Source organism: Euphorbia lathyris, chromosome 5, assembly GCF_963576675.1.
Source record: "Euphorbia lathyris chromosome 5, ddEupLath1.1, whole genome shotgun sequence".
NCBI classification, from domain to species: domain Eukaryota; kingdom Viridiplantae; phylum Streptophyta; class Magnoliopsida; order Malpighiales; family Euphorbiaceae; genus Euphorbia; species Euphorbia lathyris.
The window spans coordinates 29,122,049-29,189,641 of record NC_088914.1 but is presented as its reverse complement, the minus strand read 5'-3'; the positions used below and the strand labels follow the sequence as shown (position 1 = coordinate 29,189,641).

Here is a 67,593-nt window from a genome sequence, read left to right as displayed (position 1 = left end):
TATTTACTCAGCATATAAATTGCCTAAGCTGACCCTGAGTAAATAAGTGGTGCTGAGTTAGAAGCTGACCTCCAAGAGTGTCAATTCCTAACTTACAAGAAAACAACCTTAGTCAACATCTGACTAAAGCTGTCTTGAAACATATCTCACCAAGCTGACCAGAAGCTGAGTTCACCAACTCATAAAAAATTTATAAGTCAGCTTATCAAATTAAACACAGAAAAAGTTATATTAGTTCCTAACCCCTCCCCCTTGGAACTAATCACATGGGACCAACAGTGTGTACATGCACATTCCTGTCCTGATTGATGTTCTGCTCCCCTTGAAGAGGAAGATGAAGATTGGTCGAAGTGAAGGTGACTACTCCTAGGTCTAGTTTAGGTATGAACGCCTCCCGACGTTTTATTTTTTCTGTTGATTGATTGGTCACGCAGATAAGTATTGTTTGAGTTTACTAGATCATCCTGAACCTGCACAAGATGTCCGTCCTTATAACACACTACTCCGGGCTTTGCCACGACGTCTGATAGCTTTGCCACCGTCCAAGTGGTTGCTTGTAGCACCTTCGATCCTTTCTTTATAGCAGTCTGTAGTACCCACAACGACCACTATTCAGACGGAGCAACTACCAGGCTCAGACACAGTTGTTACTGATGGTACACAGCATCGGAGTTCCTCCCGATCGGTCTGCAGCTCTTAGTTTCTGCCAAGGTTTCCGCTTTAGAGTCGGGATCCAATGGTGTTGAATTGATTATAAATGATGTGAAGCGACAACGACATAATCAGGGGATTGATGGTAAGATGGACTGTGAGAATGACAGATTTTCTACTGGATCTTCGGTTGCTGAAGACAAAATAAATGTGGGGTCGCGTTAATAAGTGTCCTTAGTTGGAACTGTCAAGCAATAGGTCTCGTACGGTTCTTATGTTTACGGACCTTGTGTCCAAGTTTTGCCCCGATATTATTTTCTTAATGGAAGTTATGAGCGGTCGTGGAACCCGATTACCCTACTTCAAGGAGAGATCGTTTCGGCAAATAGGATTCCGCTTTTACATGATATCGTCACTTACGTTTTTAAGGACGATGCTTAGTGTGTCCTTTCAAGTGTATACATTCTTTATATTTACTAACCTATGTATCATGTTTTTGGATTAGCTTAATTATTTCAGAGTTGCCACTCGAGTTTTAATGTTTGGGAATATATCAAATATTAGATGGCACATGGGCTCACAACATTGCATCTCTTTAGAGTTAGGTTTGTGACTTTAACTTTTAAAGGGTTTGATTAATGAACGCGTAGACTTGTTTTTTTTTATTAAAATACCATTTATATTCTAATCAAATTCCATTTAAATATCAGTTTACGTTCGATTCTGGCTTGTATGATCCACGTGGCGTATTTGGATTCATCAGGCGTATGCCATATCTTCGAATCAGTGGTTTTTGCTACGCGGCTATGCTTTGTGCAAAAATAGATCATTTTATTTGTGGATTTTTACTATTTTGTCCGGGGATAATATTCAGATGTTATCAGATAAGTTTGGGATAAATGGGATTCCTAAGCCTCTTTTGAAGGTGATTTCGCTCTACTCGCATCCCCCTCCACAATCCTAAATTAAAGTCAATACTGACAGGGTAACCTCTAGTGCTTGTTTATCTGCTGGAGTGGGGGGCATGTTTCACAATTGTCGTGGCTTCCCAAAAGCTTGTTTCTCCTTCCTTATTGGTCATCGTGAAGCTTATTTCACTGAGCTTAAGGCTGTTAGTCTTGCCATAAAATTTGCTATGGAGAGAGTGGTTCACATTATGGGTGGATTGTCATTCCAGCTACGTGGTGTCCTTGCTCTCTTTCCGTTCTAGACACGTGCACTGGAGCTGCAATTAGATTGAATTTATTGTTTATCAATTTATATTCACATCAAAATCGGGTAACTCACACATTTACGAAAGGTAACTCAATGGTCAGTGGTGGTCGTCTTTCCCCTTCTTCTGCGCTTCACACGTCTACAACGACGCTACGGGAACTGAATATTTTCGAATCACTTAATTTTGTTTCTTTTTCTCAATGATTGGCTCTATTTCTGTTTTTTTTTGTTGCTTATTGTTGTATGAAACTTTTTGATCCCGTGCGTGTCTGTTGTCTTCTCTGGTTGATCCCAACTTGGTTGGATTTAACTCGGGTTACATTGGCTCGGTTACCAGCTTTCCATTAAAAGAAAAATTAATCAATTAATTAATTGGTTATTCCCTTTTAAATAATCTAAAACGAGGGTCGCAGGTGCAATGATTTTGATAAAATTGAAGTAGGTCAAACTGAAATACTAAAAATAAATCCCACATGGCTATGCTTCCTTATAATTGTCAAAAAAATTACAGTTGTCAAGACTAAAGTCTCTAAAGGTTTGTCTGCCAAGTGCCAATTTTAATTAACCATATTTGGATTTTTCGTATATTTCACATTTTAACTAATTTTACTATATTGTTTCAAAAAAAAAAAAAAAACTAATTTTACTATATCTTTTCAACCAATTAAACACCAGATGGAAGGTTCTATTTTTAACGTTGATATGGAGTCTTCTACTTTACCTGAAACGGTGAAATTTGACACTTAGATTAGCTGGAAATGGTCCTGGGTTGGACAAAGGTTAAATGTTTGAGCACATCAAAATTGATGCTTATGTATATTGTAAATGAGACATGCTCTTCTTTCAAAAGGATATGATATAACATGTAACACATAATTTCATACGATGTGTACTTAGCGATCATGAGATGGAAAATGGACGATTCAAAATCTTATGGAGCTTGTTAAATTTGAAACTCTCTGTGATAAAATGCTCCATAAAAAATCATCTTAATGGTTGTTTTGCAGTTGGTAATAGAGGTCACAATGGTGGATTGACAAATATTATCATGGTTTTTAAAATCCGACTGGACTAGCCGGTTGAATTGAGAACCGATCAGGGTTCCGATTCAGTTGTAGTATTTTGGGGTCACTACTAATCACTCCATGCAAACCAGATGAAACCGACGAACCAAGATCATTGCGGTGAACTAGTCACATCTGAGTTCAATATTGTACTTTAACCCATATTTATCAAATATTTAATAAAAAAGAGTAAAAAAAAATCCCAAAAGAAACTACAAAGAAGCCCAATTTGAGACTCATTGGTGGTTCCTCCATCTACTTATCTATTTATAAGTCCATTTTGTGCTTCATTTTCTTCGATTTTCCAATGTGAGATTGATTCTTTCTTATTCTTTCTTATTCTTCCATTTTCCATTTTGTGCTTCCTTATTCCATAAACATTCCAAATGGAAAAGTTAGAAGTAAATAAAATGAAAGTGATTATAAATAAAGAAGACTATTATTGTTAATTGCTTGATTGATTTATTTATTATTTTTCTTATTTCTTTTAATATTATAGTTTAATTATTTTTATAAACTAGGCTTCTTCTCCTATTGAGTTTACTAATGGCATAATTACTAGTATAAATATAATAAAATATTAAAGAGATTATTTTATTTTATCATAATGTTTTGATTAAGTATATTTATTAATATATATATATATATATATATATTATTTATGATATTATCCGGTTCAACTAATCTAAGTTAACCGGTTCCAGTTCATGATCCCTTTATCAATCTGGTTCAATGTCCAATCCGATTTTTAAAACATTAGATATTATTATTGAATAGATAAATAAAATCATCTAATCTTATTTTTTCTTATATATGAAATATTTCAATTATTATTTTTCATGTGGCAGGAAAACATCATGAAATTTAAAGAATTAAAGTTTGTACGGCTATTAGAAAAAAATGATGATAGAACCATTTAAAAGTGTGTGTATATATAGATAAAGGTAGATGATTTTCATGGGCATGCCATTCCTTTAAATTATTTATTGTTTAGGGCAGATATGGCTTTCCAGTTTGGTCCACTTAATAATTTATATAGTATAAACCAAAGTTGCCGACAATTAATTTAATTATGCACAACTGTATGTATCATTATTTGTATTTTTTTTTTTTTTTTTTGATGCATCATTATTTGTATTTTAGTGGTTAGAATTGATTTAATTGTATTTGTACTATACATTAGTTTCAAAATCAATACTCGATCACACCCTTCGTTTCGCTTTTAACTTAACATTTTAGAAAATATAGAATCTTCTTTTACTATTATATCGATACAAGATTAAGAAATAACAAAAAATATGGTAACCATTCTGATTGTAAGTTGGAGATTTGAGCAAATATTAAAAAATATAGACGAAAAACCACAAAATATCATTAAATAGGACAATAGTGTCAAAAATAGGTTAGGTTAAATTGGAATAATGTGATCTAACAAAAAAAAAAAAAAAATTGTTATCAATTATGTAAGCGGATCAATATTGATCCACACCACATAGAAGAATAAAAAAACAAACCCATTTAATTTTTTTTTTTTATAGGACAAACCCATTTAAATTAATGACTAAAGCATTTATGGGATGGAAGCATCCTAAAAAAATGTTGTAGTGTAAAAGTCACGAAAAACAATACAGTTTTTGACTTTTACATTTAATTTAATTATTGTCACATTCATATCTAAAATTTCTAGCCTTCCTGTTATATTTTAATATTAGATTAGTTATATTTTTAGATGGACGAATAATTGATTGAATAATATGGATATAAATTATGGACCAATTTTATATTGTATGTGAGAAATTAAAATTTTAAAATAGGTCTCATCGTGACAGGAGGCTTAATCAGAAATAGTACATGCGAATGGATTTGCAGATTCATACATAACATTGGTGCATGGAGTTCATTTGAGGCAGAGTTATGGGGAATTATCTTTGGTCTGCGTGTTGCCCTTGAAGAAGGTGCTCAGCGGCTTGAAGTTGAGTTAGACTGTGCTGAAGTTGTCGTCTCTATAAACAACCCATGCCTTCCCCATCACCCTGCCCGTGCTTTTATTCGACAGGTTCAGCTACTCTTGGAGAAGTTTGTAGTGGTGAAGATTTCGCACGTTTTCCGCGAGATGAACAGGTGTGCCGACTTTCTAGCGACCAAGGTTGCCAATTGTGTGACTGGGGTTACAAAGCTTCTCTACCCTCCGCCGGACATGGCTTAGCTACGTAGTGTAGTCTTTCTGCTATCTGTTTTGTTTTCTGTTCTTTCTGTTTCTTTTCCTTTCCTCCCTAACAAAAAAAAAATATAAATTAAAAAGATTTTAACTGGTATTTTTTCAATTATTAATATATATTTGTTAAATTTAGGTAAAAAAATATTTTTGTTAAAAGTTTCATTAGGAGAATAAAATATTCTAAAGAAAAGTCATATATTTATATAATGTTATATATATATATATATATATATATATATATATATTCATGGTAGACCAAGTGTTATTTTTTAAAAATATAATTACATATTGTTCATGTGCGTATTTAATTGACTAATTTTCACAGAAAAGTAAGAAAAATGTAAATATAACATAAATATTGTTATAACATGCAATCCAACCCAATACATCTACAAATTTGATATCTAAATCTTAATCAGCTAATGTAATGACATAACAAGAAAATAAAATAATAACCCATTATTTCAAAAAAATAAATTAATAATATGTGCTAACAGTTGCTCTTTATATACACATGTATGGACAGTTAGAAATAACAGACTATACATAGAAAATTGTAACTAACTATAACAAGTGGATGAAACTGTTTAATGAGCTGTAATCTTCAGTGGCTGATTCATTGTAGTAAAAATAAATTCTGTTTTCTCAACATTCCCCTCTCAAACTGGTATGTGATCAACAATACCAAGTTTGGACATGAAACTTGATAATTATATGCCTGTCATGACTTTAGTAAAAAAGTCAGCTAACTGTTCTATAGTTGAAATATGAGGTGTAATAAAAAAAATCCTTGCTCCACATACTCCATTATGAAATGAATATCAATATCAAAATGCTTAGTTTTGTCATGATCAATAGGATTAGCAGATATTGCTATGGCTGAAGTATTATCGCAATATACCGAAATAGGAAGCTCAACTAGAAATTTGAATTCCTTCAACAAAAATGTTATCCACTTAATTTCACAAGCAGTTGTAGGAAGACTCATGTATTTTGCTTCAGCTGATGACTTGCTGATAGTGGATTGCCTTTTGCTCTTCCAAGAAATCATTGAATTTCCAAACAAAAAAAGCAATAACATGTGATAGATCGTTTGTTTATTTTACAGACTTCCCAATCTGCATCACAGTATGCCTAACCTTGAAAATGGTTTGTGTTGGATAAAAAATGCCTCGTCTAGGACTCCCTTTGAGGTATCCGAGTATGTGCAATGCTGCATCCATGTGGTGAGTGCAAGGTTCTGACATGAACTGGCTGAGTTATTGTGTAGCAAAACAAATGTCAGGCGTAGTAAAGCCTATATAAAGTAATCTCCTTATCAATCTTTTATATCTGTTAGGATTCTGTAACTTTGTTGAGATTGTTTTTCCTTGAAAGCCCGAAGGAAGTGGAGAAGCAGCATCTGAAGTTGACTCTAAATGTGCATATGCAATCAAGTCTTTCATGTATTTAACTTGTGAAATCATCATTCCTGAAACAGATCGAGCCACTTCAATACCAAGAAAGTACTTTACATAACCAATATCCTTTATGGTGAATTCAACATATAAAAATTGCTTTAGTTTAATGATTTCTTCCTCTGATGTTCCTATTATTAGAACATCATCTATATACAGAATCAAAACTAAAAAACAATTTTGTGTGGATCTGGTGTAAAGACAATGATCATGCTTGGGCTTTAGAAAACCATACTTCAATAATTTGCTCGCTATCTCCTTATTCCATTGCTGTCCTGTCTACTTGAGTCCATATAAGGACTTGAAAAGTTTACAAACTTATTGGTATCCTGCTTTTGTATACCCTTCAGGAACTATCATGTATAGATCTTCATTGATAAAACCATGCAAGTAAGAATTATTAATGTCAATTTGATGTACTAGCCAAGCATTTGCTGTTGCTATTGCTAAAAATAACCTCATTGTAACTACCTTTGCAACAGGTGAATAAAAGTTAGTGTAATCAATGCCATACACTTGATTGTAGCCCTTTACAGATATCTTGGCTTTAAATTTGTCAATTATGCTATCTGGTTTTCTTTTAATGCGAAAAACCCATCTGGAAGTTATAGCGTTCTTTCCTTGTGGTAGTATAGTCAAAATTCAGGTTTTGTTTTCTTCTAGAGCTTATAACTCTTGTTGCATGCTCTAAGCCATATGTCATCTTTGATAGCCTCTGCATATGACTTAGGCTCTTTATCTTTTGTCAAATTTGCTAGGAATGTTGTGTGAGAGACCGAAAAGGATGATGGTAATGTGTATGTGCCATCAGTTTTAACTTGAACCATAGAAACGAAGTCCTTTAGCCAATTTGGTTTAGTCAATGTCATGTGCGGTCTCTAAGGTGTAGTTGGGACTACAGGAAGATCAACAGAGATATGTCTATTTATTTAAGAGACTTGAGAGTTTGCAAAATCATTGGCTGGATTATCAAGTTGAACATCATTATCTGGTTGTGACATTGCATCAGCATCATTAGTTGGCATATTTACATCTGGATGTAATGGCATTTCATTATCTCTAAAAACTTGATCATGAATTAGAAATAAATCTGTAGCAATATTTTCTTATGTAATGACATGAGAGAGAATATGATTTGGTGAAAAATGTGGGATTGCATATGTTTTGTTCCTTTTACAAGGAAAAATACTTTCATGAAAAGTAGCATCCTTTATTACTTGTTTTGTGTCAGTTGCACAATTATAGACAACAAATCTTTTTTTACCTCCCTTATATCCCAGAAAAACTGCTTATTGAGCTCTAGGATCAAATTTATCTTTGTAAGGCTTGATATTAGTGACATAGCATAAGCACCAATACCTTTAAATTATCATACTTGGGTTTTCTTTTGTATAATCTCTCAAACAGTGTTTCCTAATTCAGACTTTCAACTGGTAACAAGTTGATTATGTGTGTTGCTGTCATAATAGCCTCACCCCAAAATCTATTTGAAACCCCGGATTGAAATAATAAAACCCTTGCCACTTCTAATAAATGCCCATGTTTCCTCTCTATAACCCCATTTTGTTGAGATGTATAGGGACAACTCTTTTGGTGCATAATACCAAGATCTTTAAACACCTTTTGACACTTTGAACTGATGAATTCTGTGCCATTGTCACTCCTAATGACTTTGACTATAACTGTGAATTGATTCTGAACTAGAAGAAGAAACTGTTGTCATGCTTCACTCACTTGCAAAAGAATAGTCCATAACAATTTTGAGTAATCATCCACATTTGTCAAGATAAATCTAGCACCAGTAGTAGAAGTTTTGTTATATGGACCCCATATATCAACATGTAACAGATCAAACACTTTATTAGAAACTGAAGTACTCATTGGAAATACAGTTCTGTGGTTGTTTTGCTAAAGGGAAAATTTCACAATGTTTGTTACATTCTTTATAATCCAAATCACTAATATGCTTCAATTTCTTCCAAGAGAATGACCTAGTCTATAGTGCCATATTAGGTCAATATCTATATCAATACAACTAACTGCAGTAGCTACATGGTTTTTATTCAGAAACTACTGCATTATTTCTGGCTGGAATGATTTCTTTGTAAGCAAATACAACCCATTCTCTAGGAAACCAATAGTCAATACATCCTTAGTCTTTGATAACTTGTGGAAAAATCCTTGATCGGAGCAATTCCCTGTGAGGCGCCATTGGGATCGGCCGGGGACACTCTGATGCCAAAGTCAGTAATATTTCTGAGAATAAACTGTAAGCACAAAAGTAGAGAATCAGTAAGTGTACCTTTGATCATAGGAAGCTGGGGTATTTATATAGGTTTTTGTAACCTTCAGCATTAATGGGGAAGCAGGTGAAGAGTCGTGTCATTACTCGTCTTTAATTACTATCAATTCTCCATTAATCCCAGTATTTAGCATTGAAACCCTTAGAGTTGAGGTATTCGAACAGTCAAGTCTTTATTCCCCTTTAATGGCTATTAATTGCCATTTAATTGTATTTATTCCCATTCATGGATGGTAATAAAGGCGCCTTTTCGTATTCTTTGATCCGTCAAGGCGTATGTACGTTCTCCTTGAGAGCTGTGGCGGGTCTCCACTACTCGCTCTCATCGGGCGTATCTCGTTATGGCGTATCTCGCCATGGTCCACGTGGCGTGGCATAATGCTAGAGACTCCTTCCTTTTCCTCATTATTTGCATATTCGCCCCTGCATTAATTATCATTAATTCCATATTAATCATGCATAAATATCTCTTTTAGAAGGAATAATGGTTTGCCATTATTTCTATTTATTTTCCCTTATTCCTTATTCAAGAATAATTTGGGTTGTTATCAGTCTTCTGGTCCTGCAATATGTAGTGTCCAGGTTGAAAATTCATAATAACATTTGTTTCCTTTAACAATTGTCCCATTGAAAGTAAATTGAACTTGAAAGAAGGGGCATGCAACACATTCTTTATTTGTAATTTATCAGAAAAATTCCTGAATGTCTAATTCTCTTGCTACTTCCATCAGGTATTGTGGCCATTCTAGCAACTGATAATTTTGTGCATTTCTTAAATGATTCATCACTAATGCACATGTGACATGTAGCCCCTGAATCTATGATCCATGTATCATTATTTAGTGAATGCATTGAGTAAGTAAGTGAGCATACATTACCCGCAAATCCAGAAAAACAAGCAGCACCAGCCATGTCATTTGTAGGTTTGTTATTCATCATAAACTTCTTGAATTCTCTCTACATCATTTGAGAGAACATTGCTGAGAATGGAATTTCTTTCCCCCTCCCTTTTTCTTTCCAGTCTTGAACCATTATGGGTAACCTTTCAATTTGAAACAATTATCTTTAAAGTGTCATGCCTTTTTGCAGTGTGAACAAACCATATCCTCTTTTGTTTTCCCTTCTTCTATGTTATGTTTTGATGTTGAAGCAAGATTAGCAACTTCAAACTTTTCTCCGCAAGTTTCGACATTCTACTTTTGCCTTTCCATTTTCTAGATCATGGCATAAGCTTTGTTGACAGAAGGCAAGGGATCCATCATCAGGATCTGATCTCGAGTAGAGTCATATACATCATTTAATCCCATTAGAAATTGCATCAAATGTTGTGCTTCCACCATTGCTAACGTTTGCTTTACAACTGCAATGTTACCACCAGCACAAACTGAAATTTGATTCAATTATGCCAAGTCTTCCCAAAGTTTCTTCATATGTGTATAATAGATACAAACAGATGAATTTTCTTGAGCAAGATCACTCAAATTCTTCTGGATTTGATAGATCAACGAGCCATTAGATTCGCCAACTCTCTGCTCCAATTCAAGCCACAATTCCTGAGTTATTTTACAATAAAGGAAAAAACCCACAAGATCCTTTAATATAACACCAAAAATCTAGGATAGAACCATATTATCTGTTTTATTCCATTTCTTGTATACATCGGAACCAATTAGTGGTTGAATATTATATTCCATTACAAATTCCAACTTATCCTTTGCGATCAAACCTATTTTAATCGCGCGAATCTAAGATGAGTAATTATTGGAGTTTAGAGGAGCACTAACCAGTGATAATCCAGGATTATCTGAATTTTGCAAATCTATAAAGGAAAATTGTTGATTTCCAGAACCATGAATGTTACCATTCCTTTCTCCAGAATTCTTTGTAGTTGCCATTGCTGTAGGATCTGCTTCGAATTATGCTTCAAGATTTGCTTCGATTTCTTCTTCGTTGAACAGACCAACAAATGAATTTTGAATGCGTTTCTAAGCCTTGTTTTGCTTCCTTACCATTTATCCTTTCAGAATGGAAATGCAGAAAAATCTCATGAATTATGCGTTTTTTAGCTCTGATACCATCTTACGAATGTAAAATCATAAAGAAGAGAAAGAAGGAAATGAAAATATTATTGAAATCAAGAAGCTTGAAGTTTTACAAAAAATGGATTACAACGTAAATTAGCCTAGTGGTTGAGAGCTTACCTATGACTAGGGAGGTCATGGGTTCGAATCACATCCGGGTCTGGTGGGGATTTTTCTTTCTTCTTTAATGTAAGCGCATTGTGCGCAATTTTTTAGAAAAAAAAAAAATATGCTAATAGTTGCTCTTTATATACACCTGTATGGATAGTTAGAAATAACAGAATGTAAACAGAAAATTGTAACTAACTGTAACAAGTGGATGGAACTGTTTGATAAGCTGTAATCTTCTGTGACTGATTCATTATAGTAAAATAAATCATATTTTATTAATAGTGTCGTTTTATGATTGGTCAAAAAATGAAAAGGCAACATGCAGTACAAATATTCCCAGATAAATTTAGTATTCTATCGATAGAGGGTACACCATATGTAAGAATTCATATAAGTGAAGTGGAGTGAAGTGCATGCTAATTAATTGCATAAGTCAAACTTGACCTTCCACATGGTATTTCACACATTTATTTGTTTATAGATTGCACAACTAGATTGTGAGATAAGCAACCCAGATTTTTTTTTATAAAACTTACAAACATACATCGTAAATTTAAATTATCCCGACGATACACATAATTGTTAGCATTTATTTCTAACTGCTACAAACTACGATGATAAGTATGGAAAAAATAATTTGGACAATGAATTATGATTGAATAGTTTAGAAAACCACTTCCTATTACTTTCAAATGCATAAATAGTATGTGTAAAATCTAAATAAACCCTAATAAATGTTTTCAAATATATATTCAACCCAATGCGAGAGAAAAAGTAAAATAATGTACCTTGTGTTGTTAAGGCCACTTTTTTTTTCTCCCATGACATCATCCTATAATGAGGTAGATAACTAAGAAATGAAGCGAGGAAGATAGAACTGTTAAATTAGGTTTAGTAAGAGCAACAATCATGTGTTCAATGATCTCAAATTATAAGAAGGTCGAGCTTGGCATAATTACGCTTTGATGGCTTTGGTTCACAAGAAACAAGATTATTCATGATGGTATATGGTTAGAGTTGCACTTTTTCATTAAAAAAGGCTAAAAGTTATTTACTTTAGTGGAAATATGTTAATTGTTCTTTGCATTCCTCGATTCCTAGCGAGCTTACCTTTTACCCTTATAAGGTTTGGCCTCCACCTCCCAATGCCATCATTAAAATAAATTGTAATTCCGTTTGAGGGATAATGCTTTTTTGTTTCTATGAGCATTCCTTTGAAGCATTGCTCGTTAGTTAGGACAACTGAGTTACATGTTAATTTTTAGGCTTAAGGCCTCCATTGCCCCCTGAACTTGTCTCATTTTGTTACTTAGCCCCATCTACTTAGTGGCAAACCCATCTACCCTCTCAACTTAAAAATTGGCATACATTTGACCCTTTTGTGCCTACATGACATTAATACACCTCCTAAGGCACATTCTGCATCCATTCAAATACAACTTCTCCATCTTGATGTGAACACCCTTCCTTTATTGCTTCAAAACAGACATAAAATCTAAGGGGCACAGAGTGTTACATTTGGTGAGTTGTGGGGGTAATATGATGCACAAAATAAGTTAAGGGGGCTAATTAATGCCATGTAGGCACATAAAGGGGCATTACGTGTTACATTGTTGAGTTTATGGAGCTGATAAGTTGGCCACTAAGTAGAAGAGGCTAAGTAACAAAACGAGACAATTTTAGAGGGTGATAAAGATATTAAACTTATTTTTTTATGGTATTAAGTTTGGGAAATTGTGGTTTTACAGCTATTTGTATTGAATATGATGTTAAGGTGGTTGTGGATACGCTCTCATGTGGCCCTTTGCTCTAGTCATGCCTTCTCCTTTTATATACGGATGTATTACATTTGGTTAATTCTTCTTAGCTTTAGTTTTGTTTATAAAAATAGGAAAAAAGTGGCTCATTATATAGTAGATTGGGAGAAAGAGTTTAGTTCTCCAATTGTTCTAATGGAAGATTTCACTATTATAGTCTGGAAGCTTCTTTGTAACGATATTTCATGCAGAGAAATTCTACTATACTATGTGTGCAATACACCCCACTAATGAATTGATGTCATTTGTCTAATTTTATTCTTAACACCAATCACATCTAATAAGATAGTATGAATCCCACTTTTTATTAGTTAAGTGTATTGCACCATGAATATAGTAAAAGGTCATATTCATTCGTTTTTAACGATATTCCTTCTTTAGACAACTGAATTGTATTGTTAACTTTTTATTATTATTAGAATTGTATTGTTAACTGGAAAACAAGCTACATAGGACACCTTTGTTTGACATATTCATGATGTGGTATGTATTCTGTAAACATTTTTGTCTCTAATCTATTATATATATAAAGTGTGGAACAAAAGTAACACATGACATGATATTAGGCACTCTAATATAATGTGGCACATTAAGAAAGTAGGAGGATGATGTGTCAATTGAATAGATTTTTTGATTTTTTAATTTAATTTTTATCAACCTAATCTTTTTTTCTACCCTTCCTAAGCCGATATTCCACTCTCTTATCTCTCATTGTGTTTAGGCGATTTCCCCTCTCTCAACTCTATCTTTCAATCGATTTAGCCCCCTCTCTCTCAAACCCAAACCTGCAAACTATCAAACCCTCTCTCTCTCTCACAAACCCTAACCTGCAATCCGATTTCATGATGTCAGTTTAGTTTTATATGATTCGTTCATCATTCTGTGCAACCCAATGTCCAGTTCGAGTGAAATGACGATGTTGTCTTTGTTTCCTGCAAAGAGAAAGGTAAGTTATGTTTTCTTTTCCTGTGTTTTGCATTATTCACAGCGACCCTCAATCTCTCACGGTGGGTCTTTGATGAATATTTTCCATTTCGTTGAAGATTATTTGCGTCTACGTCTACTGCTTAATCAACTGCTCTTTCTCATTATTAATCAATCTTTGGTCAGATGGAATTCAATTGTTGGGTTCAATGGGGTATTTCAAACAAGGACGGGTCCAGAATACAGATAGTGGGGGCAAAACTATATATGCGGTGCAAAATAAATAATTTCATATATCAAAATAAATTACATAAAATAATATTTTTCTTAATTGTTCTCTATGTTTCTTCATATGTTAAAAACCTTAGCCATTGACCGACTCTTTTTTAGCGAAATATTTTTTTCATAATCTGAATTAGAGAATACGTTAGTTAAGCTTAACTTAAGCATGTAATAAGTTTTTAGTTAAACAAATTTAGTTAGGTATGTAATGCATTCATCCCCAAATTTAGTTAATGTTAAATTACTAAATAACTTTAAATATATACATCATGTCCCAAATTATATCATCATTCACCCCTCAAATTGTTAATATTAATTTACTAAATTGCATTAAATATACATCATCCCTCAATATATACAAACTAATGTTAATTTAATATTAATTTAATGTTAAATTGGTTTAATTCAAACCTTGTTAAATTGCTAAATTTTTGCTTAAATTGGAATTCTAAATTGGAATAGTAAATTGCTAATTAGAATGATAAATTAAGAATTACTAATTACTATATTATTATAGAAAAGCAATGCAAAAAACTCCAGCAAAACAGAAGTAAAAGAAAGAAGAGGCAATCTAACATTAAATTAACCAGAATAACTCAATTTCAAGGTAACCAATTTAACGTTAAATTCCGTCTCTGCTGCAAGTTTCAACAACAAAACACAATTCCAGATAACTTAAGCAAATCAAATAAGGATATAAGAAAAGAAACAATTAACAGCAAACAAAGAGAAGAGCAACAAAGCAAGTAGCAGAAAACGCTTCAATTCAACCTTCGATTCGAGTCTTTGTTTGAGATAGCAGAACAAAAGATGTTGAAGGAGGGAGACGGAACAGACAGAGAGAGGACGACCAGACGTGAAAGAGAATAGGAGCAGTAGATTAGCAGCCTAATCGAATTGGAGGAGAGATCGAGAGGGCTTCAGACTTCATTAAGGATTTAAATTTTTAGGTTTGGGGATTTTCAGTTTTTTGAGCAGCTTTGCTCAACAGAACAGAATGAGAGAGGGTGAGATTGAGGGTTATAATTGACAAAAAAAAAATTAATTTCTTCTAAATAAAATGACGTCGTTCCATTTAAGTGGAACGACGTCGTTTTGTTTAAAAGAAATCAATTTTTTTTTGTCAATTATACCCTAATATCTATTCATCTCCTTCATCGACTCAATAAATCTTGTTCAAGTTTCAGCTTTCTCCTTCATCAATGGGGGCAAAGCTAAATCTGGATTTTTTTTACCATGGGGTATTATTTCGTTACAGATCTCAGTGGGGGCAAGTGCCCCCATTGCCCCCACTGTAAATCTGTCCTCAAAAACGATGTTTTGTTTGTTGTTAAATGAAAACTAAAAGGCATGTTTTTAAACCTTATGCTAATTTGTGTCTGAAGAGGACGAGTTCTGGATGCCACCTGTTGGAGAATGTTGGGACTTTGATGATGTTAGAGATCCATGGGGTTCTGATGTAGAATTAGTGGAGGAAGAAAATGGAGCAGGTTTGCTACTTTTCTACTTTCTCCTTACTGAAAATGGAGCAGCTTTGATTTTCTAAAAGCAATCTTTATCAAGGCAATGTGCTTTTGAATTTGAGGTTCTTCTTCAATTATTTTTGCGTGGAGATATTATAAAATTGATATAATGCATATTGTAAGTTGAAATTTGTTCAAGATCCTTATTTATTTATTTATTGATCTGTTATTTGGATACTGATAAAATATATGTGTATGTTAAATTTAAAATCGTGATAATTAGATACACTATCTTCAAGATAAAAAAAATTAGTGGCCAATTTGTACTTAGCAGAAATTTTTTTTCCGTTCAATGCTAACTGGACTGGCAAGATATTTTTTTTACCAATTTAATCTCCCTAAATGTTCAGGCAATTTATTGTTTTTAATGCTCAATAGTTGCTTCTTTAGTATTGTTTACTCAATGATAAGGCTGAATTTTTTTACATGAAAATCATAATACTTTTGAGCTTGGATCTCTAGCCTATTATTACTAGTTCTTTTAGCTCAAAATTAAGTACAATACAACCAATATATTGTGGTTATTGTGATGTTTGCAAAAGCAAATGAAAGTCTTTGAAGTAACTAAAATTACTCTAGCATCATTCGAATTTCGTTTTTAACAATTAGCATCATTTAAATCATCCAAATCACTTTTTAACTATATCATTTGTTGAAAGGGAAATGTAGAAGCTAGATCAAGAGTCAAAACTATACTTATATTTGCTTACTTTATGAATGATTAAAGGACTTTAAAATTAATTTGTGTTTATCTGCTCAACATTACCTTTTGTGTCCAAGTATAATATGTGGAACTGGTTTCAATTAACGCTTCTTCAAATTGAAGTAACAGATCAATTACAATTGGATTGCAATTCCACTCTTTACCTGTCATAATACTCCTTCATGGTTCATTCTTTAGTGTTTGTTTGAATAATTTAATTTTGAAAATTTTGGATTCATTAGTTTAATGTAAAATGCATGTTATAATTGTTGAAGTCATTTATATGATTTGTATAATCAGTTTTTTTTCTTCAGTGGTCCTTTAGATAATCATTTAATTTTAAACTTGCACATCTCTGGACTATTATATTTTAGATAATATATTATAGAGTTTTAAATTATATATTAATATAAATAAGATGAAAAAGTTTAAAATATGATTTTCAAATCTATATGATTTATAATCTCTGAACTAATGCTACTTTTTAGGTATCGTAACTGTCTTCTACTTTGAATGAAAAGTCCTTATCAACATTGAACTTTAAATCATAGGTTATATCATAAGTTTTAAAAAGATTAATTAACTACTAATGGATATATTGGTTTTTGTTTTTTTTTATATATTATTTTAACAAACTACTCTACTTTGTTATATTGTAGATAAAATTTAAAACATTAATTAACTACTAATGGATATATTGGTTTTTGTTTTTTTATATATTATTTTAACAAACTACTCTACTTTGTTATATTGTAGATAAAATTCAAAAGGATATTATCTCAACCAGGAGTGATTAATCCCGAAGCATTCGGCATTGTTCCGAGCGAGGATCCTGGGGTGGCGCACTTCACGCCGCCTCTAGAGGACAATGAAGAAAGTAAAAGGTACTCTCCTCTTGGGTGTACCTGCTTAAATAAGCTTTCTCTCTATTTCACTTACTATATAGTTGAAGAGGTGGAATCTATTTTGTGGAGTCTATTTATATTTCAAGAGTTTCAAACTCAATTTCAATCTATATTCATTGTATTTTAAATTATACACAACTAGCTCTATATTATTTGTTATATAGTATAAGATAGTTGTGCTTACTTTTTATTCTTTTATTTTGTATATAATACTATGCAAATTTTGGGTTTTGGATAATTCTAACTAATGGGTAATTCTAACTAATGGTAGCTTATGCATCTCCATCCAGACCTTTAACGTGTCAGTGTAGTACATTATTAAAAAGGCAAAAAATTCTCCATAAAACATTAACGCTTGGAAATGACTAAGTTAGTATATTATTATTTTTTTGTGAAAGTCTGGCAATTAGGGAGTGCTAATTGTAGGCATCCCAACTATGTTGGCACCCCCACTCTCAACACCCGATCCTTAAAACCAATTTAAAGTTGGTAAATTAAATTTGCGTTTGATAACTCTTACCTTATCAAGAAGAGTTATGATACTTTATTTTTTATCATTCACATATACACATTAGTTAGAAAATAATTAAAAATGATTATAATCTTGGATAAGGTTCAAATTTGCCTCTATGATTTTGTGCTGATAATGGGATAATAATAAAACTAATTTATTTATTTGTAGTATATTTTTTTGTTAATGTGAATGATAAAAACAATTTTCTCAGTATTTAATTAGAATTAACATATAATATTTATACGAACTATTACGGTTTAATTGATAAAATATAATATAAAGAATCATATAATCCGTGCATAGCACATGCCAAAATATAGTAATTTAGTATGCGTATAGTTTCGCATCTTAGTGCAGTGTTTTGGGGAAAAAAAATGATATGCCTTCTTTTCTTTAAAAAAACCTTTTGTTTAATTGTTCATGTTTGTAAATTAATTACCCAAATGGGCCATAAAAGTCCAAAAAGTTATGCCGTTTAGTGGAACTATCTAGGGTTGGTAACATAACGTTGTAAAAATTTCCAGTTATCTCAAAGTTGTATAATTTATTCTAAGTTTGTAAGATAAGTAGATTTATTCTATAAATATCACCAAATATCTGTTAATATCTTTTTGGTTGAAGAAAAGATATTTCTTATTAAAATATTCAATAAAAATACTAATAATCCCCATTAACCCGTCCTTCTTCATTTCTTTACTGTCATTTTGTTTTTGCTTCAGCCACCTACTTGTTTACAACCATCTATGATTTTCAGCAAAAATGACTAAGGGAAAAGTACACAGAAATTCATATTTTAAAAACTATTTACAATTATGAAAATCGCTTTTATGTATTTTATCATTATATGATTTTAAATTTTAAAATATCAGAATATCATAATTTTATTTCTATTTTTGTCAAATTTTCAATTATTCAGTTGCAGGAAATAAAAACAGTTTTAAAAAAACCACCAAATATGACATTTAAATAAATTTGTTTGACATTTAAATAAATTTGTTTAAGAGTCTGACTAAATTCCTATGAAACCAGGGGCGGATTTAGGGGGGGGGGGGGGGCATAGGGGGTATTTGCCCCCCTTCACCCGATTTTTTTTTCCCAAAACGACGTCGTTTTGGTAATTGGCTCTAAAAGGCGGAGAAGGACAGGGATAAATTATATCCGTTTCTTCTCTCCCTCATCAATCGACGCTCGACTTCTGCTCTCCCCCCCACTCACAGCAAACGCACACAGTCTCCTCCTCTCCTTCTCTCCTCCTCCGTCCGACTTCTCCCTGCCTGCCTCCGGCCGGCCGTCCGCCCATCTCCAATCTGCTGCTGCGGCTGTCCCTCCCTGCCAGGTTAGTTTACTTCTTCTTTTTCTGCTTTAATTTAAATTTTAGGTTAAATCAATTTTAGGTTAAAATCATTTTAGGAAAATGGATATTGATAGTTTGTTTTGTTTGTTCTTAATTTTAGGTTAATGGATATTGATTGATAGATTGTTATTAATTTTAGGTTATTCTTATTTAGATTAATGGATTGAATTGGTTGAATTGATTTGGCATTATTGATTGCATCGATTTGGTATTTAATTTTAAGACATTTTGTATCGAATAGAAATTATGTACTAAAGTGTATTTTTTTCAATTAATGTTATTTTGTCTAAAAAAATTTTACATGGAGTTTCGCCCCCCCCCCCCCCCCCCCCCTCCCTCAATTCCTGGATTCGCCACTGTATGAAACCCATCTCAATCTCTTAAAGTTTGACCCGTTGTTTTGCTTATTTTTTCAATGGCTTCAAGAAAATTGAGATGTTACAATTCTTAGGTGTCCTTACTTCTACGATTCTACCTTTTCATAAATTTAATTTCCAGGAAGAGTTTTTTGAACATATGCAGATAAAATTTGGCGCTTCTCTAATCTGTCTTGGTAAATTCTTTTCCAGATGAAGTTGAAATTTAAAAGTGTCTTACACCCATTTTAAATTTTCTAATTCATCTGAAAGCATCTTTGGAAGGAGTAGATTTTTTATCTTGTATTTTTTTAAAAGCTTTTTAGTTCTATGTTTCTATGATTTTCCTTCCTACTTTGATTTCAATTCTTCTCTTTATGTGATATAATCTGAAGTCAACCTCATTTAATAGTGAAAATGTGAAAAGAACCACAAAAAAAAAAGAGAAAACTATCAAATTTACCAATGTAGAAGATAAAGAAAAAATAAATTCAGAAAAAAAAGGAAATTAAAGAAAACAAAACTACACAAATTATATGTTAGAATAGGAAGACATTAGGAAAAAGTAAAGATGGATACATGTAATCAAACAATAAAAATATAGTGGGATCAAGATGATATGCAGAGAAAGGAAGAATGGTAGATAAAAGAAAAACCCTAAGGAGAAAGAAAGAGTTGAAACGGAATTTTGGAAAATTTAATTTAAAAATATTAAAAATTAGATAACTCCTATTAAAATTAGATAACTATTAATTTGATAAAATTAAAAATATTTTAATAGAATATGATTTTATCCAATTAAAATAAATATCTATGATAATATTAAAAAAAAAGAGGATAGTTGATTATAAAATAAAATCCAAAACCGAGTTCTTGTGTAATTTTTTCAACTATAAACTTTTTAAGCCCAAAATATACCTAAAATATCATCAATATTTACATCAGTTTTACTACGAATTTATGTTGTTTATATCTATTTAGAGTACTTTTACGTCCGAATATGTTTCTTTCATACAAGGTACCTAAATATTTGGTAAAATCCAAATAGAAACGGAAAGAGGTCAGAAATGAAGGAAAAACCCTATGAAAAGAGTCAAAGACAAAGAAAATCAAACGCACCGAAACGAAGACGGGAAACGAAGTCGATGACGGGAATAATCACCCGTGTTGCGACCGAGATTCCCTAATCTCGGTCGCGACACGCGTCATCCAGACACCTCTCTCTTCCGTTTTTGAAGACCAAAACTTGCCCCTAATCTCGGTAGAGATTCACCATTCTCGATAACATCGGATTTTCTGGCAGCATAGATTTCACATGTTGAAATGCAAAGAAATGGGTCCGTTCGGGTGGATAAAAACATCTTTTCGCAGCAGACACGGCTCTTCAACATCTATAAATAAAGAGTTGATTCAAAGTTGTAAAGAGAGTTAGATTATTAAGATTAAAGTATAGAACTTATGCAGAAATTCTGAGTCAGAAACGATTCAGAGTTAGAAGTTCGATTTTGTAAAAACGATATGATGTACACACATTGTTTATTCAATTAAGGGTAAATTCCAAAAAAAAAACCCATGTGGTTTGATGTTGTTCCAAAAAAACCCTTGTGGTTTGTTTTTACAAAAAAAAAGGACCGTGGTTTCACCGTTACCCGAAAAACGGAAATTGACTTAACACCGTTAAAAATGCTGACGTGGCAAGGGGTAGAGTTGGAAAAATATTTTTTTTTATTTTTTTATTGTTTTTTTTATTTTTTATTTTTCTTCTTCTTCTTCCTCTCCTCCTCCTTTTCTTCTTCTTCTTCTTCTTCTTCTTCTTCTTCTCCTCCTCCTCCTCCTCCTCCTCCTCCTCCTCCTCCTCCTTCTTCTTCTTCTTCTTCTTCTTCTCTTTCTTCTTCTTTTTTCTTCTTCTTTCTCTCTCTCTTCTCTTCTTCTTCTTTTTTTCATCTTTTTTTTCTTTTTTTTTAATTTTCAGAATTCTGGAAAATTTCCAGAATTCTGGACGTCCTCTTCCTGTTCATGCCCAATCCAGTTTAAATGAAGATCAGATGCACAATCCAGTTTAAATGAAGTTGACGCATACATGGTAGCTAGAAAAAAACTGAATAAATCCATTATCAAGTACATGAGGAAATTGAAGAGACAGGACAAGGATAGCAGAACCACATCCTTGAACGACAAGATTAGCATGTTAAAGGATGCTGAGGAAATCGACGTTTCAGTTTTTGAATCCATCTTATCTTTCATTTCTCAGCCAAATGCCAAATCAAAGCTCTCTGGCTTCTCCATTATCTCTAAATTATTACAGTCAATGAAGTGACAAAGATTGACGCAGAATTGATGGTCTTCAAGTCGAACAAAGACATCCATCAGATGCCAAACATTTTGAACGGATTGGAGGAATTGGAGAAGAGCATTGTGGAGGTAGAGGAAGAGGTAGATTGTGTGTATAGGCGACTGTTGAAAACCAGAGTTTCCCTTCTCAACATTCTAAATCATTAGAGGACGTCCAGAATTCTGGAAAAATTCCAGAATTCTGGAAATTAAAAAAAAAGAAAAAAAAGATGAAAAAAAGAAGAAGAAGAGAAGAGAGAGATGAAGAAGAAGAAAAAAGAAGAAGAAGAAGAAGAGGAGGAGAGGAAGAAGAAGAAAAAGAAAAAGAAAATAAAAATAAAAATAAATATATTTTTCCAACTCTACCCCTTGCCACGTCAGCATTTTTAACGGTGTTAAGTCAATTTCCGTTTTTTGGATAACGGTGAAACCACGGTCCTTTTTTTTTGTAAAAACAAACCACAAGGGTTTTTTTGGAACAACATCAAACCACAAGGGTTTTTTTTGGAATTTATCCTTCAATTAATTACAAACACAGTAGCAGTTAGATTTAGATTAAGATTTGTTCAATATTAGTTTATATTTTGGTAGTAGAAGAACCATCTCTATTCCGAAGATTCAGCGAGAAGATTAAGTAGCGGATTCGACCCCGGAGCCTGACAAACTCTAACGAGGTTTGAGGAAAGGATTGATGACCCGGAACTCTCATATCATTTTGAATGCTTCCATTCTTTTTATTCTCTGTAAACTTGTATCAAATTCATACTTCATCTAATAAAGTTCATTCAATTCAATATAATTTTATGTAGCACTTCTGTAAATGATCCGAAGTGAGTTCTGGTGTTTTCATTAAAATGTAGTTAAATTCAATATCTTTACAAGGAAACTTTGTTGAACACTTAGGCAAATTCATTCTTAAGGACGATATGATCGTTAAGTCGGCTTATCGGAAATAAGTATTAATTTGGTTAAGGTAACAATCTTGCCCGACCGTATGAGGATTGTCTGCGGTTCAAAGCCTTTTAATTGAAGGAGTTCACGTTATTACACTTTTATAATTTTTACAAAGTTTAAAGTTGTTTTCTTTGCTTAATGAAAACGAATACAATTATTCTCTTATTTTAAACACTAAACGTTTCTGTTTTGTAATTCATACTCAAAACAGAATTGATTTCTAACATTCTACATATTCTCCAATTTGATTCTTATTAATTTGATCTCAAAACCAAATTCAATTAACGATGATCTATTAAATAAACCTTAAGTCGTATTTAAACTATATTAAATAAGTTTTTGTGAAAATACGTTCCCTATGGGATCAATATCTTTTTATTACTACAAACGAAACCGTGCACTTGCGGAAATCGCTCAACAAAACTATTGATGGACTCGTTAGGATTGGGCAGTAAACCCGACACACTTCACATTCACCATCACTACACTCTCTTGTTTTGTATTCCAAGTTTTAATTATTTTTATCATCAATTTATAAATCATGCTTATAATGATATAATCTTAAGTAGTATTAAGTTAAGGTTAATTACAAGTAGATGTCACGTGGTTTCGCCAATTTATAAATAGGTACTTGTAGCAATTATGTGGTTTGTAAAATTTTGTATTTGAGTTTATATTGTCAGAATTTGACCGATAACGATCTCAAAATGAAAATTTTCAAAAGTTAATATTTTAAGCAATTTTAATTCTTCAACTTTTTAGATTTGGGGTCGTTTAGGTATTCTTTTTTTTACGAGAGAGAACGTTAATGTTTAGAGAAAGAAAACTTCAAAAATTATGATTTTGAAAAATAAAAAAATATAGTTACATAGTAAATATGATACTAAATAACTTTAATTCTTGAAAATTTTCATTTTGAGATCGTTATCGGACAAATTTAGCAAAATAAAATCAAAATCAAAATTTTACAAAACACAGGATTGCGTTTGCAAAATAAAATACCATAGATACTTATTTGCAAATCGACGAAACTACAAGACATCTAATTGTAATTAACTCTAAAGTTAATTGAAATCCATGATGTAAATGATTAGGGTTTATACTCAATAGGTTTTTATCAATTTCAATTAACTCACTAGGGAGCACTTATTTGGAAAAAATCCTAATCATTTATTATAGTGAGGGATTCTGAACATTAAAATTTAGGGACTGATTTTTGTTTTAATTATGGGGTAAATTACACCTATAGTTATTGAACTTTACATATTTTAATATTATAGTTACTGAACTTCAATTCTTAACGGTATGGTCATTGAACTTTACATTTTTTAATACCGGTGACCACTTAATTTTAACTAACTCCTCAAAATGACCGTTAACAACCTCAAAATGAAAATATTCAAGAATTAAAGTTGTTTAAAACGATATTTACCATGAAACCATATTTTTTATTTTCTAAAATCACATTTTTTGAAACTCTCTCTTTAAAAATCCACTATATCTCCTAACAAAACAACATATAAATGACATCAAAACAAAAATTTTCAAGAATTAAAGTTCTTTAGAATATCATTAACGCTTCGGATTTTTTTATTTTTAGGCCGTCAATGGTCGTTTTGAGGCATTAAGTGGCCACCGATATTAAAAAGTGTAAAGTTCAGTAACCATACGGTTAAGAATTGAAGTTCAGTAGCCATAATATTAAATGAGTAAAGTTCAGTGGCCATGGGTGTAATTGACCCTTTAATTATGTGTTTATCCAAAGTGGATTACTAAACCCAATCCTAAATTTATACTTCTAGCCCCGTGAATAGACCGAAATACCCTTTGCACTAAATTTCAAAAAACCCAAAACCTCTCAAGAAGCCGAAACGATTTTTGCTCAAATCCGGACAAATTAGTGAACCGAATCATGGATGGTGATAGAAACCGTAAAGGAAAAGCTAAAATGGTAAGATTTACCGCTTTATTTCGTTGATTTTTGCATCGAATTCAATCTGTTGTGGTTTTTAAAAATTCGACCGGAATCGCAGTCGGGCGTATGAACATCACGCCCGATCTGCGGTTCGGGCGTATGAGTATCACGCCCAACCAGTGGTGCGGGCGTGATAGCCACATGCCCGAACCACTGGTAGGGCGTGATACGCATACGCCCTAACCACTGATAGGGCGTGGTGCGCATACGCCTGACTAATGGTTCGGGCGTGATTCCCTTACGTCCCCATTTTTTTTTAATAAAAATTAATATTTTTTAAAATTTTAGTAATTTAGTGTAATTTTAGTAAACATTTAGTATAAATTTTAGTATAAAAATTAATATTTTTTAAAATTTTAGTGGAATTTTAGTTTAATTTTAGTAAACATTTAGTATAAATTTTAGTATAAAAATTAATATTTTTTAAAATTTTAGTAATTTAGTGTAATTTTAGTTTAATTTTAGTAAACATTTTAGTAATTTAGTGTAATTTTAGTATAATTTAATATAAATTGAGTATAACTTTATTATAACTTTATTAATTTAGTAGTATTTTAGCATAATTTTATAAATTTAGTATAATTTACATTATTTACAATTTTATTAATTTAGTGTAATTTTTTTTTGTAGACGGAGCGGCCTACTAGGGGTGGGAAATCCATCCCGTCATCTGCTCGTCGTCTAGATATGGACGACGAGGATGATACACCACGACATACGAGATTGCGTGGTATAGATATTTCTGGTCGTAGGCGGAGAGGGGCTGCGACGGAGTAGGTGAGGAGGGGGCAGATTGCGGATCAGGCCGATATTCATGGATCAGAGGGGGCGACTGATTTTGATGACAGAGAGCCCGATAGTCCCACGTCCGACCACACGGTGTGGCGTGGGCTATCACGCCCGACCACACGGTGAGGCGTGATGTTCACACGCCCCACCATGAGGTGAGGCGTGATGTCCATACGCCCGTGAATCGAGAGAGCAAAAAAAAATAACTTTTTCCACCCCAAAACCCATAAAAGGGTAATTTCGTCATTTCACGGGACTAGTTTCATCATTTCACGGGACTAGAGATGGGAATTTGGGGCTGGATTTAACAACACCCTATCCAAATGGTTCTAAATGCTAAGAAAACACTTGACCGAGTATTAGTTTCACTTTTTGATGGCATTTAAGTAATTTTAAGATGCACTACGACAAAGTACCATCACTCTGTTCAGCGTGATGTTAGGGAGGTGTGCCAGTTGTTGCCAACAAAATTCCGGCTTCTCTTAATTACTTCCCTTTCTTCCTGTTTATGAGGTGGTGGTCTGGTCCGAAGCTGTTCTTGTAATTTTAACCCACATCCAAACACTGCCTTAATACCCTTTTCTTTTTATGTTTTTCACTTTAAACTGATTCTGATTTTAGCCATTTTTAACTTCTTAAACAATGATCTCTTTTGGCTTGGGCACAACCCAAAAAGTTATTTTCTTTCCAAATTACACCTACCATTAACCCCTAAACCACACTATTATCTTTAAACCCCGTTTGGTTTCATGCTAAAAGTTGCAAGAGCTAATTCTACAGATCTGTTACCTTGCTTGAGGGCAAAACCTAATTTACAATTTCCCCCTTTTTTCTCGTTTGATTCTGGGTTTATGGTTGTTGCAATGAATGAAAGATGATCTATGTAAAACTCAATTGGGTTGCTTCTTTTGAAGTTCTCCTTCAGTATATGGATCTACACTCTTAAAAGTCCCTTCCTTTTTTACTGTGTTTTGCCCTGAAATCAAGCAAGCTCTTTTGGGGGGGAATTGTTTAGTGAAGCAGAGATGATTCAGTTGTTATATTTTGTTCTGTTTGTTGAGGGGCTTGTGGCATTCTTATTGCTTGTAAAGATTGGTCCTTTGAGAGAGCTTGTGATAAAGAGTTTGGATCAGGTGAAAATGGGAAAAGGTCCAGCTACTGTTAAAACAGTTGCTGCTACTATGTCTGTGATTCTACTCTCTAATCTTATGAGCATTATTAAGATCCAAAACAAAGGTGCAAAGCTTGGAACTATGTCACCCATGGATCAAGTTCTTTGGAGAACTCACTTGCTTGAGGCCTCACTTATGGGTATGCTCTCTTTCTTTCTTTTCCTGGTTTGCTTTTTTTTTTTTGCTTCATTTACGATGTTTGCTTGGATATATCATGTGCTTTCCTGTTATGGCTTATTATTGGGTAATTGAATTTGGTGATATCAAGTAGGAAAATAGTTAATTTATGTGGAAACATGTGAATTTAGAGAAAAATATGTAACTTTCACTGTGTTTTAGTTAACATATATGCAATTTGCACTTTTGTTATGGTGTTGAAGATAATATCAATTTTCAGTGATCTGCTAAACCACTTTCTTTTAGTGGGCACATGTACTTTTGTGAACTTTGTATCAATGGAGGATTAAGAAAGAAGTGAACTTGTTGAGAATTAAAGATCTAAGCTCTGTTTTTCTTGGATGAAAAGAAGCCTTGTTCTTGTAGAATTCAAAAAGGAAAAGCTTTTAGTTCTGATTATACAAATTTTTATTTGATAAGACACGACGGGGATAAACATGCGGTCAATTTACTTCAAAAATGAAGTTTTTGTATAATGTGGTGATTCAACTTGGCGTTTCTTGACGAATAAGTCCAAAATGATACTTTTCTATAAGTGATTCATGAATAGATACGATATAAATTGTGATCGAGACACGTATCATTTTGGACCGATTTGCCAAAAAATGGCAAGTTAAAAGATCACATTGTATAAAAAAATTCCTTTTTGAGCAAATTGACCCCGCGTGCCCCTTTATCCATAAGATCGGACATATAAGGGAAGCTCAGAATGAATAGCTACATAGCCTTAAATCCTCACCTCCAAATTCTAGGTTTTGAATCTGTTTAGATCTTAGTTTTGTCCCTTTTGCAGTTATTGTGCATATTAATCTTAGTTAAAAGGTTGAATCTCACTTATTCACCTATGTTGTGGATGTGGTCAAGAAAGAGCATATAAGCTTTATTCACTTCCAAAAGTTAAGTATAATTTAACTATGTCGGTTTTGTCGTGATCCTCTTTTTGATGTATGTATTTTGCTTTCCCTTCCATAGTTGTTTCCTTTGCTTTTAGTCTGGACGCAGAAGTCAAACTTCGTTCTGATTGTGATAATCTGTTAGATAATTATTCCTTCTTATATATCACAAAAAGGAAAATATAGATCTTGTATCTTTTCAGTTTCACAGCTTCTATTAATGAAGTAAGTACAAATTGTAACAAACTAATACATGTTTTATCGAAAAAGAAGATCACGACAAAAATTACTCTTTGGATATGGGGAATTAATTTACTCTCTCCATCTTTTTGAGCATTAATGTATTATACCTCTTCTTCTTGCTGTCGCCTTTAGGGGGTAGGCTGCCTTGGTAATTTATGGAATTATAACTTGATCACATGCTTTTTGTGATAGTTCCGTATACAGAATTATAAATTGATCACATGCTTTCTGTGATAGTTCCGTGCATTTGGTACTTCGCCTGCCAATTAGATACAAGTCAGTGTCAACAATGACTAAACTTGTGGCTACTAAAATATTATAAGTAAGCTAAGTACTAGTCAATTTCGGTTGGCTAACTTTATTCAGTCCGAATCATATGTTGAAGTCTTGAATATATGCAAATACTGAATGTAGAATGGTGAAAGTTGCTTGTGGTTTTCGAGTATTATGTTATCATAGTTATGTCAATGAACCTCCAACCGAACTCCAATGACAAAAACTAACTCCTGCAAAACTATTCTATTCCCTCAAACATCAATCCATTATTTCAGGAGATTTCCGTGTTCATAATGTGCTGAACATAATTTTGCAGGTTTCACCCTGTTTCTCGGGTTCCTAATTGATCGTATGCACCATTACCTGTCAAAACTTATTGCATTGAGGAGTAACATTGGATCTTCAAAAGAGGAATTTGAAAAGCTAACAAAAGAGAAAATGCAGCTTAAAGAGAAGGAAGAGAAAGCTTCCAAGGAGATGAAGCTTCTAAAGGAACAAAATCTTAACCTATCAGAGACGGTAAAGAAGCTGAAGACGGAAAACGAAGAGAAGGTTAAGCAGATTGAAACAGCAGAAGCGCATGTTGTTTCGCTTCAGAAACAATCTGCTGACCTATTACTTGAATACGACAGACTGTTAGAAGAGAACCAAAATCTTCAGGTTCAAGGTCTGGGATACAAGAAGTAAATCAAATTATGAAAATAGGTCTGGGAAGTTTTTCTAGTGATACTATGGAAATGGCTTGAATTGACCAATTTTGAAATTCTCTTGAATCTTAGAATCTTTGGTTCATACATCTTTGTTGAGAGCAACTTCCATTTCCATTTAGTTTTAGGCTGATTAAACAGTTTTGAGATCTAGATTGTTGGTGCCATTAATATATTTGAAACAGGTGGTAAATAGTTACAACTATCAAATGTTTGATTCTTTTTCGTTTGTCCCTTATTTTGTTTTGTTGGGAGTAGCTACTAGTTAGAATTATGTGCTCGTCACATTTTATCATTTTGGGTCCCATTATTTTAATGGGCTGATAATTGTGCGGGTTCATGCCGTGTTCGTGTTGTGTTAATTGTCGGATTTGTGTTAAAAAATATTATAAACAAGATTTACATGCTAAAAGTTGTAGGAATTGAAAACCCTTGAAATAAAATGGGTATAATTATAATCCCTCTCCAGAAAAGATTTTTAACCGATAAAGGTTGCCTATTATACAAGAATGAGATGAAAGAAGATTTTTAATTGATAAACATTACCCATGAGATGAATTTATACTCTTCTAACCTAAAAGTACGATTAGGTCGGAACAGACTAAAAAAGCATAAAAGCCAAAAATACAAAGAAAAGAGCTAAAAAAAACATAAAAGCCCAAATATAAAGGAATAAAGGTAAAAGTGTCAATTACATATTAAAATAGAACCTAAAGACATAATTGCAATTTACTAAAATAATTAAAAAAAGTCAAATAAAAGAAAATATAATAAAAAGAAAGGAAATTGAAATTGGAGTGGAGAGTTCAACAATATAAAAGCTGGAAAGGGAATTAAAATCGGAGTTGAGAGACCAACTAAAGAGTTAGAAATATATTTGTATTGGTACATCTTTAAATTAGAGGTGAAAGTTTGTGAGGTTCTCTAAAAAAAATAATAAGAGTTGAAAATAGAAAGTGATCGGATGTTTAACGATTATCGTTTTTCATCGAGAGGACTTCTAGGGTTGTCGATCTAGGTTTAGGTCCACGATCCAAGAGTCCGAAAGTCCATGTTGCTCTCCCACTGCTTCAGTTTGAGTAGAAGAACTCAATTTCTTCTGATTATCCATTTTATTATTTTTTTATCAACTTGATGTCTTCGTCGTACATTTTCGAAAACAACTTGGCCCCAAGTTATTTATTGGGGTCATGAACAGACTTAAACTTTTCATATAGAAAGGAAGTGGTGTTGTTGGTAACCAATTCGAGAGGATCATCTCACAAGTTTTCGGGTTCACTTTCTCCATAATCTTAAAAGGATCATTTGAGGTTGAAACTTTGTCACACCCGACCTAGACGACCTCAATCGGCATCGGGCGTGAAATAAAAAGATCATAATCAACACTTAGGAGTCTCCAATTATCCAAAAATCATAATATTAGTCATTCGAGGACCTCAACATATATTTACCAACTCCATTATATTACAATTGAAATACGAAAGTTCTAACCATAATTCTAACAATAAGCAGCCAACTTCCAAACCTCGCCTAAACGGTCGGTAACCTTCTCTATATCATGTACTTTCTCACCTAAAAACATTAAAACATTTAAAAAAAAGTGAGACAAAAATTTCAGTAAGAAACTATCAGCTATAAAAACCAACTTTACTTAACATAGCTACATATATACATTTATAAAGGGATTTAATCAAAACCTTATAAAATATACTCAGAACTTAAGTTTACAATATAATCATCAAAACCTTATAAAATATACTCAAAACGTAAGTTTGTAATATACTCATCAAAACCTTATAAACTGTACTCAAAACTTAAGTTCATAATATAGTCAAAGGAGTAAACCAAAACCATAAAAATATATAATCTTGTATCCATTCTTGAATTCAAAACCTTATAAAATATTGTAATCAAATAAGTGTTTTATCAAACCAACTCGTATTTAATCAAACGTAAAACCTTATCTCAAAATCAATCATAACCGAAAACATAATCCAAATGAATTTAAAACATTGTATCCATCCTCGAGTTTTCCCCCTTAAGTATCAATCCATAACCACATATATAGTCGAGACGTCTCTTAACATTGTCTATCCCATATGGTCTTACCTAACACTTCGCTGCCATACCCACTAGGTCTTCAGACTGTGTACACAGGCCATGTCCCTCACTGAACATGGTCTTCAAATATAAAACCATCGCTCCGGATTACTCTCAATGGATATAAAATCATAAAATCATAACGTGCTCAAATTTCCTTTCACAATCAAATTCCAAACTATTTCATAACCATAAATCATTTGGCTTCAATTAGCCATTTGTATCATAAAAATCATATTTGGACTTCAATCCAAAATAATAACAACAATAACCGCAACAGATTTCTTAAAACAATTCGTAAGAAATCATCAAATTCATTTTGTTCAATATATATATACATTGAAACCAAAAACATATATGTATATATATAAATCAACCAAATTAAACCTTAAATCAACATAATCAAGTAAAATCTGAAAATCACATAGAAGCATAGTCAATAGCTTCATTTGAACCATAGTTTCACAATAAAAAGCAAAATCGTGAAAAACCCTAAGTTTTACAAAATTCATGCATAACCTTAAAATATCACTTTCTGAAAATTCTTTGATTATATATATATATATATATATATATATATATATATATATATATATATATATATATATCTATATATACATAAAACTCAAAATATAGTTGATAGTTACTTACCTTGGCTATTAATTGAAGAAAATACACCCGATCGATTCTCCTGTAAATTCTGTCTAAGACGTTTCCCCTCCAAACACTTCCAAAACTCAAAAACTCTTCGGTTAGGACTTAGATCTATGTATAAAAAGCAAAATCGTGAAAAACCCTAAGTTTTACAAAATTCATGCATAACCTTAAAATATCACTTTCTGAAAATTCTTTGATTATATATATCTATATATACATAAAACTCAAAATATAGTTGATAGTTACTTACCTTGGCTATTAATTGAAGAAAATACACCCGATCGATTCTCCTGTAAATTCTGTCTAAGACGTTTCCCCTCCAAACACTTCCAAAACTCAAAAACTCTTCGGTTAGGACTTAGATCTATGCATAAGGATGCTATGGTTTCAATTTCAAGTGATTTGGACGGTCGAATCTCCGTAAATCAAAGAAACGGTGAAAAAACGGTTCAGAAAAAACTGATAAATATAAAAGAAAAACTAAAAAGAAAAAGAAAGAAATGATATCTATATCACCGCGTGATGATATTTGAGATATATATCTCAATTTTATCAAACATCACGTTTGATTCTCCATCTTTGTATAATCTTTTAAAAATTATCCTAACTTATAATTTACACATAAAACCATCAAAGTAACTCCAAACTTTTCCCATAGCACCAAATTAACTTCACACACCCAATAATTATAATATATATTACTATCAAGATATAAATTCTAGAAATTTAGACACGGACGTGACAAACTTGCTATTCGTTCTGCTTGAAAATCTTTTGATACTTGAGTGTACAAAAATTTCATCCCTAATAGCAAATTGTAAGTTCTCTTGTCGTTTATCTTGCTTGGCATTCACCACAAAATTCTTCTTCCACTTGTGGTCGACGTCAAAAGGAATGGCTTGCCAACACTTGTCAATTCATTCTTTAGGTATCTCATGGACACTATTACTAACTCTCACATTACTTTGCATATATCAATCACGAGCTTCCATATCCTTCTTGTCATTACCTCAGATACCATTCACGCTCACCACATATTTGAAGAACACCAAACCCCTTATTTCAAGCTCGTTTTTCTCTCCAATCTCGCTTTCCACAAGTTATTGTTTCAAGATCTATCTCTTCAAGCACGTCATTACCCTCTTTAAGCATAACCACATTATTCGCATAACACCATGCATTCCTAATTTCTATTTGACTCTCATCTTTAGCCTTCTCATCAAGGCACTCCACATGACATACAATATGCTATAAAGGAGTAGGATTAAGCTTCCACTCTAAAGATTTTTCTACCTCCCTTAAAGTGGTGCACTCAATGAGAAAATTATCTTAATATGCTCATATTGATTATTTGTTTTTCTAAGTTCCTCGACTCAGTTAACTATTTGAGCCTTCAACATCTCTCCCATCACTATAGCCTTATAACCCCACAAATGAACTTTTCTTTTTCCTCCTCATGACAGTGATCAAGCCCAACTTGACATTCCTTTCTTCAAAATCAAAATGCTCATTTTCTTTAAGCATACAAGTGAAATCATCTCTAATAGGCATTTTCTCAAACACATAGGGGCATCATTTTCAACATGGTTTTCCTCAATCTCACCACATACAAAATCAATGTCTCCCATTTCTTCACCCATTAGAATTTCCTTCTCTTTACCATTCATAATAATATCAAAGTCCTTATTTACAATTTCGCTACCCATAAACTCAAAATGGAACTTTAAATCATGAATAACACCTCACCATCAATCTTTATATCCATAAGTTCAATATGAGAAATTGAAAAAAAATTAGGGTTTACCTCTTAAGAATGTAACGGGGTGGTGATTGTTAATGACTCTTTAAGTAGAACAATTTGGCCTTCTTAAGATGGTGAGATAATTCCATTTGTTACTCCATTTCTATGCTTCTTGAATTGTTGTGTTGAAAAAATTCTTCTCATCTCTTCTATGAAGGTTGTTATTTCTATAGCCACAAATCGATATTCATTTTTTTTTTGTCTCTTGTCTCATATTTTTCATTTTTCTTCTTAGGGACTCCATTGATGTGCTTCCAACTTGGATTGAATCAAATACTTAGAAGAAGTCACGTCTTTAGGAGATGATCAAAGCTCTGGTACCAAATGATGCATAGAGTTAAGAGGAAAAATTGATATTGATTTTAATCCTAAATCAACAAAGAATATTCACAAGCTAAAATTATAGGGATTGAAAACCCTATAATAAAATGGGTATGAACCCTTAATTTCTCTTCAAAAAGGAATTTCAAATTTTGATTGATAAAAATTGTTTATCACAAAGTCTCTAAATGAGCGTGTGAAATGCCCATCACCAGGCACATGTCATCGATCCAAAGTGTGGGTCGACGACCTATATGCGGTCTGCCCGAAATTAAGGGGGTTTGGTCGTAGACCCCAACTTTGTCCCCCTGAAATGCCTTTTGTATCCGTATTGGTCTCCCAATATCCGTGTTGGTCACCCAATATCAACCTTGCTTGGAATGTCCAAAGCACTTGAGTGGCCCTGTTTTATAAACTTAATAACCTCATCAATTTTTTTTTTTTTTTCATATCAAGCAATTAAACAACGATTCCATCGTTGCCTCAAATTTAAATTGCTCCAATTTATCATTTCTCACGTCAGTGACTACACTTCCCTACAAACAGTGCAAGATCTCAAAATTTTAGTAATGAACATTAATATATTAATGGTTTAATTAGAAGGTGTTTTTGTATTGATTGTCTCCATTTTACTTGTTAGATCATCATCTCTAGTGGAGTTGCTACTAAATGGTTAAGTAAGAGGTATAATAAACCACTCAATATACTCCATTGTATCATACTCCTTCATTGGAGAGAGTATGATGAAAAGTAATGATTATCAACCACTCAATGTTTATTGAGCTTTTACTTTTTTTTTTTTGGTAGAAACAGGAAAGGAAAACACACAGATAAAAAACTAACCCGGCATCAGTCTAGGCAGGCTGACCCCAATCCTATCCTTTAGGAGAGTAGACAAAAGAAAAGTGGGAGGAACAGAAAGGGTAGAAACACCCCTCATGCCCAGCAGTTACCAAGCTTTTACTTATTTCTTTATATATATTTTTTTATTTTTAAAATAATAGGATTGGTTTAATTAATTGGTGGATCAATTATAATTGGTTTAATTAATTGGTGGTCCTTTATGATTGGTGAGCCCATTATGATTGAGTAGTTATAGAGTTTAACCATGAGTTACATAGTTTAATAAAATGAAGTTTATTTAATTGATGATGTGTCATGTACAGTATAAACCATTCATGATGCTCTAACAACTGGCCATTCTATTCTAATAATAGGTGATTAATGCCGTCAATAGCCTGGCCAAAACGCCTGAAAATTCTCCTCGTAGCTTGCAAACACAGCGTATCCATATCCCAAATCCACGCTCTCATGCTCACTACTGGTGTCTCCTGCAATTCGAATTATATTTGTCCCCTAATCACCTCGTATGCCAATATCAATAATCTCATTTGCGCCCGCCGGGTATTCGACAAATTGTCGCACAGAGGGGTCAGTGCATGGAATTCGATGATCATCGCTTATTCGCGCAGAAACAACCCAAATGAAGTTCTAAACCTTTACTTCGAAATGCGCAATGAGGGAGTAAAACCTGATAGCTCCACTTTCACTGTTACACTCAAGGCTTGTTCAACTTTGACGGATTTAGAAGCGGGGGAGCGAATCTGGCGTCAGGCAGTGGAGTTTGGATACGGGTATGATGTGTTTGTTGGGTCATCGATTTTGAATTTGTACGCTAATTGTGGAAAGATGGATGAAGCAAAGTTTGTGTTTGATAGGATGGTGAAAAAAGATGTTGTGATTTGGACTAATATGATAAAAGGATTTGTGCAAAGTGGGCAGGCGTTGGAAGCTATTGATATTTATAGAAGAATGCAAAAGGAGAGAATTGAAGGAGATGAAGTTGCTTTGGTGAGTTTGGTTCAGGCTTGTGGTAGTATTGGGGATCCAAAATTCGGGCTTTCTGTTCATGGATATATGATTAGGAAAGAAATGCCTGCAAATGATGTCCTCCTTCAAACTAGCCTTGTAAATATGTATGCTAAGAATGGACAAATGGAGCTCGCTTTTCGTGCCTTCATGGAGATGCCGTTTAAGAGTGTTGTATCTTGGGGAGCATTGATTTCTGGCTTTGCTCAAAATGGTTTTGCAGGAAATGCTCTTGCTATGCTGGTTGAGATGCAGAAATTTGGATTCAGACCGGATTCAGTTTCAATTATTAGTTCACTTTTAGCATGCTCACAATTAGGCTACTTGAAATTGGGGAAATCCTTACATGGATGTATTGTTAGAAGGCTTCAGTTTGAGGAAGTTTTAGGTACTGCTTTGATTGATATGTATGCAAAATGTGGAGCAACACCATTTGCACGCACCTTATTTGATCAGATAGAATCTAAGGACTTAATACTGTGGAATGCTATGATCGGAAGCTATGGAATCCATGGAGATGGGAAAGAAGCTCTCTCCCTATTCCATAAGATGAGCGAAACGAACATAAGTCCAGATCATGTAACTTTTGCTTCTCTTCTCTCAGCTCTTAGCCACTCAGGTCTAGTAGAAGAAGGTCAATATTGTTATCATGTCATGGTTAATGAATATAAGATCGAGCCACATGAGAAGCATTATGCTTGTATGGTTGATCTTTTGAGTCGGGCAGGAGGTGTGGAAGAAGCTTATCAGATAATAGAATCAATGCACATTAAACCAGGGGTTGCCATTTGGGTTGCTCTTTTGTCTGGTTGCCATAATTATAGAAAAATATCAATTGGAGAGATGGCAGCAAAAAAGATTCTTGAGTCCAATCCTGATGACTTGGGAATTTATGTTTTGGTCTCAAACTTCTTTTCTATGGCAGAAAAGTGGGATGAAGTTGCTGTTTTGAAGAAGATCATGAAAAATACAGGGATGAGAAAAGTACCTGGTTATAGTGTTGTAGAGGTAAATGGAAAGTATCAAGCTTTTCTAATGGAAGACAAGAACCACCACAGATATGAAGACATCTTGCAAGTATTAGATATATTGGGTAATGAGATGAGAGCCATCAGACACATCCCAGAGACTGAGTTCGGTTTCGCGGTATTGAAAAAATAAATGCTTATTGAGGAACAAAGTTATCATAAAAATGGATATCGAAAAAGTTGAAAGATTTTAGGAACTCGTCCTTGCAAAAGTCTCATCAGGGAAAAGGAATCCTTCCTGCTATGATAAGTGAGTAAGGACTTGGAACTGAGATAGAAAGATTGAGGCTTTTGAACTGAACATATCAGTGAGAGTAACAGGATGTTATTGATTATGGTGCATTACTGCAGATTTTCAAGTGCCTGCTCTTTCCTGATCCCTGTATGCAACCTGTAAGATTTATGGAGAAGATTGCTGGGAGATGCAACTGAAGAAGCTATGCATTTCCTGTTTCATCTGGTAATAATTACTATCTTTAATCAAATGATTAATTCTGTGTGAGAGTTGAGATTTTATCTTCTTAGCTATGTTGCCTGGAAGCTCTTCCTTACTAGCGTTTCCACTTTTCGTATCCGTCGTTTTCGTTTCGTGTCCTAGCTATATTTTTAGAGTAAATTATATATTTTTAGAGTAAATTACATATGTGGTGTACAATGACTAATATAGCCCCATTTCTTATAAAATTACTAAAATACCCTCGTCTTCTTCCTTCAACCTCTCTCCCCCATTTCTCTCTCTACATCTTCTCTCTCACTCCTCTCTTTTCCAAACTCCCTTTTACTCTCAAATCAACAAACAATTTATTAAAAGAAATCAGTATACTCATTTATGTCAAAACAAAAGAATCAAAACAAACCAGTGACTCACCGATGAAATTCTCGCGACAACCAATTTGTATGCCCAAATAAAGAATTACAAGGAGGTCCAGCAATTCGTCTAGCCATAGAACACAATCTGAAAAGCTTGAAAAGCTTCTCAAGCAAAAGGCCAGTAACAGCAATAAGAGAAATCCAGAGGCCAGTAACAGCAATAAGAGAAATCCAGAGCAACGCATTGAATTCTCTAGTCGCATAATCTTTTGCGATTCACAAATCCCATAAGTAGACTTTGCCGGTAAAAGATAAGAATGGGACTTTACCGGTAAAAGATAAGAATGGAGATGGCTGGGCAAGTTACAGGAAAAGCTCTTCTTCTTCTTATCAATTTATGGTTTTCTCAATTTATAAATAAAGGCTTGTACTATTAGTTGTTTTTTTAAGCTTAATACATCAAAACTATTTAACTTATCTATCTTTCCATCTTCTAAATTTTTTTTTTTTTTGATTTTGCAGCATTTTTTAACCTTTTTATTTTGATTTTGGTTATTGGTATTGGACGTTTGAACAAGCTTTTGAGTTCTTGATGTTTTGACAAAAAGTGTTTGTTTGTAAAATTCTGATTTTGATATGGATTTTATTTAATAGTATTGAGATGCTAAGAATGGTAGAGAGAGGAGTGAGAGAGAAATGGTAGAGAGAGAAATGGAAGAGAGGGGTTGAAGGAAGAAGATGATGGTATTTTAGTAATTTTATAAGAAATAGGGCTATATTAGTCATTCTATAAAGAGTGGGTCCCACTTTTTTTAATTCTACAATGAAAAATGCTGATGTGGTATAGTTGACCAGCGTTGACCGGTCATAAAAACCGGCTGTACACTTTAGTGGGAGGTCACTTGAAGTTCATACGCTTTAGTGTGACAAAATTTTGATTGTACACCAAAGTGTGATTTGGGGTAAAGGTTGTACACCACATATGTAATTTACCCTATATTTTTATAGAAACAACGTTTCCCAGCGTCCATTCCCGTGTCAATTTCCGTTTTGGTTTCCATTTCGTGCAACGTAGCTTCTTAGCAATTAATTATCTTATTGGGCGGAAAATTGATGAAGCTTTTCAGATGCTTGAATCTCAGGAACAAGGTTCTGCTGTGGGGAATACAAAATTGCATTCATCATTTGGTTTACTGAATGCTATAACTGAAACAGGTTAGCAAACTAAACTTAGAATTTTATATGCATTTTGTGATTCTCCATTAAAAAATGTAAGTATCAGCCGTTGATGCAAAAAAGAATGATTTAGCTCAAAATGTTTAATATTTTGTCAGTTGCCTCCTTACATGCTTAGGTACTAATTTGAATATTTGAATATGTTCAATCAAAGAATCAAAAGCTGCTTCATTGAAAGTGTGATTGATTGAACCCTTAATTCAAAAGAAATTTAATTCAATTCATTCTTTTAAATTTCATGTTTGGAAAGAAAGTTAAGTGAGAGAATTCAATTCTTTTATATTTTGACTATCAGAAATTGTAATAGAAGCTATTATTGATTTTTAACTATCAACTTAAGTTTTTAGTTCAATTGGTTCTTTGAAATGGTACTAGAGAGCATATTAGAGTGGTCGAGTTGAATCCTAGCAAGTGGCAACCCCATTTATTAAAGAAATTTAAACACATGATAAGATGGGCATGTGTTGTACACACTTCAGTCATTTGCGTATTATTAGTCTTTAACTATCAGTAGATTGATTGGTTGTTCTCATAGGCTAAGCCACACCATGAGGAATGAAGGCAATGCCCCCTTATTTTTTTAGAGAGAAAAAAATTATTATATATTTTTTATTATTGCTCCCTTATTTTTGGACATTGATGACCTTATTACTAGACAATTCTGTTCTGCTATAAGTTAATAATTCTATTTTGCTATAAGTTTTAGGGGTGGATGACAAATGTCACGTTAGTGTTATGTTTGTCTCGTGTCGTGTCAATTATATTGGGTTAATGTCAAATGAGTAAACACTAATTCAACCTAAAAAAATTCATGCCTCTCAACCTAATCGGGTTAATATTGATTTTATATCGTATTTTCGAGTCACAAGTAATTTTACTATTTACATATGTTAATGGTGATATTTAAAAATATACAAGGATATAATATTATGACTAAATATTTGGGTTAATACACATATTTGTCCGTGTGTTTTCACATTTAAACAAATTTGCCCCTATATCAAATAAACACACAAATGTATCCTTAAACTTTTCAAATTATAGCAAAAATGTCATAATCTAAATGGTATGCTCATTTGATATGACACTGTAAGTCTAGTCACACACTACTGATAAAACTGATAAAATATGGATTATGTGGAAATGAATATTAAATTATTTAAACCATAGAATTATCCAAACCCTAATTTATCCCTTGAATCTGTTGAAAGCCAAAATGACCTTTCACTTTCCTAGATGAAGAACCAAGGCAGCTGGGAAATGACAGAGGAGAACAACGGCGCTTTCGACCATGAAAGACGATGCTTTCTTCTCTAGGAAACGAGGAAAACAACTGGCAAGGTTTTTGGGAAAGTACCAATTTAGGCTCAACGTTTAAAATAGCATCAATATAGGCTTAACGTTTACAACATAATCAATTTAGGCTTAACATTTACAATATAGCATCAATTTAGGCCTCACATACAAAATAGCACCAATATAGGCTTAACGTTTACAAAATAATACGAATTTAAGCTTAACGTTTACATAATTTATACAATTTAAGCTAAACGTCATAATTAAATTAATCATGTTATATTCTTTCCCTATTAACTTTATATGTTATCTTTTTATTTGGTTCTATATTCTTATTTATTATAATACAATTAATTAGTATTCTTGCCCATTAAAGATCTTATATTTGTTTTTTGTTTTTTTTTTAAAAGGAAAATCTTATATTTGTTTTTCATCAATAATTTCATGACTACTAAATTTCATTGCTCATGCAATATATGCAAACTAAAAGTAATTGAATATCCACAATATTTCGAACACGGACATGGAATGGTTGATGAAAAACAAATATAATGTTTTAATGGGCAAGAATACTAATTAATTGTATTATAATAAATAAGAAAATAGAACTAAATAAAAAGATAACATATAAAGTTAATAGGAAAAGAATATAATATGGTTAATTTAATTGTGACGTTTAGCTTAAATTGTATATATTTTGTAAACGTTAAGCTTAAATTCGTATTATTTTGTAAACGTTAAGCATACATTGGTGCTATTTTGTACGTGAGGCCTAAATTGTAAATATTAAGCCTAAATTGATATTATGTTATAAACGTTATGCCTATATTGGTGCTATTTTGACCGTTGAGCCTAAATTGGTACTTCCCCAAAAACCTTAGGCCTGTTTTGATACCTTATCCCAATATATAATGTAGATTATATAGATAAAATGAGATAGATTTGGAGTTTCAGTTGGGTTAGAAATGGAAAGGGACATGCTTGACTTGTTGGAAATTTTGAGTGTTGGATTAGAAATGGTGTTGAGTGCGATGGTAACTATCTACTACTCAATAAACACTTATTTTCTGCAAATTCAGATTTGGCCATTTTTATGGTATTTTCTGTTCAAAGTTATGTCAATTAGATGATATTTGGTTGTATGCTTATAAGTGGTATTGGTTCTGAAAAACAAAAAAGTTGCTTCATATCTTGTTTCTTTGAGTTTTCGGTTTTTGCCAATTTTGGGAAATTTTGCTAAAGATTTAAAGGTGAGATCTTTTACTTTTAATTTTGCTAATAGTGGAATATGATTTTTGTTTCCTGTAAGTGGTATTATTAGTAAATGATCTAGCAATTGATATTTGGTTATTGAATTGTTATATCTTTCATTTTTTATTGGTTTGAGTTTTTTTCTTCTATCCATATGATCAGTAATTTCAGTGTTGCTGTTGTTTCAGGCTGCTGCTTTAGCTAGAAAAGTTTTCCAATGCACCGGACATGAAGTTGGGAGATAATTTGGAGATATGGAAGAAGATAAGGTAATTTCGTCTAAATTTGTGAAGAATTAGATTATTATTTTAATTGTTGTTGGGAAAACTATAAATTGTTTTGTTTTCCTTTTATTATCTTTTCTCAAAAAAAATGAATTAGTATATCTTAAACTCTTTCCTTTCCTGGTGGGTTTGAAGATTATATAGTAGGTATGTATGTTAAACTCTTTCCTGGAAAAGGACTTGTTGGAAATTTTGAGTGAAGTGAGGAGGGTTCTTCCTATATTAGGAGGACTTAGGTTTCTCGTTGAGGCTTGGGGATTTAGTAGGAGATCATTTATGGATTTTTAATGTATGGTGATTTAGTAATTGTTGGTTCTGGTAACTATGAAGCACTCTTCAATTTTTTTTCATCTCCATAGAATCTGTAAGGCACCATTTTGGAATGACTTCTCAGTTTTAATTGCATCTGAACTTTCCTGTTTTTTTGTTCTTTATAAAAAAAGATAAAAGTGTATGTTTATCTCTTTCTAACGAGTGTCATTAAATTTCCCAGTAGTACTGTTTTAATAACAACAGATGCAGCTGGTTTTCGCCTTGCAGTTTTTGTTGGGTGGACAATTTGAAGTGGAAGCAACCCTGAACCTCAATGCAATGAACCAAAGCCCCAACCTGTGGCATGTGTCTTTCTCATGTGCATTGCAAAACACTATGCTTAAAACATGGCAAGGAAATCTTGAGAAGATTGAAGCTGCACAGAAGTCGCTTTTACTTAGCCCAGCTTGGAAGGTATTATGCTGACAGTGAAAGCGAGGAAGCTAAAAAGGAATGTTTGTGAAGAGCTATACCTATTAAGTTTAGAGACTTGAATAATACTTGTGGAAGAAATTTTTTTCAGACTCTTATCCAGAAAGAGGTGAAAAGTTTATATTAATTGTTGTTGATGTTTTTTTTTTTTTGTAAATCTAAGTTGTGTTTTCGAGATCATTTTGATAATAAGTAGAGGAGAAATGTGAATTTTCAACTTTTGGTTTCTGATTCTATTTCATGTCAAACATTTATGTAGTATAAAACAAGGAGAATATTGAAAAATGTTAAAACTTTTAATTTGTTTTGTCTGTCCCTGTTAAAGTAAATCTAGACCTTTAATAAGGGAGGATTTTCCTCAGTAAAGGTAGGTCTTTTTTAAACGACAAAATTTGGAAAGGTTAGTACGTAAAATTTCGTTGTATAAACTTCTGTATAACATTTTGTCGCTAAAATATTTGACTTGATAATTTTTAGTTGAGGTGGCAGGTGGGGTGGAGGCTGAGGTGTTGCACTGTTAGTGCCATCTCATTATTTTATTTATTTATTTTTTTTAAATTGCACACGACGCGCTTACGTTAAAGAAGAAAGAAAAATATATGTCTCACCGAATATGAGGCGAACACATGACCTCCCCAGTCATAGGTAAGTTCTCAACCACTAGGCTAAGAGCTTCACCATATACGTTATAGTTATTTTGTTCTTAATTGTGTTTACGCGGGGCGTGAAACATGTTGTCAGCAATAATTGCCTTATCCGCAGGCGTCATGTGGAATTGACTCAGCATACGCGGGGCGTATGCCACCCTACGCGGGGCGTATGACACATATCGGAAATGATTGGCCTAATCCTGAAAGTCAGACTGCACTGTCTCCCTGAGTCAACTCTTCGTACGCGGGGCGTATAACCATACACGCGAGGCGTACCAGGCAATTCCTCAATGATAATAACTCAGAGACTCTTTTACGCAGGGCGTACTTCAGCTATGCACGGCGTAAAAGCTCCCATTCAATCAATAAAACTTCAGAGACTCAAACACGCGGGGCGTACGTTAGCTACGCAGGGCGTGCTTGAGACAACAAGACACGGAATTGGTCCACATGCAGGAGATTTCTGACGGAATGGGCATTTACGCGGGGCGTAGACCACCTTACGCGGGGCGTATCATGGGATTTCTGCACCAAATAATGTTGCTCCATACTTGTATTTTGTGAAATTACAACATTGCCCTTGCTTGATGTCTATAAATACGAAGCTCTTGAAATTCATTTGACACCAAGAAGAAACAATTACACACTAGAGAGCAAACTATACTTGTTTTGATTATTGTTGTAGCATAGATTCAGTTTTTGTAGCTAAACTCTCCACCTCGAGAGCTTGTTCGGTTGTTCCGTCATTCCATCGAAGCTCCGCTCCACCATTCGTCACCAAGCTTCTTTTATTTTTATTAAACAATAATTGTTATAGTTTCATCTTTCAGAGATGAAATTTCATTTATGTCGTTACACAGGTTTCATACATCTCGCTACCTTATCCATGTTTTCTTTTTTATTTTATTTTTTTCAAAATGATTAAAATAAAGATTTTGTATATTTGCATTCTTTTTTTAGTATATGTTGCTAGGTGTTATTGTTTTGATTGTCAACTCTAACTAAAATTTAGATTTTCGGTTTTATATAAACTCAGTTGTTAGTTTTAATTGAAGTTAGATTAATTTTTCTAATTCGGGACCTGTTGAAATCCACTCATTTTTTTAGTTTGAGTTTATCTAACCAGTATAGATTGTATTTTTTATTTTTATGCATTTTGGTACAAATAGATATAAAGTTTCACACAATAGTTGTTCATCGAACTTTGAGATATATTGAATAAAATATTAAAGAGGTATTGAAATATTAAACTTACAATGAAGTTTATTTCAATTATAAATTATGTTTTATTATTATTATTAAATTTTATATAATTACAGAACTTTAATTTTAAGAGATAGAAGTTGTTTTGTTAAAAAACTAAATGAATAATATTTTAAGAGCTATCAAGTTACAACTGGAGTTGTATAAAATTGTAAGTGTGAACTTTTTATCTTTCATCATCTTTATGAATAAACTCAAAAATATAATTTTTGGAAAAAATTGTAAAGATTCGCAATAATATTTAATGTAAATTGAAAAGTATTGTATTAAATAAAAAGAATGAGAATTAAAAAATAATAATGTATTTATCTTAGACAAAATAAATAAAATAATGTTAAAAAATCTTAGACAAAATAAATAAAATAATGTTGAAAAGGGTAAATCGTAGACATACGCTGTCTGTGGGAATCGAACCCACGATCACATGGTTAAAAGCCATGCGCTCTACCAGCTGAGCTAAGACAGCTAGTGAAACAATTATATTAAAACTATTTTGAGAAAAAATAAAAATTAAAAAATCATAATTTTTTTTTCAAAAATTTGCGCACAATGCCTTTACATTAAAGAAGAAAGAAAAATCCTCACCAAATTTTTTTAATCAATATGCGATGTTATAATAATAATATTTACTTTTCCTATTTTACGTTCTATATTATCACATAAATTTTCCATTTTCTATTTTTTCCGTCATATAATCATACTCTCTTCAATATTAAGTAATTAATTTATTAATTACAAAGCTTTAATTTTGTGAAATAGAAGTTATTTCATTAAAAAAATATTAAAAATATTTTTAAAATGATCATATTAGAAATAGAGCTATATAAAATTGTAAGAGCGAACTTTTTTTCTCTAATAAACTTTATGAATAAAATAAAAACTATAATTTTTTGAAAAACTTATCAAGATTCATACTAATATTTAATGTTAATTTAAATCTATTATATTAAATAAAATAGAGTTTTACGTAAAACTTTTGTACTTTATGTAAATCCTTTATTTTTAAACATAATTTATTTAAAATGAGACTTTTTTTTATATATAAAGTGAGACTTAGGCCCTGTTTGATAACAATAAAAATCACTTAAATTAATAGATTAAGCACTTATATTTAGTTTAAGTGTGTTTGATAATGGTTTTTTTATTAACCACTTAAATTATTCAATTAAGCTACATATCACTTATTTTGTTAAGTCAAAATATTTAACTTAAAATTTTAAGTTAAATATTATGGATTGTAAGTGATTCTCTATCGTTTGATTTTTTTCTATCGTTTGATCGGACATTGCGCAAGATATGGATTGTAAGTGATTCTCTTATACGTCTCTTAAAAACTATGGACATTGATTCACAAGATATTGAGTTTTGTACTAAATATGAGTCTGTACAAATTGTCAAGAGTTTTGTACTGAATATTGAGTTTTGTACTGAAGCCATCGTGTTCCTATGTTTGTTTATAATATTATTTTAATGATCCATTTTCGAAAAATTCTCAAGAGTTCATTTTCATTTGAAGGTTTTTGTACTGAAGCAATCGTGTTCATGTGTTTGTTTATAATATTATTTTCATTTCCATTTTCGTACTGTATATCGAGACCAGTCAGTATTGCATTGCCAACATTTTCATTTGTTATTAGTGACATTTCATTGTATGAAAAAAAGATAGGAGTTTTATGGTTATATGTCGAATGGAGGCTGTACCCACTCAAAATTTCAAACCATATTTTTGCATATGTATTGAATATGAAAAAGCAATCGTGTTCCTGTGTTTGTTTATATTGAATATTGATAGTTGTGTTGATAGATTAGTTGTGGTGATAGTTGTTGTGATATATGCCTATGTATGCAGATCCAGAGGATGGATATTTTGATATCGACATACAGTACGATGGTTATCTTGGTGAATACAATTATTTAGAGGGCAAGAAGTATGTGTGGTCTGACGCTCATTGGGACACATTGTCCTTGGTAGCAATTAACAATAGGCTGAAAGCAATCGACTGTCAAGGAACTTTAAGGTACTATTGGAAGAGTCATCATCAAGTCTACAGTCTGAAAGACCTAAAGATTTTAGGAAATTATGTCGATGTATATAATATGGCTATTGTGGGTGCGAGTGATGAAATCATAAACTTGTATGTGAAGAAGGTGAGCATCCAAGAGATTAAAAGGGAGATACTTCTGCTATAGCAGGCATATGAAGTTTGCAGTATAGTCGTAATAGAGGAGATTAAAGAGGAGAATGTACATGTTCTGAGATCGTGTAAGCGATGTAAGCCTGAAGGCACAAATGGTACTATAGGCCATTTATTGTTAGGATGACATGAAGATCAAGCAAATATGCATGATGAATGGCCAAATGATCATGAAGCAATTGAACATAAAGTATCTGGACTTGAATCAATTGAAACTGAAGTGTCTGAATATGAAGTACATGCTGCAACTGAACATGAAGTACCTGCTGCAACTGAATTAGAAGTACCGGCTGCAAGTGAACATGGAGTATCTGGACTTAAATCAACTGAACCTGAAGTGTCGGAACATGAAGTACTTGCTGCAATTAATATGAAGTATCTGGACTTGAAGCAACTGAAGCTGAAGTTTCTGAACATGAAGTACCTGCTGCAACTGAACATGGAGTACTTGCTGCAACTGAACATGTGCTTGTAACTAAACCTCAAGCAATTGAGAAGACTGAGGGTAATGTTGAACCAATTGCACCATTGTTTGATATGAATGAGTGGTTTGATAACTATTTGGCTACACTAGATGAGTCAGTGATCTCAAACGTGGAGATGTCAAGAGCACCAAATGTGGAAGTGTCAAGTGCACCAAATGTGGAAGTGTCAAATGCAGAATGTGAAACTAAGCCAGTAGCTTATCAAGTTCAACATAATGAGGACACAAGCGAATTCATTGATGAGGATTATCCCTTACAAGATGGTGATGAAGATTTAATTGAAGGGATGAGAAATGCAGAAAGTGGAAACCCATTGGGAATACATAGGGGAATTGGATCAATTCTTAGGTCTACTGGTATGGACTCATCCATGAACTTTGAAATTGATGACAATGAGTCTGAGTATGAGGATGAAGATGAGTCATATACGGATAGGGATTCAGATGATGAGAACCATGAACGATTCCCATAATTTAGTGTTAATGACATACAAAATCCACATTTTCGAATTGGAATGTTTTTTTATAATAGTAGGCAGTTCACGGAAGCTTGCAAAAACCATGGAATCAATAATAGGTCAGTTGAATTACATGTTATGTTCTCTATGTTTAATTCTTATAGTGTACATGTATCTTTAATGACACAATATAAATGGTTATTGTAGGTGGAAAATATGGTTCAATCCCAATGGAGAAGGACATAATTTGTGCATTATACAAGAACACAAACTGTACGTGGAGGGTATGTGCTTCTAGAGTGGATAATAAGGATAAATCAAATCAAACCTTCCAAATCAAGTCTGCGAATTCCGAGCACAAAGGTGCATAAGAACTTCCACCTAACTCAACATTGGATTGTCCAGCATTATTTGGAGGCTATTAGTGGCCGATGGTAGAAGGTCATCCAGAAGTCATACCTATGTCTATGGTAAAGACAAAAAGAGGTCGAAAGAAAAGAGCAAGGAGAAAGGAAGTAGAAGAGATTGAATTAGCTGGATCGAAGAGAAGAATGAGTAGGAAAATCATGGTCTACATGTCATGCAGCAAGTGTGGAGGTAAAAATCATAATAGAAGGAGTTGTAAGGCATCAACATCATCACAGGGAAATACCACACATACTCTTGTTGGACCAACAACTGTCAGATGGATGATGGATGTAAGTTCAATTCTGGTTTCAATTATTTAATCACTTGTGTTGTTAGTTAGTCACTTGTGCTGCTATTCAATTATTTAGTCACTTGTGATGCTATTCAATTATTTAGTTAGCCTGAGAAATATGCATACCTAGAGGCAAAATATTGCAACACTAGACAAACTTAAATAGAATAATGATCTTTTTCAATTTGAAGCATGTATCTAGTCTCAAACAAGGTTACATATACAAATTAATGATTAAATAGGTGATAAATCATGCTGTATAGAGAAAGACATCTAACTCGAAAAAAATCAAACATGATGGCTGAAAGTTACCTACACTAAGAAAATGCAAGAATTATAAGGAATTCAGGTAGGGAAAATACCATATTTCACATTCTCCAGTATTGATGAAAGAACGAAGCCGAACATGTGCATCTCAACATCCATAACTGAAATAAGAAAAACAATGTTTATTGAGTGATGGTTTTTTAATTTTGAGTGATGGTTTGTTTATTCATTGTATTGTTTATCATATGGTTACAAATTATACACGTTGATGAAATATTCAAAGACTGTAATGTTTATTATATGGTTACAAATTATAGCCATGTTGTCATTTTATTGATTATAATCTTTAGTGGCTCAAGCAAGTTATTTTATTGATTGTGTTGTTATTTTATTGATTGTGTTGTCAAGCAAGTTATATCCATGCTAGTGATTTTATTGATTGTGTTGTTATTTTAATGATCCATATAATGAGCAGTTTCACTTGTGTTGTTATTTTAATTCGTTTCAACTGTTTGGCAGGGTTCTAGCCAGAGCAATGTACATGCTGCTCAAGGAAGCCAAATCAATGTCAATCTTGCACAAGGATGTCAGATCAATGTAAATGCTACTCATAGAAGCCATATCAACGTCAATACTACACAAGAAAGCAATGCAACCACAACTCAAAATAGGGGACATGGATCTCGTGGAAGAGGACGGGGTAGAAGAGGTTCTACATCTACAACTGCCCAAGGAAGCAGTGTCACTACATCTCAACCGTGGAGATAATTTCGTTTTAGAATTTAGATGTGCATATTGGGAATGAGTGTATATTTTGTGTAATTTTTGGAGTTGGTTTTAGGCATGTGATTATCTCGACCTTTGTGCCACTGCACTTTTTTTGTCCTAATATGCTGAAACAGTTTTTTTGGTAAACTTGTATGTGTTGCTGCACTTATTTGGGTACACTTGTTTGTGCTTATGCACTTTTTTGTTTAAAACAAATGTGCTTCTGCACTTTTTTTAGGTACAATTGTTTGTGTTGATGCATTTTTGTTTCAAACAGAATTGTTGATAAAGTTTTTTTGGTACCAATTATAGTATATCTTTATTTCTAGTTACCAATTACTGTGTAATTACAGGCATCATAACTTTCATTGATTTGTTCTCTGTCAGCTGGACACAAAATAATCATATACCATAAATAGTTTTTTTTACAAACATAATAAGCACTTATATGGACGACAATAAGCACTTATAAGCAGTTTTTTTGGTTGATTAGTGAACATAATGCAGTGATCAGCGTGCCATGTTTAGGTACCATCTACAGTGTAATTACAGGCATCAACCAAATGAATGAGCATCAACCAATCAACCATAAGTTTAGGTACCAATGACAGTATAATTAAATATTGTTCAGGTACCAAATTTGGAAAATTATTTATAGGTCCCAACTGGAATTGAATGAATATTTCAACAAAATAAAAGATACAATTTCATTGAATGCATATTTCAGCAAAAAAAAAGATACAATTTCATTAAATGCATATTTCAACAACAAAGAGACAAATTCATTCCAATACCCCAAGATACCAATGACACATTACATTTTGATAAACCCATATACAATAACTAGTGCAAACACAAAAATTACAACACCAAATTTCCAGCGCTTAATGCATCCTTCACCAGTTGTTCCTCGTTCTTTCTCCCTCTGTTCTCTTTCTTTTTCCCTCTGTTCATTTTCGATCCTACCAAGCTTCCTTAAAAGACCAAGAATAACACATTTTGCTCAAGGTTGCATCGGCTGATCAAACCAAACAACAAATTTGCATGCATTCCGTTGCTGCAATATTGCAAGGTCAAACACTAGTAAGTTAAAACCCCTAATTTCGACCAAAACCCCTAAATAAAAAAACAACCCATATGACGCTCAAACCCCAATTACTTACCCCATAGTTCCTGCAATTGAAGTATCTCCTGCCAGGTTTTGATTCACTCCATGAAGTTTTTAACGGAGAATCTAACCCACAATCGCATACGCACCTTCTGAAATTGGATGAAGTCGATTGTGACATGGAAGCCATGGTGAGTGAAAGAGAAAAAGAACCCAACGATGGAATGAGATGGAACCCAGGTATAACCTAGACAGAACCCAGAGATGGAAATAGAGAACTAGTGAGAGAGAGAGAGAGAGAGTGTGTGTGTGTACGCCAAAGTGAGGGGTTGGAAATAGAAGAGAGGGAACCAAATATATATATATATATATATATATATATATATATATATATATATATATATATATATAAGGGTAAAATGGGTAAAATGGATAGCAAATTATTAAGAAAGGGGAAGGGCGAGAACATCCGGCCATATTATGGGTCAATGGTAGAAAATTGATGGTCAACGGTGACAGTGACCACCGGTGTAACAAAGTGTGAAGTTCGATGACCATACCGAGAAGAAGGGTATAGTTCAGTGGCCATGGGTGTAATTTACCCGTAAATATTTTATTTTTAGACTTAATTTACATAAAAAAAACTAAAAAAAACCCACCAAATTTTTGAAAAATCGAGTTTTATGTAAAACCTTTGAACTTTACGTAAATTTTTTATTTTTTGAAATAAATTATATAAAGTGAGACTTAATGTACGTAAAGTTATTATTTTACAAAAAAGACCGACCAAATTTGTGAAAATATATTTTTACGTAAAATCTTTAAACTTTACATAAATCCTCTACTGATAGACATAATTTACGTAAAGTCTTTATTTAAAAAAAAAAAACTAGTGTCTAAAAAAATAGTTTTGCACATAAAACATTTGAGTTTTATGAAAATCATTTAGTGTTAAACATAATTTACTAAATTTATAAATAAAATATAAATTAATTGTATTAATAAAATTATTTTTTATTAATATTTTAATGAAAAATAATTACTTTACATAAATGTATACAAATTTTACGGGAATTTGTAAAGAATTTATATATTTTATATAAAATAGTGCCAATTTACATAAAATTGTTTATTGTATAAAATTGTATTTTGCATTGTGTCACTTTAATTTTCTTTTTATTAAGTGATGACCTACTATTACAAATTAACTTTTAATATATTTTATTTTAATTTAATTTAATTTAACATATGTTACTATCCTATTTGTTGTTTTAAACAAATGCCATTTTTTTTTAAAACAAAAAGAAAATTTTATTAATGAAAGTCATAATATAATATAGAACAAATAAAATCAGGAAGCCTTAAGGACCATTCCCTCATTCCTGACATAGAGTAGACAGCCCAAGCAAGCTCATGAGCTACACTATTTGCAGAACGACTAACAAAATTGACATTAACGTCATTTAAAGAACTTAACAGAGATTTGCATTCTTCTAATATAAAACTATAAGCATACCTAAAAGGTCATTCCTTAAGATTAACGACCATAGCAGCATCTAATTCAATCACACATCTTCTCAAACCTTTATTTTTTAACCAACTCAGCGCTTCCTTTATACCCACTGGTTCTCCATCTCCGACTTGATAATTGCCTAGGAGAAACTTAGAAAATGCACTACAGAAATGACCTTCACTATTGTTAAGCGCAACCCCGATTTTTTTAACATTGTTCGCAAACCAATTTGACATAGAACAAGTCGCTTTGATTAACACATCGACAACATTGATTGTAGACCGCTTGATAAAAGATACATTACTATTCTCAAGATCCAATAATATGGATTTACAATAAGATACAATCACACCAAAACTAGAAACAGACACATCTTGACAATGTAAAACATTTATTAGAAGTTGTGAGGCTGTTTCGATAATGACATCGTTGAGGCCACGATTTTTTATCCAACTAAGACTTCCCTCATACTAAGATCCTTGACAAGTGAATTAAGGAATAATAATGTATAATATTAAAAAAGATAAAAACAACAAATATACGCCGTCTGTGGGAATCGAACCCACGACCACATGGTTAAAAGCCATGCGCTCTACCAGCTGAGCTAAGACGGCTTATGAGAAAATTTTATTAAAACTATTTTGAGAAAAATGAAAATTGAAAAATGAATTTTTTTAAATCCATATGCGATGTAATAATAATATTTACTTTTCCCATTTTTATGTTATATATTATCACATAAATTTTTTATTTTCTATTTTTTCATCACATAATCATAATCTTTTTTTTTTTGGTAGAAACAGGAAAGGAAAAAACAAACAAAAAACAACTATCCTGGGATTAGCCTAGGGAAGCTAACCCCAATCCTATCCTCTAAAAGAAGAGAAGAGAGAAAGATAGGGGGGTCAGAAAGGGTAGTAACACCTAACATCCCCTCATGGCCTGTCGCAGCCAAGCGATCCGCAACTCGGTTCTGCTCTCTGAAAATATAACTGAACTCTAAGATCTCAAAGGAAGAGCAAAGCCTTTTAATAGCTTTGATAAGGTTGCGGCTATTAAGACCAATAGCATGATTATCAGAAATCATTTTGATGGCCTCCATGTTATCAGAATCCACAGAAAGCCTTTTAACGCCCAGCCTTTTAGCAAGCTTGATACCAGATAGAATACCCTAGAGCTCCGCTGAGAAGGAAGATCCCAACCCCAAATTCTGGGTGAACCCAGAAAGCCAGGCGCCCCCCGCATCTCTAAGAACACCTCCGGCAGCAATCTTACCATTGATGAGGCAGGAGCCATCTGTATTCAACTTCACAAACCCCTCTCTCGGCCTGCTCCATCCCACGAGATGGACATCACTAATCTGGGTAGACCTGGCAAGGGACTCTCCTTTGAAACTCTCAATAATAGAGGAGAGTTTTTTCGAGAAGAACTTGGCTAAGTTTTGAATAAACACAGTTTTATTACCAAAAATCTCCTCGTTTCTCCACTTCCAAATTTGGTGACAGATAATAGCAAAGAAAATGTCACCATGCTCCATGTAAGACAGTAATTTTCCACTAATACCATCAGAGAACCAGTCATTCACAGAATGGGCCATGAAGGAATAGAGAATATGGTGTGGGAGAATTTTCTTCCAAACCTCTTTACTTTTAGAGCAATCCCTAAGAGCATGGCACAAAGTTTCAACATGGCCTCTGCATCTACTGCAAGCTCCTGAGTCCGCCAAATGCCGTCTATGCCTATCCGAATTAGTAAGCAACCTGTCCTTAACTCCCAGCCACAGGAAACTCCTAATACGGTAAGGGACTTTGAGGGCCCAAATGGATTTCCAAACATCCGAGGGAGGATCGGACCTGTTGAGGGTAAAAGCTTCAAAGGCAGATTTGCAAGAATAAACTCCATTATTAGTCAGCGCCCAGCAATGCCTATCCATGTCTTCCTCTTGATTACTAACCTTCACTCCCCGAATTCTAAGGAGAGTCTCCAGGCTAAAGAAGGTATCAAATTTTGACCAGATCCAGTCCCCCTTAGAGTCCACCACATCGGTAATCCTCCAGTTACGGATATCACTAGGCGGGGGGGGGGGGGGGGAAGTACACACATCTACTAACGGTTTATCCCCAATCCAGGTGTCAAACCAGAAACTAATGGTCTTACCATTACCCACCTCCAGACCAACCCCCAAGCAGAACTCTGCAAACACGGCGCTAAGCCCTTTCCAGAGGAAGGAGCAATTGACAACCCTCTCCTTTGGGCCCTCGAAGATTTTGTCTTTCCGATACTTACCACAAAGAAGGCGAACCCAAAGAGAGGAGGGGCATTGCCACATACGCCAAAGGAGTTTCATTAATAAAACTTTATTATTGTCCTTAGCTTTCCTAATGCCCAGACCACCAGAATCTTTCGGCTGACAAACCTCACTCCAAGGCACTAGATGGATCTTTCTTCCCTCCGCAGCTTCCCCCCACAGGAACCTACGGTTAATCTTATCAAGATCATTAAGCACAGGATCCGGAAGCTGACAAGCCTGCATAATGTGATTGGGAGCTGCACAATTAACTGATTGAATTAACGTGAGGCGGCCAGCGAGAGAAAAAGTCTTGGCTTTCCACGTGGCACACTTCGTATTGGCTTTATCCAAAGTATCTTTAAAGGAAACTTTTGACACTCTCTCACTGTGGAGGGGAATACCCAGATACTTCCCAAGAGAATCAGTAAGAGGAATACCTGAAAGATCACTTAATCTTTTACAAACTCTCAGATTCATATTCTTAGAGCACATCATCCTAGATTTCTGGATATTAAGTTTCTGTCCAGAGGCCGAACAAAAACAATCAAGAATATCCATAATGACACTCAACTGCTCCTCATTACCTTCCAGAAAGATAAGGACATCATCTGCAAAGAATAAGTGAGTCACCTGGGGACAGAAGCTATTGATAGCCACCGGGTGGAAACTCCCATTATCAATTGCATCTTGAATTAGGTGAGATAACCTCTCCATAGCAATAACGAAAAGGAAGGGACTCATAGGATCACCCTGACGGATTCCCCGGCCCGGGGAGAACTCCTCCAACATATCCCCATTAACCATAACTTGAAACACATGAGAAGATATACATACCTTAATTAACCTTCTCCAGCTGTCCGGGATCCTAGCTCTCTCCAGACTCTCCATCAGGAAATTCCAGTTGATGCGATCATAGGCCTTCTCCAAATCCAGCTTCAGAGCCACAATGCCTTTCTTCCCCTTCCTAATCTTCATCGTGTGGACCATCTCTTGGGCAATCACCACATTATCCATCATTTGTCTACCAGGCACAAAACTACCCTGATTCTAACAAATGATCGCCGGAAGAATGCCCCGGATCCTATTAGCCACAATCTTTGTAACCGTCTTATAAAGAACATTACAAAGACTGATAGGTCTCATATGCAAAAATGAAGAAGGCTTATCAATTTTAGGAATTAGAACCATGAGGGTTCTATTTACCAGCTCTATATCATTAGAACCATTAAACACACCTATGATAAAATTATAGATACCCTCCTTCACAACACCCCAATGCTTATGGTAAAAGCCAGCAGGCAGACCATCAATCCCAGGAGCTTTAGACGCCCCAATGCTGAAGATGGCTTGGTCTATCTCTTTTCGGGATATAGGTTGAAAGGCATCCTGACTGCTTTCCTCACTGAACAGAGGAAAGGTAGCAACAGAGTGAGCCCTCTCCAGCTGGACAGGTTCCTCTTTGAACAGATCCTTATAGAACTCCAGGGCCAAATTCTGAATCACCTCATCTTCATACACCCAATCACCATTAGAATCCTTAATGGCCTCAATTCTATTCCTCTGCCTTCTGATCATGGTAGAAAGATGGAAGTACCTGGTATTACGATCCCCATCTCTAATCCAGGACTTCCTAGATTTCTGAAACCAGAGAAGCTCCTCTTGCCTGAGCAAAGCTTCCAGCTCCTTCTGAAGGGTTCTGAGGAGGCCATCCAAGCTGTGATCAAACCTCACCTCCAACCTACGCTGAATGCCCTCCATCCTATTTAATAACTTATTCTTCCTTCTAATAATATGCCCAAAGACATTTCTATTCCACCCCAACACATTATTCCTGAACCCTTCTACAGCTTGCAGGACATTCGAATGAGGTTTCCAATTCTCTTGAACGAACTCTTTGAACTTAGGATGGGACTCCCAAGTCAACTGATACCGGAACGGTCTCTTTCCCCTAGGACGGTTACCTCTCAAAAGTCTAAACAAAATAGGACAATGATCCGAATGACGGAACGGGAGATTTAACACAGAACTCTCAGGGAAAGAAGTCTGAGCTAAAACATTAGCGTAGACCTTATCCAAACGAACAAATGTATTGTTACGTTTCCAAGTGAATCTATGACCAGAAGCCCCCAGATCGGAAAGCCCACATAAATCCATACTATTCTTGTGGTGAAGGCAGCGATTAACATAATGATTGGAACCCCCTCTCTGATCACTCATAAAGGCGATATCATTAAAGTCACCCGCTATAAATTAGGGCTCAGAAATGCTAACACTCATAGAAAAGAGAACCTCCCAAAGCCGTTTTCGATTAGCTAAGATAGGGTCAGCATACACAAGGGTAATAAAAAAAGGCGCATTACCGGAGATACTCACTTTACAGTGAATAAACTGCTTATCCATACTAATAATATCAAAATGAATCCGATCTGGCCTCCAGAAAAGCCAAATCCCACCAGCCCGAGCAGTTGCCTCCGATCTAACACAGTTCCAGTTCTTAAACTTTTTAACCACCTCATCTGCTTTATCTCCACTAATCTTAGTTTCCAATAAAGCAAAACAAGAAGGATTAAACTGTTTAATAAGATCATTAATATGGATACGGGTAGCCTTGCTAGCCGCACCCCTAACATTCCAACACAACAAATCCATCGAAAGGAGGAAAACTGACCGCACCAACCCACCTAAGCCAGGTATTTATTAGGGGCTCCTGAGAGCCTCACCGAGGTACCCGCAGGTCCCCTCTTCTCTGTCAAAGCCAAAGAATTCTGGATGCTTTTTTGTTTACCCTTTGGCTTTTTCAAACTAGGTTTATTAACCCCTATTGATTTCCCAATCCCAGGATCACCACTAAGAGTAGGAATACTAACCTCATTTGTCTTCTTCATCCTTCGAGCAGCCAGATCCAGGGTTCCCCCCTGGGCTTCATTCTTGGAAACAAAGAGGGGATTAACAGATTCAACCACCTTCTCAGAAGGTTCAACAGACTCCAGACTCGGCATGCTAAGATCCATATGCTTATCTCCCTGGTCAGGCTCTTGAACTTCCTTAATAGTCAAGGCCCCAAATCTAGAACCAGACCTAAAGGCTGAGCTGATTCCAGCCTCCTCCCTAGCTTTGGGGATAGGCATCTCCTTGACACTAGGAACAGCAATAGGCTTAGATAGAGAGGATTTCAACTTACTGTTAATATCAGGAGGACGATTTTGCACAATTGGAGGTTGTGTTCTACGACGAGCAATCCTTTTTGCCACCATCCAGGGACCGAAGTTCCCTCCATTCCCCTGGCTCCCTATAGTTTTTCTCACACTATCCTCAACAATCTCCTTAACAACACTCTCCCTTTTAGGGCATCCCTCCTGAGAATGACCATACATGCCACAATCATAACAAATGTTATATAAGCCTTCATACTCAATAAAGAACACCTTATTTTGAACACAGAATTTTGACAATAAGGGTTTCGCAAGATCAACATCCACACAAACCCTTGCAAACTTACCCCTAATGGCTCCTATAGTAGTTTTATCCACATGGTAGACCTTCCCAACCATACCTCCTATAATTAATATTTATATAATTACGGAGCTTTAATAAAGCTAAATAAAATTGTAAGAATGACTTTTTTTAACTCAAATAAACTTAAAGATATTATATAAAAAATGAAAATTAAAAAATAATAATTTATTTATTTTAAAAAATAGATAAAAAGCAAACATACTGATAATTGGATCCACGAATACATAGTTAAAACCCATATGCTCTACCAGTTAAGTTAAGATAGCTTTTAATTAAATTTTATTAAAAGGATTTTGATTAAAAATGAAAATTAAAATATCATAATTTGTTTTAATCCATATTCAATGTCATAATAATATTTAATTTTCCTATTTTATGTTTTATATTCTCATATAAATTTTTTATTTTTTATTTTTCATCACATAATTATAATATCTTCCGTATTAAGTAATTAATTTATTAATTTTTCTATAATTACAAAACTTTAATTTCGTGTAAAATGAAAAATAAAAAATTTATCAAGATTTATAATAACATTTAATCTAAATTTAAAGATACACTATATTAAATAAAAAATGAGAATTAAAAATTTAAGAGAATAAATATAGAACTCCGATGTTATATACACTATAAAGAATTTATTAAAAATATTTTAATTAAAAAACATATCATAAATTTTTTTAATCTATATACGATGCGAAAGATAAGAACCAAACATACGCCGTCTGTGAGAATCAAACCCACGACCACATGGTTAAAAGTCATGCGCTCTACTAGCTGAGCTAAGACGGCATGTGAGAAAATTTTATTAAAAATATTTAGATTAAAAATGAAAATTAAAAGATCTTAATTTTTTTTAATCCATATGGTGTTATAATAATAACGGGTAAATTACATACGTGGTGTACAACCTTTACTCCAAATCATATTTTGGTGTACAATCAAAATTTTATCACACTAAACCGTACGAACTTCAGGTGACCTCCCACTAAAGTGTACAACCGGTTTTTGTGACCACTCAACGCTGGTTTACTATGCCACGTCAGTATTTTTTATTGTAGAATTAAAAAAATTGGGACACAGTCTTTATGGAATGACTAATATATGTTTATTTTTTATAAATTTACTAAAATACCCCCATCTTCTTCCTTCAAACCCTCTCTCCCATTTTCTCTCTACATCTTCCCTCCCACTCCTTTCTCTACCATTTCTCTTTCATTCCTCTCTCTACCATTTATATGTAGTGAAAATTTACAGCACATTAAAATTAGACAACCCATCTGTTAACTCACTAATTTTAATAACAAAATAAGAAAAACATATTCTCTCGCCTGAATATGGAAAACACAGGTCACCCATCTATCATCTTCTCCGCTCCGCCTTTTCTTCTTCTTGCAGAAATTTTACTTCTTCCGGCGATTCCTTCTTGTGATTCCTTCTTTCGGCGATCGGGAATTTGTCCTTCGGGGTTTAATTTAGGGTTTCAACACTGGTCTTTCCGAGAATCAGTCCCATTTTTGTAAGTGTGAAGTGCAAATGAAATTTAGACCTTGTTTGGTGGTTTATTTAGCCAGCGTAATACTCTGTGAAAATTCAACATTTTGAATTAAAGAATGAAACTCCTAGTTTCTATTTTGCCGTTCTTATATGATTGATGCTCAATATTTTGGGGGTTTTCATTGATTGCTCATCTTAGGTATGATTGGGAGGTTTTTAATCTGGGTTCTTTAAAGTATTGAAATTCGAAATGTTATAATTCAATCAGTTTATGTTTTCTGCTGTGTCACTGTAATTGGAATTTATTGTAATTTGAAAGTATTCCTCTTTTGATTAACTAACCATTAGATATTCCATTTTGAGCATGTGTTTTTTTTTTCATTTTGTCATCTATATCTTTTCTTTTGATTAACAAGTGGAAAAGTTGAACTGAATTGTTGATATTCAAAGTTTATCATGGATATGTGATGTAACGGGAGAGAGAGAAATGATAGAGAGAGGAGTGAGAGAGAGAAGATGTAGAGAGAGAAATGGAAGAGAGGGGTTGAAGGAAGAAGATGATGGTATTTTAGTAAATTTATAAAGAATAAGACTATATTAGTCATTCCATAAAGAGTCAGTCCCACTTTTTTTAAATTCTACAATAAAAAAATACCGATGTGGCATAGTTGACCATCATTGACCGGTCACAAAAACCGATTGTACACTATAGTGGGAGGTCACCTGAAGTTCGTACGGTTTAGTGTGATAAAATTTTGGTTGTACACCAAAGTGTGATTTGGGATAAAGGTTGTACACCATGTATGTAATTTACCCGTTATTATTATAACACCATATGGATTAAAAAAAATTAAGATCTCTTAATTTTCATTTTTAATCTAAATAATTTTAATAAAATTTCCTCACAGGCCGTCTTAGCTCAGCTGGTAGAGCGCATGGCTTTTAACCATGTGGTCGTGGGTTCGATTCCCACAGACGGCATATGTTTGGTTTTTATCTTTCTCATCGTATATAGATTAAAAAAATTTATGATATGTTTTTTAATTAAAATATTTTTGTATATGTTGAGTCCATACCAACAAACAAGTAATAAGATCTGAACAGTGTGATCGATGTAGGATGTGTCATAAGTGAGTCACAACATTGCTGCCCGGCACCGCTTGCGTCCAATGTACGTATTCCTTATCTATAGCAAGCCGGTAAACTGACCGATTACATCCCGACCCTCAAAGCTCTCAGTCCTGATTTTCTCCCTGTAGTTATAGATATGTCTTTGTGTCGGGCAATCATTCGGATGTTTTTCTTTGATTGCAGCAAAAATAGCACAAGGCTTAGCTTGAGCTGAACTCATTTTACGAACAAGTTTTTTGGAACCCGGGCTTAGTCCGCTCATTTTTCTGTAGCCCTGACGATATACAGCCAACTGATGACAGTGCTGTCCTCTATCTCCAGCAATCCCATTCACCACCCAACCGTCTAATTTAGCGATTTCCAGAACCTTTATTTGGAATTTGCAATCACAGTACTTTGTTTTTGTATCCCTCCGTACTACTTCCTCCATATCCATATCCCTTTTCCTTCTATAATTCTTAATACCACGAGCACATTTAACCAATATCCATTTTGAATTGCCCCCTGTCTTATGCGACGATGTGGTTAACTCGAAGCCGATCCTAATTGCCGTCTGTTTTGCCCAGTAACAGCTTCATGATATGTTTGAAACGTTTGTTTGGGAAAAAACTGCGAACTGTAATCAATGCCGTTTTCGCCAAAATCTTCAAACGAAACCTCCTGCAAATGATAAATAACGAACATTACATTCCAATACGCGGCATTTCTACAGCGTTTCAGTGTCTAAACCCGAAAAACATCAACAAATATGCCCGAACGTGTGAGCATCACGCTCCACCATGAGGTGGGGCGTATGAGCATCATGCCTCACCATGTGGTGGGGCGTAATATTCAAACGCCCCACCACATGGTGAGGCGTGATGCTCACACGCCCGAGAGCCGAACCAACAATTTTTTTAAAAACATTTTTACAGAATTCAATGGAAGTTTATTCGGAAAAATACCTCAACTTCAGGGACAGCGTCACTCTCGTCTCTTCCCGGTGATAACGGATTGCTCTCCATCAAACATGTTGTCTTTGATTTCAGATCAAAATGTATTTGGGAGAGTTTGGGAGGGTTTGAAATTTTCAATTTTTGGTTAAAGGGCGGTTACGTCTTTTTTCGGGACTGGATGTGTGAAATTGGGGCTGGGTATAGTAATCCATAATATTTATTGTGTTATAAATAATTAATAGATGTCATTAGTGTTGGTCCCTGGTAATTAGTTCCAAGGGGGGGTTAGGAACTAATATAACTTTTTCGCGTTTTAATTAAGCTGACTGGATGTTATTTTGAGAGTTTATTAACTTAGCCTTTTGTCAGCTTGGTGAGATATATCTCAGGACAACTTTGGTCAGATGTTGACCAAAGTTGTTTTCTTGAGAGTTAGGAATTGACACTCTTGGAGGTTAGCTTCTAACTCAGCACCACTTATTTACTCAAGATCAGCTTAGGCAATTTATATGCTGAGTAAATAAAGCAAACAACACATGCAATTATAAGAGAGAGTTTAGAGATTACTCAGTATCACTTATCCTGGTTCGGCCTCTCTGTCTACGTCCAGTCCCTAGAGTCCTCCGGGCTTTTTGAATCCAATACTGAGCTCTTTAAAGGTAGAGCACAAACCAATTACAAGGCAGTTGAATATGCAAGAGTACCTTCCTCTATTCGTCTACTCAACTCCTACTAAGTGCTACAACCCAGCACCTAGATTTCTCTACTACTGAAATGCTTACAGCCAAGCACTTAGCTTTTCACTCTCAATATTCCTATTGATCACATACTTGTTCTTTTTGAACTAAAGAACACTTTAGATGATTACAAATCAATCTAGCATTTACACATAGAATAGAAAAGTCGGTGTAAGATTCTTTTTGTATTTGAGTGCTTTTGAAACTTTCTCTCTTGTATTTTTCTTTCGATGCTTCGGTGTTTGTCCAAGTTTTTCGATTGTCCTTTTATAGAAGGAAATCTGTAGATTTGATCGTTTTGAAATGTCCTAACCGTTAACATCAAAACGGCTCTTTTGGGGAACAATTTCTGGAAAGCTTCAGACTGCACCTCCATTCCCTTTCTCTGTTTTCTTCAGGCGTCAGGTTTGTCTTCTAGCGTCTGGTTTGTCTGTTTGTGCCAGTTATCTGTTTCCAATAATCCAACGTACCATGACTCTTGGAATTAGTCTTTTAGGTGTCTTCGAGGTTCCAATTATTGGTGCAGAAGATTGGCAGACTTTGTCTTTTAGTGAACGGATCCTTCATGCTGTCCTGACTGTTACTCAGCTTCGTTTGTTCTTTTCGAATGTTCAACGTTCATGCTGAGTTCTTTCAAGGTCAGCTCCGTTCTGTTTAACCGCTCCTGAAGAAGTCTTCAACTTTAGTCAGCTTCGTTTTGCTTCTGAATTTTAACTCCACTCAGCTTCTATTCTGTCATGCTGAGTTCCGTTTCTACTCAGCTTCGTTTATGCTGACTTTTGACCTGTCCTTACTTTATATATTTTTGCACTCAATATTTAACAAATATATTAGTACAATTAAATCAAAGCATCTAAATTTAATTGCCTCTTAATCATGGATGATTTTGTCAAATCAAAATCTTAGAGAAAGGTGTTTCAACAAACTCCCCCATTTTGATGTTGGCAAAATACATAATTACGGAACTCAGTTATAAGTTGCCCCATGATTGATATTTTTGATATGACTCCCCCGTAAGGGTTGCATACATTTTTGTCTTAATTTTATTCTAAACCTTCCAAGATCTAATTTGATTAGACTTAAGACATTTGTGTGTACTGACTCAGTTTTTGGAAGGATGTTGTCTCTTAGTTTTTTAGTGTTAATGTGTTTAAGCTTTTTGATTCGTTTGTTCAAACTTGATTAGTCAGATCAGGAAGAAAACTGATACTTGTTATATTAGATTAAACCATAACAACAAAAACATATTAACCTAAACAATAGACAACAAAAACAGGAAACAGGATATGATGCTAAGTCTCTAGACACAGGCTGGCTAGTTTTACTTCTTCTTTCTTTGAGCTGATGGATCAACATAAGCAATGCCTTTTCCTTTGCTTCCAGACGCAGTACCTGCAGGCTGAGGCTGAGTTCCTCCTTTACTTGTCTCCCCCGTTTTGCCATCATCGGGTTTGTAGAGGAAAGTTTCATTCCGTGCTGCGGAGGAGAGATACTGAGAGTAGCGCTGGAGCCTTTTGGTGCTTTCACCCAAACCATCAATGACTGGCACACTGTCATCCTGGATATGCCGAGGAACCCTGATAGAGCTGCTGATCATACTGAGGAGGCATTCATGAGATTTTCTCAGGCAGGTGAGGCAGCTTATGATCTGACCAAAAGCTTGATGAAATAGTTTGAGCAGAGCAGAATCATAAAACATGCGCTGGCCATTGTTGATACGCATTGCCTTCATGATGGCTTGTGAAAAGCTCATGAGTTCAGTGTTGGAAATGGGATCCACATCCATTTGGGCTCGGTCAATGTTGAGTAGTCTGACAGCCTCACTCAATTGGTCAATAGTACACTGAGAAGAGGAGGATACTAGATCACGTGTACTGGTCAGCTCAGTATGAAGTTGGGTGAAACATTTCTGAAGTTCGGCAGAGGTAGCAAACTCAGCATTGCCGGGAGGACTTAATTTGGTCAGCTCAGCATTCAACTTTGTAAAACAGTCTTGCAATTCAGCAGATGTAACAGACTCAGGATTGGCAGGTGCTCTAGAGGTGGTCAGTTCCGCTGCTAGCTTAACAAAGTAGCTTTGAAGCTCAGTGGAAGTGACATACCCTGGATTGGCTTCTGTCAGTTGGTGAATTTTGCCTTCAAGCGAATTCATATGGGTGGCCATTGTAAGCACTAGTTCAGTCAGTTTTGCTATTTGCTCTTGATTAGGTTGCTGAGTTTGAACCGCAGTGATAACACTAACCAGATCTTTTAGTCCTCGAAGTTCATTCAGAAGCTGAGTAATACCAGACAGGTGAGAGGACTCAGCTTGAGTGGATTGGTGACCATCAGCTTGAGTAGTATTGAAGTCTTGAAGCAAGGACTGAGCAGAAGAAATGACACGTCGGCCAGACTCAGTAGCATTCAAGTATGCAAACTTAGCAGTATTGGACTCAGAGGCTGGTACAAAGTTTGATGGTGGTGGAGGAGTTGGTTCTCTGCCAGATTGAGTACCTTGATTGGTACCTGGACTTTGATGGGTTTCTTGAGCTGAATCATCAACATGTTGTGTTGGGGGTGGAACTTGATTAGATAAGTTAATCTGCTCAGCTTGAAGTGGGGAAGTGGAGACAGGAAGTGTGCTACCTTGAGCATCTTGAATTGGATCTGCAAGGTTTTTAGCTTGTTCCTCATCCTGAGTAACAGAGGCTTATTTTTCCACTGGATCTTCTGGTGGTGACTCAGTTTCATTTGAGAAGTACTGAAACTGGATTGTAGAGAGGTCAGTTTCAGGCTGATCAATGGGAAAGTCGTCCATGAGATCAATTTGCTTTTGTGCTTTCTTTTTGAGTCTTCGCCGTGTCTCAGTTCTTGGCGGTGAATGGTCAGTTCGAATACCTTCACTGGACTCAGTAGCAACTGTCTCCTCTTCTACAGGTTGCTCAACAGGACCCTCAACGGCATTACTTTCTTTCTTTCTCTGCTCAGTATCATCCTGAGGTTCTTCAACATTGGGACATTCTTCCTGCTCAGTATTAACTTATTGGTGTTCAACATGTTGCTCAGTCTCTTCCACAGCTTCATTTTCTTGGTCAGTTCCATGACCTTCAGGTTGAGTAGAGGCTAGTGGGACAGCTTCTACTATCTTTAAGGAGTTACCCTTTTTCTTCTTCTTTAAAGGGGTTTCTGGAGTTTCTTCGTTCTCATCCTCAGGCTCTTCTTGCCTCTTTCTTTTCTCAGCATGCTCCTTAGCCTTGTCAGCTTTAGCTTTCTATCTCGATGAAAGCCTTACTTTCTTTGGGACAGCATGAATGTCTTTGGAGCAGGTTTCTATAGCCTTCCTCTTCTTTCTCTTCTCAGGCTGAGTGGTTTCTGGTGACTCAGCACGAGTCTCAACATCTTCTGCAGGCTCAGCTTCAGGCTCAATTTCTTGTTCCTCATCTTCTTCATCTTCCTCAGCATCTCCAGCTCCTTCATAACCCTTCAAGGGTTTATTATACAATAGACCATCCAGCAGGACTGCAGTAATTTCACTTCCCAATGTGCTTGTCTCATTCACCGTCTCTATTTGCTTGTCATGTATAATTTTTGTAATGATTGAGCCCAAGCGGAGTTTCTTACCACTTCGTTGAAACGCTCCAACTAGAAAGACGGGAAGATTGAACGGAGTGTAGGTCAACATATGCCAAATGAAGCACTGTTCGAAGTTTGATACGGATGAAGCTGAGCTGAGTTTGGGGAAGATAAAGTTGGTCAGCATGAAGTGGACCATCTTTTGTGCTTTACCCATACAGGTGCTGGGTATTTCCCCCTTATGATCTTTGGGTTTACAGAACCCCTTTAGCTTATCAGATGTGGCTTTTGGTATTTTCTCCTTTGTCGTTCTAAACTGAATTCCTTCGTCTGGTAAGTCTAGCAATGTGGCTAGATAGGCAGGGGTTACGACGATTTTCTGACCTTTAACAGTGGTCTCCAGATAGTCACAGTCATCTGCATCAACATGTAGATTCGAGTAGAATTCCCATACTAACCTGGGATAGGTTGTTCCTGAAAGAGAGAAGAGACCTTTCCATTTGTTCTTCTCGATCCATTCGCAGAATGGTTTCTCAGACGAGACGAGACTTGGAGAAAACCATCGGCACTTTAAAACTTCCAGATTGTTGACCTTGGAGTGTACCTTGATCATTTTCCTTTCAATTTCCGTTGAAGGACCCGCGAGGTTAGTGGGTTTATCTGTGGTTTGAGTTTTAGGGTTTTTGTTTTTGCCGGGAGCCATTTTTGAAGATTTTGAAGTTCTTAGAGAGAAAGAAATTCGATTTCAGGAGATTACAGTCGTAGTGAATGAAGAGTGGGGATTCTTCCACTTTTTATATAAATCTACGACGGCCCTTAATCATTAACTAGCCGTTTTTACCTAGGGACGTTCAACCGACAAAAGTTCTGTCAATTATGACATCTTCGGCGCATGGGATTTGCCATTAATGTGCGTCTTCCCAAGGTGCCAGAGGTTACACGTGTAGGTTCTCTTTACGCCAGTGGGTTTTTACTAGGTTTTGCTAGAATTCGAAGCATCCACGATATTGATTGCCTAAGATAATTTCTCTAGCACTAATTTACTCAACATACGTTACCCACTCATCATGTGTATTTACTCAACATAGAGTGATTACTCAATATGTTTATCTACTCAGCATAGGATGTTTACTCAGCTTTTATGCCTACTCAGTATCATCACTCAATATATATGTCAATTCAGCATAGGGTGGCCTTTTCATTTTCAAGTGTAGCAAGGAGTTGATATTTTACTCAACATGGCATTTGCACAATTATTCAAAGTTCCACTCATATGACAATTATTTAATACAGACTTAGTTAGAGTGGATTTGACATACCAATTGCTTCCCTTAGTATGTTGAATTTTTCTCGTGCCAAGGGCTTTGTGAAGATATCTGCAAGCTGGTCATTTGTTGGCACGTAGGTCAGCTTGATCTCATCTTTTAGTACATGGTCTCTGATGAAGTGATGCCTTATGCTAACATGCTTCATCCTGCTGTGTTGGACTGGATTTTTAGATAGATCGATGGCACTTTTGTTGTCGCATTTGATCTCTATTGTGTTTGTTTTGACTCCGTAATCCTCAAGCTGTTGCTTTATCCATAGGACTTGTGCAACATAGCTTCCAGCAGCCACGTACTCAGATTCAGTTGTAGACAGAGCTACGGATTATTGCTTCTTGCTAAACCAAGATACTAGACAGCTTCCAAGGAAATGACATCCTCCTGAAGTACTTTTTTGTTCTAGCTTATCTCGTCCGTAGTCAGCATCAGTATATCCAATGAGTGTGAAATCATTTGAGGTTGGATACCATAGACCTGCATCAACTGAGCTTTGCAAGTATCTAAAAATTCTTTTTACAGCAGTTAGATGAGATTCCCTGGGGTCAGCTTGATATCTAGCACAATAGCATACTGAGTATTGAATATCTGGTCTACTAGTAGTGAGATAGAGTAATGAACCTATCATACCTCGATAAAGTTTACTATCAACTGACTTACTCTTTTCATCCTTGCATAGGACAGTATCAGTACCCATGGGAGTTGATATTGGTTTGCAATCTACCATGCTGAATTTCTTTAACATTTCCTTGGTGTACTTAGACTGACTTATAAAGATGCCATTCTTTCCTTGCTTGATTTGAAGTCCAAGGAAGA

General features: G+C 34.3%; 2 protein-coding genes and 3 non-coding genes across 12 annotated transcripts; 3 read left to right on the top strand and 2 right to left on the bottom strand.

Annotated features, from left to right (window-relative positions):
* Nucleotides 1-25,972: 25,972 nt before the first annotated feature.
* LOC136231054 (uncharacterized) lies at nucleotides 25,973-29,214 on the top strand. Its single transcript, XM_066020299.1, has 2 exons — nucleotides 25,973-26,837; nucleotides 28,604-29,214. Exons 1-2 carry the CDS (start codon nucleotides 26,552-26,554, stop codon nucleotides 28,972-28,974), a joined length of 657 nt encoding a protein of 218 aa, XP_065876371.1. The 5' UTR covers nucleotides 25,973-26,551; the 3' UTR covers nucleotides 28,975-29,214.
* Nucleotides 29,215-35,072: 5,858 nt separating this feature from the next.
* LOC136231146 (putative pentatricopeptide repeat-containing protein At3g25060, mitochondrial) lies at nucleotides 35,073-42,652 on the top strand. Of its 8 annotated transcripts, none has more exons than XM_066020437.1 (5): nucleotides 35,073-37,020; nucleotides 37,122-37,230; nucleotides 38,723-38,795; nucleotides 41,552-41,632; nucleotides 42,188-42,652. In XM_066020437.1, the coding sequence occupies exon 1, from the start codon at nucleotides 35,098-35,100 to the stop codon at nucleotides 36,901-36,903; it is 1,806 nt and encodes a 601-aa protein (XP_065876509.1). In that variant the 5' UTR covers nucleotides 35,073-35,097; the 3' UTR covers nucleotides 36,904-37,020; nucleotides 37,122-37,230; nucleotides 38,723-38,795; nucleotides 41,552-41,632; nucleotides 42,188-42,652. The 8 variants fall into 8 exon arrangements, with proteins under 8 accessions (XP_065876509.1, XP_065876507.1, XP_065876506.1 ...); XM_066020435.1 differs by having other exon boundaries at nucleotides 38,708-38,795; XM_066020434.1 differs by having other exon boundaries at nucleotides 35,073-37,024; nucleotides 38,708-38,795.
* Nucleotides 42,653-44,697: 2,045 nt separating this feature from the next.
* On the bottom strand, nucleotides 44,698-44,770 carry TRNAK-UUU (transfer RNA lysine (anticodon UUU)). The gene has a single exon. It is a non-coding gene; the product is annotated as a tRNA-Lys (tRNA).
* A 7,568-nt stretch (nucleotides 44,771-52,338) lies between these two features.
* On the bottom strand, nucleotides 52,339-52,411 carry TRNAK-UUU (transfer RNA lysine (anticodon UUU)). Its single transcript has one exon. It is a non-coding gene; the product is annotated as a tRNA-Lys (tRNA).
* A 7,597-nt stretch (nucleotides 52,412-60,008) lies between these two features.
* TRNAK-UUU (transfer RNA lysine (anticodon UUU)) lies at nucleotides 60,009-60,081 on the top strand. The gene has a single exon. It is a non-coding gene; the product is annotated as a tRNA-Lys (tRNA).
* The last annotated feature ends 7,512 nt before the right edge of the window (nucleotides 60,082-67,593 follow it).

Bases quoted from the DNA above. Each gene is read 5' to 3' on its own strand.
- LOC136231146 (XM_066020437.1), top strand. From the start codon at position 35,098: ATGCCGTCAATAGCCTGGCCAAAACGCCTGAAAATTCTCCTCGTAGCT.
- LOC136231054 (XM_066020299.1), top strand. From the start codon at position 26,552: ATGATTCAGTTGTTATATTTTGTTCTGTTTGTTGAGGGGCTTGTGGCA. The intron at 26,838-28,603 runs GTATGCTCTCTT...ATAATTTTGCAG, and splicing joins GCTTGAGGCCTCACTTATGG to GTTTCACCCTGTTTCTCGGG.